The following is a 72089-nucleotide window of genomic DNA, read 5'->3' on the forward strand; positions in this document are numbered from 1 at the left end:
CCAATTCGAGAGTTTTTCGGCAAAGAATGGCTTAGTTTGTGAAGAATTTGCAGTTGAAATGGAGAAACTACGAAGCTCAGCCTTTTGTAGAAGATAAGGCAGTGAGTGGAAGCCAGATGGTAACAATCTGGAGGTTCCTCACATTGATGGTCGACTGGCCATTAGTGATGGCCGACAGGCCACCTTGGTAGCCGACCGGCCACCACTGGTGGCCAACAACCTTTATTCATGGCCGACAACCTTCTAGTCTACTCTGTTGTCCACCTGTGTGCTGGGAATGCTAAGTGTGCTGAGAATTCTGAAAGCATGTGTTTTGTCCTGTTCTTTATGCAGTTTAAGGTCTTGTTTTGAGTCCTTTTAGTTTTAGCAAGTTTGTTGAGTTATTTTGTTTATCGAGTTGTTTTGTTTATTGAGTTATTTTGTTTATCAAGTTGTTTTGTTTTGTTTATTGAATTGTCGTTATTTTGATTACCGAGTTGTATTATTTTGTTTGTTAGTGTTGGTTGGTTCATTACCTGATTAAGATTGTTGTGCCAATACCATTTTCAAATGTCATTATCAAATTCAATCTCGTTTTCATGCAATACGGTGCTCATGATGCAAAATACAACACTTTTTCAAATGAAAATCGGTTTTCATTCCGATCGTGGTTTCCTTTACCAAACTATAGTTCAAGTTTTTAAAACACATAAAACCTGTCTGAAGCTGTACATATGCTAACGCTACTAACAAAAAGAAGCGGAGAAAATATATATATATATATAAGAAAATCAGCGCCAGTTGCCTCAGGCTCGTGATGCCCTCTTCATTCTCTTTCTCAGAGGAAAGGGACTCTGGGGCATTGAAGGACCACTCTCATCTTAGGTACCTCTGGCTCTGCCTCGGCTACGTGTTGGAGCTTGTCTCTCTCTTCTCCCTACTACTGGAGGAGGCATCACTGGTGTAGGTGCTGCGGCTTCCGCCGGTGCTGTCGGTAAGAGTCAGACCTGGAAAGACAGTTGTCATATGTCAGCCATAGTATGCGTATCAGATGTAAGTATGGTGTGCAAAATGAGTATATGCAGAAGTCAGGTATAGTGCATGAATACAGTATGGAAGTGCAGTGTCTCAGATGCAGTGTATCAGTGCAGTGTGGGGAAATTTTCAGTTGAAATGTTAGTTTCAGTGTGTCAGTGGAAATGTGATGACTAGAATGTAAGAGAACTAAAGAAATGACCTGAATGCCGTGGAAGCCGAGCAGTGCCTCCCTCCTCAATATCATATCCTTCAATAAGGCTAATAGCTCCAGCAGATCCTCGGTGTATCTTGGGGGTGCCTACAAATGCATTGGGAATGATCAGTGTCCAAAAAGAACGAATATCATGAAGAGATGGCAAAACTAAAGAAATGTGGTACATACCGAGAGTACATCATGAGCTCTAACATATCTATGCCTCGCTGCGACAGGCTCAATCGGAATCTAGTATGCCTTCCCAGTATACCTCCAACATGTGAGTGCAGTAGGCAGCTCTGGCTAGCTGGTCCTCTGCCTTGCCTAGGTAGCTCCTCTACCATGCGCCCTGGTCACTCTAGCAGTCTTGGGCGCTCTAGCTCTCTCTCTCGCAGCTGGAGCCCCTGCTCCTTCACCTCTATGAATACTGGTCAAAGGAGGCATGAGGTGTGTCCAGATGAATGCCGAATAGTCCCCCCTCCCCGCGAAAGTAGTCGGCCTCCAAGCCCTCCATAAACTGAATCATCTCCTGGAAGGTGAGTCTTTCTGTGGCTATCATAGATGATGGAGGCGCCATGGGAACTACCGGCTCAGGCAAGCCCATCGTCTTTCGCAAGAACCACTGGCCTAGAAACCAGGCTTGACAAACCGAGCCCTCGAACAAAAGCCGATAATGGGAGGCTCCCCAAGCTCCAGTGAACTGATCCCTGACTCCGGCCGGCATCGTTGCCCAGGGCTACCAAGTGATCTGTAAATAGAAAATGCACTGGTTGTTAGTGGTCATCAGATATCGAAGCATCAATCAAAGCCCAAGTAAAATGAAAATAACTGTGAATTTTGGGTTACCTCTACCACAATCACGGTGTCGAAGTACTGACGGAAGAACGGAAAGGTCTCTCTAGTCCTCCGTAAGCATCTGTCATCGTACCAATGAGAGTACGGCACAACGAGAGGCATCTCCACCTCTAGCTCCGGAGCGAGAGTCAGGAAATATGCGTATACCCAAAGTTGCAAGGGAAGGGGCAATAGTTAGTAAACAATGTATAGTATACGGGAAGTACAAGCACAGATGCAGAAAACAGAATGTGTACAGAAGGTATGTACATCGTATAGAGAGTATGGATACAGAGAACGCAAAGTGTACGCTGCAGAAAGCGTAGTATATGGGTGTAAACAATGCAGTATGCAGTGTACAGAAAGTGCAAAGCAGAAAGCATAGAAACAGAAAGCAGAAAATGCAAAACAGAAATGTAAAGCGTAGCTCCCAGGCTCGCCAATAGCCTCCAACTCTATCTCCACACCCACGGGATGTCGAGCTCATATAGCCGTACAAGATGGCTAGGCTAACACCGCTCCAATTGTAGAGTCCAACCTGAGGTAAATCTACCAAGGTGCTCAGAAGATACAATCACACAGTGTTTGCCCTGTTGGCGAACAAGGTGGTGCTGAAGAAGAACATCAAGAAGCCTCAAGCATAATGCTCAGTCTCTTCTAGGGTCTCTGGCTTGGTCCCCCGGAACTGCTCTGTGAACCAACTGTATCGTACCATCCCTGGTCAGAAGTGAGGAGGGCGTGTCCCCAGCAAGAAGATCCAGACGACCTCCCACTTGCCCATATCCATATCATAAGGGATAGAGTGACCCCCTACTCCTATGCCGGTGAGCATGGAGAAGTCATAGCGAGTCATCGTCATCTCCCTGGCGGTAGAGAAGTGGAAAGAGTTGGTGGTATCCCACCATCTCTCTACCAATGCTCCAAGTAAGGGCCGACTCGTGATGAGGCGCAATAACCCCGTGCAGAATAGACCAAAGCTGGCCTCGTCAATAATGTGGAGGACACCAACAGGGAGCTCCATGTACCACTCCCTCGCAGACGTGGCTCCATAGCCTCTAATAACACAAGAGTCCTCATGTGATCAGAACAGTGATATAAAGTGGTATAAAAACAAGCAGATGAAAAGGCAGTGTAAGAAATATAGTGCAACAGTGTGATTAGGGCAAGAAATGCTGTGTAAACAATATAGTTGAAGCAAGGAACACAATTAGGGCAAGAAATGCGATGTATATTGAAGAAAACATGAGAATACAGTGCATACCTCGGTGGTGTCGTATGACAGATAAGAGTCCGGCTCTCATAGCAAGAGGTTCTCTAGTGCACCTCGCGTAAACCTCCTGAAATGTCGGATGCTCTCAGGTGGTAGCACATGTGTCTGAGGATGATATGTCGTCGGATCAAAAGGTCGAATCTTGGGTGGTAATAGCACTGGCTCAGGCTCTGCCTCTATCTCTGGAGACAATTGGGGTGGGATCTCCGGAGAAGCTCTGTCATGGGGTAGAGCATCCGCCATGTGGAAAGAAGACGGAAAGTCCGCGAAAAGTGAAGGAAAATAGATGGAAAATGCCAAAAGTCAACCCTAAGAGAGAGAAAAGGAAAGAAAAAGTCAAAGCCTGAAAAAAGGCACCAAACCCAAGAAGAATTCGAGGGAAACAAGCCTTAAGTGGTGAAACTTCAAGAAAAAGCACCGAAATCAAATTTCAATTGGTTCAAAACGGAGTAAGCTAAGAGGGTTTAGAGAAGAAAATGTGCGTGGGGCGTTGGAAAACACGTAGAAAGCGCGGATCTAAAGAGAAGGAAGGTCTAGAGAGAGAGACGGTGAAATTTTGGATGTCTTGGTGCGTGGAAATGAAGCCCCAAGCTTTATATTTAAAGACCCATGTGTGAAAAGACCATTTTGGTCCGAAATACATGGAATGTCATTGTTGAGTTCAAATTTCCTTTGCGGAAGCTCCAAACTATGTCTTCAGTGCATGATGTTCATTGTTCGTCACCTATTAAACGAGGTGTATCCTTTTTGTATATCGCAACTCTTTCGAGAGGTAAATCGGAAGTTGCTACTCAATTTGTTGTGTTGAGAATGCGCTTTCATCCTTGCATAGAATATACATTGTGCGCATGCATAGAACGTACATTTTACACATATGGTCTTGTATAAAATATGCATTTCTCCCTTCATGTATAGAACATGCTTCCAATTTATCTTACATGGAACACACTGCTAGTACATTTGCATAGAACATGCCTTAACATTCTTGCAATTGTGCGTAGAACATGCACCCTCGATATGTGGTACTTGTTCAGTTTTTTTTTTCTTACGCAGGTACGATATTGTATGTATGGTTCATTCAGCGGAGCCAACACAGTCAAACGATATTGTAGGTATGGCTCATTCATAGGAGTTTCAGGTAAAATCATTCGTGCCCTTCGAATCACATCCTTTTGCTCCCTTTCCTCACGCGTGAGACGCATTAGGATCACTCCTTTTGGTTAAAAACATCTGGGTGCATCCCGGTACTACTTCTTTTGGTTAAAGACATTCGGGTGCGTCCCGGTGTTTTCATCACTCATTTTGGTTAAAAACATTTGGTGCGTCTCGGTGTTTACACCACTCCTTTTGGTTAAAAACATTCGGGTGCATCCTGGTGTTTACACCACATTTTCCCCTCACGCGTGAGATGCGTTGGGATTGTTCCTTTTAGTTAAAAACATTCCAGTGCATCCCGGTGTTTACTCCACGTTTTCCCCATGCGCGTGAGACGCGTTAGGATTGTTCCTTTTGGTTAAAAACATTTGGGTGCGTCCCGGTGTTTACATCACGTTTTCCTCTCGCGCGTGAGACGTGTTGGGGTTGTTTGTTTTGGTTTAACACATTCGGGTGTGTCTCGGTGTTCAAACCACCATTTTCCTCATGTGAGCAACACATTAGGATTTCGGTTGAGACCTCAGGTGTGCCCGGCAGTCGCTCTTCGCCTTTCTTGCGTGTTGCGTAGTTAAGTTTGCATAATTTTTTTACATCCTTTCTGTATGAAATATGGTTTGGTTCGTGATTCCCACGTGTGGTGTGTTTATTTACTTACTTTTGTGTTTGAGGTTGTTATACCTTGTTTCGATTTGTTTGAATGTGGCATTTTCGTTGCATAGCATTTGCATCAAAATGTTTCATTATGGCCTCATTGTATGATCATAAGTTATGTTCCTGCATCATGCATACCACTTGCATCTTGCCCTAGAACTACCCTAGTTTGATTCCTTGCAAAAGGATACGTAGGCAGCCTACGGGCGAAACTGTTTTTGTCTTGCTTGTTTGTTTCTCCAAGTCTTTGGCCTTGTCAAAATGGGTCGTCTTTGGGCTTTGACATTCACACCCATCACTTCATGACTTCCTTGTTCTGTCAAAGCGGGGCAACGGTAGACACCCCATTTTTGACCATCCTCAAGACTTGGACGTCATCACTTGTGCATTTGGTGATTGTTATTGTGTGTGTTCGTTTTGAGTGCTCGAAGTCCTCAGCAGAGCTCCCTGTCTTTAAGCCTTTAAACCTTGTCATTTTTTATGCCTTGTTTTGGACCAAAACCTGGTATCTGGACCTTTTGGTGACCTGTCAGCCACAACCGTAGGCTGTCGGCATGGCTCATGGTTGTCGGCCATTGGTGTGGCCGGCCGGCCACCAGTGGTAGCCGACGGCCACTAGTGTCTTTTTTCAGATATTTGTTGATAGTTGTGACAGCTGTTAGCACACTGAGCTGCATCTTCCTACACATGTGTGGTAGGATGTTTCTAAGCTCAATGCATGTTTTTCTATATATATGAGGGTTCCTCCCCCATTGTTGAGGGTTAGAAATTTTGGAACAAAAAATCTCTCCCTAGATTTCTCTCTCGCTTGCAATTTTGTGCTTAATTGCTTGTTTTCTCTACACTTTTACATACACTACCTTATCAAAGTTGCTTCTCTTTGGGATGAGGATATTTGAGACCCTCTTTGAGCTCTAGCAAGTGGTTTTAGCTTGGTTTGGTGCCTAAACTTGAGCTTTGCTTCAAAGGTATAACACTTGCCTTGATTACTTTGTTTGAATATACTTGTTTTACCATCTTTTCTTACTTTTTTTGGGCTGGTTTTAAACTGTAAAAAGTTCTGTTTTTGTGGCTTAAAAGTGGTAGTTTGAGCCCTTTTTAGTTAGGGGGTGGTTCACCCTTCTTGCTTCTTAGTTTGTAAAGTTTTTGTGCCTTTATTCATCACTTTCAAACCAACTTTTTTGTGCTTTTTGACCACTAAATTTTAGAGGTTTTTCAGTGGTAAAAAACTCATTTTGAAGTCCAAAATTGGAGGGGTTAGCCTCCCCTCTTTGTGTCTTGTTTGCATGCCTAGTTAGCCCTATGTATTAGCTTAATGTTTTAGATTTTTGTGGCTCAAGTCCAGCATGTTTTACTCTCTGAAATAACCTATTTTAGCTCTATTTTGGGCTGGTAGGCTCATTTGAGCCTTGTATGGCATGGTTGTAGTGTAAATTCCTTCACTAGCTTAATGTTTTGGGGCTTTAACCGCCATTGGTTTGAGTTGGTTGTATGTTTTAGTGCTTTTATCACTCATTTCCAACACTTAATCATCTCTACAACCTCTCTCATTTCTTGATTTTATTTTTCTTTGAAAATGGTTCAAATCATTTGTTTGTTTAAAGCATGAAATTGAGGTATTTTTGCTTAATGGTTTAATCCCTTTTGGGGTTCATTACCAATGGCATGAGGTCTCTTTCATGCCTAAAACAACCTTTGGTTTAAGCCCTCTTTCCATTAGAGGACACTCACCAATGGACTTAATAGATTAAAGAATGATTTGGCAATTAAAATTAGCAAACAAAATTGGCAAGTAAAAGAAGCAAGATAATTTGAACACAAGAAAAATGGGACATTTCATACGCAAAAGTGATGAAATGTGCCACTTTCCTTGGTCTCCATTGCCCTTGATCATGGATGATAGGGTGATGGACTTTTTGCTCTCATTTTGCATTTATTGAACTTGTACAATTGGTTTCACAAGCCATCATGCAATGAAATTGCTTGATTGATGGTTTATGAACCAAGATTTTTTCCCTCCTTTGATTTCCCCTTGAAAATGAGAGGCAAAGTGTGCAAACAACCCATGAGAAATACACTGTTTTGCTCTGTTTGCTCTCTATTGCAGCAAGGGAGTCCATGTCAGTAGTGGCCGACCGACCACCACCAGTAGCCGACCGGCCACCATTGGTAGCCAACCGGCCCCCCGTCGGCCACCAATGAAATTTGTACAGTGTGTTGGTAAGTTGGAGCAAAGGTGTTCTGGAAATAGGCAAAATTTTTAGTGATCAAATGTGCAAACAGAGGCTTGCAGCAGCAAAACAATGGCTTTTCGGATGGAAACCGAGCACGTGCATGAGCTTCCCTTGCCTTTCAAGCTTATTTAATTCTTAAGTATCTAGCTTAAATATGTGTTGTAATTAATTGGTTGTAGCTAATTAAGAGTTGTAGATAATTAGTTAGTTTAACTAGTTATTCGATTTCGGTTTGTAATAATTAGTTAACTAGTTAATTAGTTTCGAGTTTTGTAATAGTTAGTTAGCTCAATTAGCGTAGCTAGTTAGCTCTTATTCATTCGGACCCTCCTTCGCGAGGGCGTAATGTTGTAATAAGTGTGCATGCGTGTGTGTATGTCTTCCAACCCCACATCTTTCTCCCTTTTATTTAATCGCTTTTGATGGTTAGATTAGGGACATATTTCAAATTAGCATACCTTATGCTTGCATCCATTTATTTGTCTTGCATGCACTAAGGCTCAATGCATCATTCTAACTGCATTGTCATTTCAATAATTCTTTGAATACGTGTTTAAACGCATGTTATCAAATTGCTTCATATGCCATATTAGTAGCCGAACCTATTAATTGCATATTGCGTGTGTTGCATTAGACACTTAACATAGTTAGGAATCATGCATATTTTACTAACTCATGTTTTCCTAACTTGGAGTACTAGGTGAGTTTTATGCTTTACATACTTGCATAAGTGTGAATGATGCCATAATTAGCATACTTGCCATGAGGCTATGTACTTAAATGCTAAACTACATGAATGCCTGTGGATGAAGACTTGTTGTTTGAATTGGAACGATTCAAGAAATGTATGTTTTAAGCCCACTTTGTTGAGTGGCAAATTGTGTTTTAAGCCCACTATGTTTGGTGGCAAATTCGCAATCTTTAAGCCCACTTGAGATGGCAAATTCAAACCATTTTCACAAACAAACATGAGTTGAGTTGTTCCAAATTGAGCAAACTAGTCTATACTTGCTTGTGCGCATCACAAACATGAGTAAAGCTAGTTTAATAACCAGAACAAACATTAGTTTAATAACCGGAACAAGAGCACATAATGTTTATAAAAAAATCATATTATGATTAGTAGAGACCAATCTTTGATCGGATAAGCGGGGGTGGTCAATTCATGACCTTCCCCTCTCGTACCTAAGTTCCCTAGCCGAGGCAACTTTGGTGATGACGGACACGTGACCTTAAGCACGAGTCAAGGTTTTCTAAATTTCTCCAAAAATAAAATATTTAGGTGGCGACTCTATATTTGGAAAAGTAGTCCAATTTTGGCATTATTTGATTTAAAATCGATTTTCCAAAATGATTTGTCGGATTTAGACTCTTTGGTGTTTATCAGTTTCACATTGCACTTGTGAGATTAGATTCAGAACTGTGGGAGTCTGAACTGTGAGGCCTTTCTTTCAGAGCTTCCGAGAGGGGGCGCAAAAAAGGCGAGCCACAGCATCCTTCTAGTTGAAGGAAGATACAGGTCAGTGGTGGAAGTATGCACGTGGGCACATTAGAGTGACTTGGAAGGCTTTTGTCAGCGCCTTCCAAGACAAGTTTCTATCTCCCACGGTTAGGGAGAAGTTGAGAGACCAGTTCTACAAGCTCAAGCAGTTAAGCACTCTAGTGGTCGAGTTTGAGGCCACATTTACCAGCCTGTCGAGGTTTACACCAGAACTCGTGGCGACTGAGGAGCGCCGCTGTTTAGAGTTCGAGAAGCGATTGAGGACTGGGCTCATGTTCAAAGTGGTCGGGTCAATGATTAGAGACTATGGATGCCTTGTGGAGGCGGCGACTCATCTTGAGACCATAATACATATAGAGGTGGAGAGGATGAGGGGCTCTAGGAGGAGTTAGGATATTCAGGGGGACAGTAAGAGGCAGAAGGGTCCTACCCCACAACAGTCCCAAGGAACTCAATCTAGGTCCACTTTTCCAGTGCCGAATTCAGGTTCTGGGAGAGGTGGTCAAGGAGATTTCACTTGTTACAAGTGTGGCTAGTTGGGTCACAAGTCTCCAGTTTGCCCGTACAGAGCTAGAGTCAGGGGAGAGGCTAGCCGTTCACTTGCTATCAGTGTAGGCAGACGGGACACATGAAGCGATTTTGCCCTCAGTTGGGTGGCACACCCGGTGTGTCTAGTTCGAGAGAAACATAGAGTCACCAGCCTGTACAGTTAACACAGGCCTCAAGGGCCAATTAGGGAGCCTTTTCGGCTCAATCAGTGCATCAAGCTTATGCTCCAAGGGGTGAACAGGTTGAGCAGAGACCTATAGGGCGTGTGTATGTTGTTATCGCACCAGATTTAGCACAAGCGCCTTCGGTAGTGAGAGGTACCTTCTTATTTTGCAATTCAGTTGCTAATGTGTTGATTGATACGGTTGCATCCCATTCATTTATCTGGTCTGCATTTGCATAAGTTTTGGAATTAGAGTTGGCTCAATTAGCATCTTCTATCTGTGTAAAACCACCTATTGGTGGTGAGGTTGTTTTGAAGTAGGGGTGTCGGGGTTGTGACATAGAGATTGCCGATCGCCGACTTCCTTTTGCATTTGTACTGATTGATATATCTAGTTTTGACGTTATATCGGGCATTGATTGGTTGTCATTATATCGAACTGTTATAAATTACCACCATCAGAGGGTTACTGTATGTACCCTAAGCGGTAATTGTTTTTATTTCTTGGGGGACTGGGTTGATAGAGTCTTACCACTGTTGTATGATCCGCGTGGGCGGAGTGAGCTTAGTTACCTTTTTGCTAACTTCTTGAGTATTGAGTGTCATGAAGTTCGAGTTAAGTTGCCAAGGGTAGTTTGTGAATACTCGGATGTTTTTTCGAATGATCTTACTAGTTTACCACCTCACCGTGAGATCGAGTTCTCTATTGATTTAGTACCTGGTACGACACCGATTTCTATGGCATCATATAGATTTGCACCTGCCGAGTTGAATGAGTTGAAGATTTAACTCCAGGAATTGTTAGATAAGGGTTTTATTCTCCCTAGTACTTCACCTTGGGGAGCACTGGCTCTTTTTGCCAAAAAGAAAGATGGTGCGTTGCGACTTTGTATAGATTACCAGAAGTTGAATCGGGTAACTATTAAGAACGAGTACCCAATGCCTCATATAAATGATTTGTTTGATCAGTTGAAGGGGTCTTGTTGCTTTTCTAAAATAGACCTGAGATCAGTTTGTCACTAGTTGAGAGTAAGGGAAGAGGATATCTCGAAGATGGCATTCCATACGCGGTATGGCCATTATGAGTTTCTACTGATGTCCTTTAGGCTAACCCATGCACTAGCTGTGTTAATGGATTTGATGAACCCGATCTTCCATGAGTTCCTAGACCGTTTCGTGGTCATCTTTGTAGACGACATCCTAATTTACTCACCCTCTGAGGTAGAGCACGAGGAACACTTGCAGGTAGTACTTGAGTTACTTAGAGCCCACAAACTATGTGCCAAGTTTGGGAAATGTGAATTCTGGCTGAGAGAGGTTAAGTTCTTAGGCCATGTGGTATCTGGAGAAGGGGTGACTTTAGATTCATCCAAGGTAGAGGCAACACAAGATTGGGAACCACCTAAGAATGCTTTTGAGATCTGTAGTTTCTTGGGGTTGGCCGGGTACTATCGTAGATTTGTGAAGGATTTCTTTAGACTAGCCTCACCATTGACTAGACTGATGAGGAAATTGATCAAGTTTGTGTGGAGTGAGCCTTGTGAGAAGTCTTTTCAAGAGCTTAAGGTTGGACTTACCATTACTCCAGTTTTGATTTTTCCTGAGAGGGGTTTGGGCTATTCGGTGTATTGTGATACTCATGGGAAGGTTTGGGTTGTGTTTTGATGCAAGAGGGGAAAGTAGTGACCTATGGCTCACGGTAGTTGAAAACATATGAAAGAAACTACCCTAGTCACACATAGAGTTAGCGGCGGTAATCTTTGCCTTGAAGATTTAGAGGCACTATTTGTATAGTGAGAAGTTTGAGGTGTTTTCTGATCACAAGAGTCTAAAATATCTGTTTACATAGAAAGACTTGAATTTGAGGCAAATGAGGTGGAAGAAGTTTATAGAGGATTATGATTTTGAGCTACATTATCATCTGGGAAAGGCCAATGTTGTGGCTGATGCCTTGAGTAGGAAATCAATTAGTAATGTAGCTTGTATTACCATCAGGAAATGGGAGATGTTTGGTGCTATTGGGGAGTTTGACTTGCGTCTTAGTGAGTCTATTGAGTCTGCGACCTTTTTTTCGATAGTTGCACAACCTACACTTGTAAACCGAGTGATAGAAGCATAAAAGAGTGATCTTGAGGTAGAATCCTTCTGGGAGAAGATCTTCAATGGGAAGGTAGAAAGAGGCTTGAACGTGAACTCCGACTTGAGTGCTAGATACCTTGACCGTCTCTCCCTGCCGGAGTCTTGCTGAAAGGAGGCACTCCGAAAGTTTCACCATTCATGCCTTGCGGTGCATCCGGGAGGCACAAAGATGTATCACGACCTTTGTCACCAGTTTTGGTAGAGGGAAATGAAGAAGCATGTGGCCACATTTGTATCGAGGTGCCTTACTTGTTAGCAAGTGAAGGCCGAACATCAGAGGCCAGCGGGTTTGTTGCAACCCTTGCCTATAGTCGAGTGGAAGTGGGAGCATGTCACGATGGATTTTGTTATGGGCCTTTCGAGGACTCAACGGGGCAGTGATGCCATTTGGGTGGTAGTTGACCGATTGACTAAGTCAGCGAACGTTATACCTATATGTGTGAGTGACTCGGTATATTATCTTGCCGACCTTTATAGTAGAGACATAGTGAGGTTGCACCGGGTCCCAGTGTCGATTGTTTTGGATAGAGATCCACGTTTCACAGCTCAGCTGTGGCAAAGCCAATAGAGTGCCTTCGGCACGAGATTGACCTTTAGCACTACGTATCATCCTCAGACTGATGAGCAGTTAGAGTGCAACATTCAGAATTTGAAGGATATGCTTCGGGTTTGAATCCTCGACTTTATGGGTTTGTGGGAGAGGCACTTGCCTTTAGTAGAATTTGCCTATAACAATAGTTTCCAATCGAGTATTGGTATGACACCGTTTGAGGCCTTGTATGGCCGACTATGTAAATCTCCTATGTGTTGCTCAGAAGTGGGTGATGCACCAATGTTGGGTTCGGAGTTAGTCCGAGAAACAACGGAGAAAGTTTCACTTATTCGTAAGAGGTTGGTTATTACCCAGAGTCGTCAGAAAAGTTATGTCAACCATAGGAGGAGACCTTTGTCTTTTGAGATAGGAGACCATTTATGCTTTAAAATATCACCTAGGAAAGGTTTGATGAGGTTTGGAAAGAGTGGGAAGTTGTCCCCTCGATTCATTGGGCCTTTTGAGATCCTTGAGTGAATCTGAGAGGTAGCTTATCGTTTGGCCTTGTCGCCACTGTTTTCTGAGGTTCATGATGTCTTTAATATTAGTATGCTTCCGAAATATGAGTTGGATCTATCGCACGTGTTGGATTGGACCGACTTAGAGGTAGATGAGGATGCCTCGTATGAGGAGATACCGGTGAGTGTCTTGGATACCTGGGACCAAGTCTTGTGAGGCATGACTATTCCCTTAGTTAAAGTATTGTGGAAACATCACAGGGTTGAGAAACTAACTTGGGAACGTGAGTTAGAACGTGAGAAGTATCTGAATTCGTTTATTGACGTTTGAGCATGTATTGAAATTGTGTTATGTCAATGAAATATGGAAACATTGTATATGTTGTATATGTTTTGAAAACATGGCTCTAATATAAGCATTGTATATGTTTTGGAAAATGTGGATTGTACTTTCAATATTGAAACTTGTGTATCGAGTTGATGAGAATGGATGACCGGAGAGTGGGTCATGGCGATGGAAATGATTGATTATCAATGTTGGTATTAGTTTGAATACAACTTTAAAACTTGATTTGAAATTTCGGGAACGAAATTCCTTAAGGGAGGAGGTTATAGCGATTCTGATTTTGACATGACTCTTGTTTTATCCCGGACTCGGGTTTAATGGTTTCATATTGTTAGTCACATCTTGCTTCCCTTTTATCTCCTTAAATTTGGCTTTGGGATTGTTGTGGTTGCGTTTAGGACAGGATGATTGCTTAGTTTCCAAACTCCTGTTGTCTAGAATTTTGCTCCTCCGCTCGAGTGGGCTTTGTAAACTCTCAGTACTTTTGCAGGTTAGCAAAACTACTGGGAGAGTGTATTCTATGCTCGAGCGGTCCTATTTGCGCTCGAGCGTTGGTCTATTGTCAGCAGAACTACTGGGGGTGTGCATTCTGAGCTCGAGCGTCATTTCTTGCGCTGGAGCAGAACAACATATTGTGTCTGACGCGCGAGCATCACTTCTTGCGCTCGAGTGGACTATGCGTATATTAGTTCGTAGCAACCTCATTTTACATCACCTTTTCACATTTCTCTCTCTCTACTTTCCAAAAACCCTAGATCTAGAGTCTCTCTCACTAAACTCCCATTCTCTTTACATTTTCACCTAGATCCGTTGGTTTCTCTACCCAAGTGTCTTTGGGAAAAAGGTAAAGCATCTCAAGACCTCCATTTTGATCCGAACAAAAGTCGATTTTGGAGTCTTTAAAGTTTTCTCCTTGCTTTGCTCGTCTTCTAACTTTGAAGTATGGACTTTCTACACTCTCCTATGATTTTTAACTTAGTTATCTATTGATTGTGTAAAAATGTTGAAATTTGAAAGATTTTAAACAAACCTAGGGTTTTGGTTTAAGATCAAAGACGGGTTTTCAAATGAAGGTATTGAGAAGGGTTGTGGGTGTAGATATGATGATGTATTGTGTTAAATTAGTTGATTTTGACACATAGATTGGATTTGGGAGAAAATAGAGTTTTTCCCTAAAATGTTTCGAATAATTATTTTGTATAAATAATATAATTGGTATGGCGAATGGGAAATTGGATAGATGTTTATATAAACGATGGAGTTGGATACTTGCTATCTCTCTTCTACAGAAATTTGGATAATTTATCTGTCTTAGAGATTGTATATCTGTTTAGAAATATTTGTTTTGGGCTATCACTGGAGCATAGCTTTGATTGTTGTAGAAACTGCATGAGGATTAGATGAATTAAAACTAATCTCTTATTGGTTGTCATTGAACATGACTATGTTTTAATACATTATATATGTATGATGTTTGAGAGAAGAAAGAAGATGTATTTCATATTTGGGAGGAGAAAGGAGATGGACTCCAGTAAATTAAGTTAGCCTGTGTGTCCAGGGTGAAAGTCCCGAAAACCGCGCGTATACATGGGTGCCGATTCCAGCCGATAAAATTTTCGTAAAATGACAAATTTGAAGTGTTTGTGTAATGATTGTATTGGTTAGAGAACCACTGAGTTGTAGCCTCATTTGGGTTGTCTAGATAATAATGAACTTGGGTCATGCATTGAGATAAAATGAATTGTCATGAATGAATTAAGATAAAATGGCTTGAAATACGAAACTTGTCATATTATGATCTCGTAAGAATACGAATGATTTTATCATGGGCATTGTATACGCATATCATACTTATATCTTTGTTGAGATCCATATATTATGCTAGATTGTTTCTACTGGGCTTTGGCTCACCCTACTTAGGAAAAACATTTTCAGTTATTGGTGATATGCCTCTGCTAAGGACTTGGCTTGGGCGGATTGTGGAGCTAAAGACTCACTTTTGTTTACTTTGTATTTATCTTTTGTACAAGCCTAGAGCTTTATTTGTATTGAGCTTATGACTTTTTTTTTTTTGTTACCAAGCATGGTCTTGGAAAGATGTAAGCCATCAGGGCATATGAATACATATTTAGCTTCCGTTCTGTATTTCATCTTGTAACACATGTTGTAGGTTCAGGATGAACAATTTATGAGTGTATATCGCATGTGTCATCTTTTGTACGTTAACTCTGATGAATGAAAACTTCTTATTTTATTTATATCACATTGTACTACTGTTTGGAGTTGGATTATTCTAGTTATTTTGGGGACGTTACACACGCAAATTTATTTCATATTGATAAATTTGAATGGCAAAATCCAATTCGTTTGTCATTTCTTCTTCTTTGCCTTCTTCAAGGCGCTCATTTTCTCCTTGTCGTCTTTGTCTAGCCATTATAATGATAGTCCCACTGGGTGTGTCAAAAATATATGTTAGCTTTTTTGGCTTTTGAAGGTTAGAAATGTAATTCGAGTGTGCCAGTAATGATCAATAAGTCTTTACAAAGATTAATAAATGCCAACCAATTAGTCAGACGATTGCTTCGAAGTTCTTTTGGCCTCAATAAAGAGGACTTTTACTGGTGGCTTTATTTTTAGGAGAAAATTAAGAAGTCTAATCAAAGGGTAAGAAAGAGGGAAAAACAGTATCAGAAATCAAACTTCATTAAATAAACAAGAGCTTACAATAGTACCTTCGCACTTTCACAGCTTCGAAGGGGATTACAACAACATACTAACTTAGAATTACTCCTAGGAATTTAAAGTGTAGTACATGAATGCAAAGACTGGAATTTAAAGAATTAGAAAATAAAGTAAATAAACTAGTTTCTGGATCTAGTTATGGGTCCGTAAATGTAACCAACTTCCAGCAATAACTACCCAATAACCACCCACTCTTCCACCTTCATTCCCACAATGCCACTTATTATTCATGTATGCTTTACCTTCTTCCACCTTGTCTTCCATGTCCCACCATGCAAGACCACTAACTTTGTAACTTCTCTTAACTCCTGATTGATCAAGAAAGTACCATGTGTCCTGTAATAATAACAATAGACATAATAATATTATTACTATTTATGGTGTCAACAGGTGTTTAAGAAGTTTTTAAATATATTTTTCATTATTCTCTTCAAGTCTATAATTGTTGAATGCTTTCCTTGCAATGATTTTCTATTCTTTCATATTCAAGGTATGAGACGAGTCGTACTATGAGGGACCAGTCATATTGTTATCTTAGTTTATAGTGAACGACTCGTGCTACTTGAAATGGTTCATGCATGTACATTAAACATGACAATCTTCTTGATCAATGCTTTAAACTTCTACTTGTGAAGTATTATTTGGTTTGAATCATAGCACAATTGATTTCCAATTTGAGACCTTATTTATGTAACTAGTGGAGAATTCATAACACTAGGATTTTCCTAAAATCAGTATCTCCAACTTCATTTTTAATTGTCAATTTTAATTTCTTAGTTCATTTTAATTCTTATTAGTGTATGAACCATCTATTTTGTTATCAAAATTAATTTAGGAATTTAACAATTGAATTAGTTTAATTTCATGTTTGTCCCTATGGATCGATACCTGAACTTACCGTTATTCTAAGAAATTTTGGTACAATTTAGTGTTTATTTTTTGTGTGTAAAACGACCCATCATTCACTAAAGACCAAAAATAAGTAAATAAATAAATACAAGAATTTAGCATATTTTCGTATTCTTCTGTTTTTATTGATTTTTTAAAATATTTTTTTACAAATATTTTACTTTTTGGATACATCTAAATAAAGTGCACCTAAAAAAATAAAAAATAAAAAATGCTTAAAATTTTCACTAAAAACAAAGCAATATGAAAAATAAAAAACTCAATTTCCAAAAAATTGAATCTAGAAAATTGAAACCAAACAGTGATTTACACTCCAAACAAAATATTTGTACCACCGCCAGACTTCCATCAAATAGTGGTCAAAGTATTGCCAAAAATTTATCAGAGTGTTCTAAACATCACCAAAAGTCGCCAAAATATCCAGAACGTCGCTAGAAATCAGGAATATTGTCAGAGATTCACTGGAATGTTCAGAATATTACTAAAAAAAGAGTAAATAAAAAAAATGAGAGCAAAAAGATATAGCAAAATGTGCTAAATATAAACCAACTGAATAAAAAAAATAAAAATAAATAAGTAACAATAAAAAACAGTAATAATGGGGAAAAAAAAAAGAACCAAAGGTTATTTTTCAATTTTTGTAGGGTTTAAATGCTTTAAAGCTATAATTTTTTTTACAGTTTCAAATCATAATTCTATTAAGCATTTTTTCTTATTAATCAAACTAAAAAACATATTATGAAACTGTAAAATTTTATAATTTTAAAACATGTTATGAAACCACACAAATTTTACAGTTTTAAATCATAATTCATTTTAGCACCTAAAAAACTGAAACTAAAAAATTTTACAAATTTTACCGCCTATAATTAAAACTTGAAAAAAAATTGTTTAGAATTTAAAAAATTTCTCTATTAAAACAGGGAAAGAGAAGTGCGTAGCAAAGAAAAAAAAAAGAAAAATAGAGAGATTGAAGGAAAGAGACAAACATAGAGAAAGAATTGTACTCCGACAACCATTTTGGTTTAGATATGGTCGAATCTGATAGACTTCAGAATACAAAACTAGATGGATGGATTGAGAGCTCAAGCGACCAAAGAACTGCTCGAGCGGACTTAACTTTCAAGTTAGGAAAAAATCAATCTTAGAGTATTCCCATCCTTCTCAGACTTGTTCCAATACAAAAAGGCTCAAGTCGACATCCCTGAGATACACTTTAGGATGAGAATGACTTAGGAAAAAAAAAACAAAACAAAACAAAAATAGATGACAACACATGATTCATAGAGTTCAAAGGTAGTAAAGGTCCCAATATGGAATAGAAATTCCATATTAACATTGTTAAGTTAGTTTAAAATGTCTCAAGACAATTTATCAGCCTTATACTTTTTTTGTGTGTGTAAATCTGCGAATGTGAATGCGAATGAATATGTAAGTGAAATTGTATGTATGTGAGTATGAGTGTAAGAATGTAAAAGAGTATTGATTAAATGGTTTGGTTATTTATCAGTAATAAATTTATCACGGTTAACATTTATCCGTAATAAATTTGAACAGACCATTTATCAGTGATAAATTTAACACTAATAATTTTTTTTCCTCCCTTCTTTACTTTCTCCTGTTATGTAAGTGTGTAAATTTGTTTTTGTGAATGAATAAATGAATGCGTCTCAAAATAAGAGAGAATTGTTGATTAAAATGGTCTGAAAAACACTAATAAATTTATCACTGCTAAACTTTTCTCCTCATTCCTCATTTCTCTTCTCATGTCATATCATATCATATCTGAAAAGGTGGTGGAAGTGGTGATGTAATGGAGATGAGAGTTGGTTGTAAAAATGGTCAAGGAATTGTAGAAAAAATATTGCCAGAGGTGTTTGTTGAACAAACATTTTAAGAGACGACAGCCAGAGATACTCGTCGAAAAATATCACTAGAGTCCAATGGCGGTAAGAGATGGTGGCCGAAGGTGGCCACCAGCGGCCGAAGGTGGTGGCCAAAGGTGGGCGAAGGGAGATTCATAAAAGTGTTGATAATTGGGATGAAGAATGTTAATGGAGGTCATTTTGGAATATTGATAGGTAAAATATGAATAAGACTTACAGGTAAATAAGTCATATCAATAGGACCAGCCCGTAAGTGCCCTTTATAAAATCACATACAAAGTTGCAAAATAAATTATAAATTTTCTCAATTGTGATTAAATAATACTAATACGAAATTAAAAGATAATTAAAATTTTGGATTGTTACACGTTTTAATAGTTGCTAAGTTTTCAAATCAAGTTTGAACAGTTTAGTAATCACCCTTACATGCTTATAAAAAATAAAACTAGTCTAGTTTGGCCTGTTATTGGTTCAATTTTTTTTTAATCAACAAAAAGAGGAACTTTATTGATGAAAATCTGAAGTACAAAGATAAGAATGATTAACATAAATATCAAGTGTAGTACAAAAAGTAACATAGTAATACAATCCCAACTAGGTTGACATCATAAAACAAGTACAATCCTTTGCTAACATTGTAAGATACAAATAACGCAACGGGTAAAAAGATTCAAACCATACCTTAAGTGATAGAATCCGAAACGAAGAACGTTGTGGGTAAATCACGTGCTTCACAAACCACAAACTAAGAACACCTAGCAATGGAGTGATACCATGGCATGAGTATCGCCTACTCTAGTCACAGTGCAAAAGCTTGATCGTTATTCTAATGGGAGAGAGTATGGGAAAAATCATTCGTTATTGGATTTATTCTACATCCCATATACTGTATTAGATATATAGGCTGACTATCTAACCATCTATCCATATCTCTTGATAAGATATGATAGATATTGATAGTGGGTTATCCAAATAGGATAGTCATTAAATTCAAATTCAAATTCAAATTAAGATGGGTAATCTGAATGGGTCATGGGTCATACCACATGGGAGCCCAAATCCGGGTCCAATACTCAGCCCAATTTCCAACATCTCCCACTCGCACATGAGTTAGCATGACATTACCACATCTCAATCTCAATCTCCCCAAATATTGAACAATCTCATACTAGCCAATGAACCGTACAACCGCTGAGAACACCTGCATATGGGAGCTCTATACCAGAAATTCAACATGAGCTAGCATAGAGACATTAACCCAAAAAGAATAAAAATAGTGTCTCATGTGCCCAGGCCCATCTAGCTACATCGGTCCAAAACATCTCTAATCCCTCAAAGAGCATGTTTGACCCTCCTAGGTCCCGCATTATATTCACACCAATCAGCATCCCATATAGAGCGATGTTAGTTGTCGACAGTGAATATAGAGCAAAGATGTAGAACTAGATGATCTTCTCTTCACCTTCATATCATTTTACTCGGAATTGATCGATTTCCCGGTAATGTCCCTTAAAGCCGAATCATACATTGACTGCAGGCAGCATACCAAAGTAGCTGAACATCAACTCCTTATCTTATGACATAGTCAAAGGTCACGAAGGGCACAAAGTGAAGTCTTTGGAAAAATGACTTTTAGGACTCACATGGTGAGGAAGCAGAGATCCATTCTCTCACCTTGCTAACGGGTCGATATGCACATATAGTACAGATACATGCTATAGTGGAGTAACTCTTCCAAAGAGTGATGTTAAACTCACACACCATACATATCTTAGTCCAATATTTGTTAACCGCACAAGTCGCTTCCTAGCGTCTGACTCGAATTCTCTATTTGCTCGCCTCTCATGCATCAAATGGGATCTCGCATCTGGCTATCCATAACAGGTACATCATGGAAAAATGGGAACTCTCATATCCATGGTCAGTCTCTAACAAGACCTCATCTTGGCTCCAACCAAAGAGACATAGCTAATGGATAATTTTAGCCTCTCTCTTGGCTCCAAATATAATATGCCACTAGTCTCATCCTCGCTCACTACCTAGCGCTAAGGGTGATTGCTCGTGTGAGTGAGCCAATCTTGCCTGCTAACATCAAATTTATTTATTCTGTGTGTGCTAATTCACAAACCATTGCAAAATGTAGTAAACATAAATGTGTAATAGAAAAAAATATGAAAACTAATGGAATAAATATCCCCCCCCCCCCCAAAAAAAAATGAGAGTTCAACTGAATACACATGTATCACCACCTACACAGTCCTAAAGCCCTAATAGGAGTAAGATAAACATCTTTAGCAATGGGCTTAGTCAAAGGGTCCATAATCATGCGACTCATAGGGATGTACTCCAGGATCACTTCTTTCTGCGCCACAATGTCTCTGATAAAGTTGAACCTTACATTAATATGTTTGGTTCTCCCGTGGTACTGTGCAGCCATGCTGCCACAATGGATAGTCACAGGGTCTGAAGTGTGTGTGACAATATCCAAATACTGCAGGAATCTCCTCAACCAAACGGCTTCCTGAATGGAAGATGAACAAGCCATAAATTCAACCTCCATTGTCGATAAGGCAATACAAGATTGTTTTTTACTGCTCCAAGAAATTGCACCATCACTAAGCATGGAAGCATATCTTGAAGTGGACTTTTGCTCATCTAAGTCTCCTCCCTAGTTAGCATCACAATAGCCAACTAGACGTAGATCTGAACTTTTGTAGCAAAGTGTGTAGTCTGCAGTCCCTCTAAGATATCGTAATATCCTCTTAACTGTTTTCCAATATGCTAGTACTGGGTTGGATTGGTAATGACTCACCAATCTGACTACATAACAAATGTCAGGGTGTATACATATCATAGCATACATCAAGCTTCCAACAACATTCGCGTAGGGTACACGTGCCATCTTTTCATTCTCTTCTAGAGTCTTAGGACCCATATCAAGGCTTAGGCTCTCGCCTCTCGCAACAGGAGTGTCAATGGGTTTGCAGCTTTACATCTAGAATCGCTCTAGAATAGTCTTAATGTAAGTCTCTTGAGACAAACCAAGAAGTCTCCCAGTGCAATCCCTAAGGATCTTAACATTGAGCACATAGCTCGCTTCACCCATGTCTTTCATCTCAAATATAGAGAACAACTACTTTTTAGTGGCGACAATCATCTCCTTGTCATTTCCAGCCAATAATATGTCATCCACATATAATGACAATATCAGAAAAATGTCCTTGGACCGCTTAACGTACACATAGTGATCTTCATCGATCATCGTAAACCCATTAGAAACAATGGCTCGATGAAATCTCAGATTCCACTGTCTGGATGATTGCTTTAAGCCATAAATAGATTGTTAAGGCTTGCAAACTTTGCGATCCTGACCTACTGCCACAAAGACTTCTGGTAGATCCATATAGATCTCTTCATCCAATTTTCCATTGCAAAATGCAGTCTTAACGTCCATTTGATATAGCTCTAAGTCCAACTGAGCTACTTTGGCCAGAATTAGGCGAATAGAGGCAAACCTCACAACTGGTGAAAAGGGTTCCTCAACCTCTAATTAGGTGTAGTCTTTCGCTGCTAGGCAAGCCTTATACCTTTCTATGGAACCATCCGTCTTGCGCTTGATTTTAAGAACCCATTTGTTCTCAATAGTCTTGCGCCCTGGTGGCAAATCAACCAAGTCCCAGACATGCTTTTTCTTCATAGACTCTATTTCTTCATCCATGGCAACACTCCATTCTTTACTAGCAGGGGATAAGAGAGCCTCTTTGAGATTCTTAGGCTCCATCTCATCACTTGGAGCAATCATGAATGCTTCCCCATCAATCTCAAAATGACAACGGGGTATAGCTCCACGTTTGCTTCTACGCAGTTGAGAGTCCTGAGAATCCTCATCTATTGGATCTAATCCATGGGCAGGTAAATCGCTCCCGCTGTCCCTAGCAGCTTGAGGGATTATTTCCTTATTCTCTACTAGGCTACTAGGTGTGCCTTCAAGTAGATCCTCCATCTCATAGAGCTCTACGTCTCTAGTTACCTCACCTCTGCTAAGGAAATCCTCCTCTAGGAAATCCACGTCACGTGACTCAATTTCAGTCACACTTCCGTCCAGATGCTACCCAATAAACACATAGCCCTTAGAATGCTCATTATAGTGAATGAAGATACACTTCTTTTCTCTAGGGCCCAACTTTCCAAACTTATGAGAAGCGTTGTATATATAAACTACCAAACCCCAAGGCCGCAAATTGCCCATATTGGGCTTTTTGCCAGTCCATATCTCATATAGGGTGGAAGGAACTAATTTTGAGGACACACAGTTAAGAATGTAGGCAGCAGTCAACAAAGCATCTCCCCAATACGAAATGGGAAGATTAGCTTGCGCCATCATACATCTAACCATGTCAAGCAATGTGCAATTCCTTCTCTTCGCTACACCATTTTGCTGCGAAGTCCCAGGAAGTGTCAATTGCCTGATAATTCTTTTTTCCTCACAGAGCACTTTAAATTACTCAGATAGATACTCGCATCCCCAGTCAGTCCTTAGAGCCTTAATGCTCTTGTCTAATTGATTCTCAACCTCATTAACATACCATCTAAAGAAATCCAACACTTCTAACTTCTGAGAAATCAATTAGACATGGCCAAAACGCGTGCAGTCATCTATAAATATGATAAAATAAGGGACTCCATGCCTTGCCCTCACATTCATTGGTCCAGATATATATTAGAATGAATAAGCTATAATGGGATAGATGTCGTTTTGGCTTTCCCAAATGGTTTCCATGTTGTCTTTCTAGCAAGACAGTGCTCACAAGTAGGCAAAGTGACTCTAGCAAGTGGGCCTAAAAGGCCTTCTCTAGCAAATCTAGTCATCCTGTCTTTCCCTATGTGGCCTAATCTAGCATGTCATCTCCTAGAATCGTTATCACAAATAGATGCAATATAAGAAACATAGCCATTGACATTTTTATTAAAACTAGAATCATCCACATCCAAAACTGAGAAACCATCTAAAAGATAACCAAAATCATAAAAAATTGTTCCCAAATAAATGCTACCACTATTATTCTCAAAACAAAAGCTAAAACCAAGGCTCATCATGCTAATAACTTGTGGGAGCCGAATAATTTTGCATCAACAGGAGCGGACCAATCAGGTCCAGAACATAACTTCTATTCGGCATTGACCTTATCCAATTGAGGGGCCGAATAAAAGAGCCGGCATTCCTGCCAGTGAAACAAGGGCTGTGTAGAAGTACATGGCAAGGACTAGGAGTGGGCCAGGCCCCAAGAGAGTACTATAAATACAAGATCTTCAGTTCTAAAGAGGTATGTGAGAATTACTGTGCTTAACTTAGAATACAAGCTTCCTCAAGTGTAGATACCAACTTGCCCGTCGGAGTGCTAATTCTGGCACCCCCGACCGTAGTGTTTATTCTTTTTCAGGTGACCAGAAGAGGATCACGAGCGTTCCCCAGGATCCTGAAGAGTATTTCCAAACCACATCCCCACAATTGGTGCCGTCTGTAGGAATACTCAAGCACATCCATGGTGAGCGTGACAGAAGATCCTCCGATAGTCACTATCGACCCTATACCTCACGATGAAACTACTCCAACAAACTTGCTTGAACCAGAGACTATCGCCATACGACATGCCTTGAATTTTGCCTCACCCTCGACTTTGGAGCACGAGACAATGCAGGCGATCATGGAACAAGCAAAGCAAAATGAACAGAGGCTGGAGAACATGATCGCTGAGAACGAATGTTTTCGTGAAGATTTGGCCTTGGAAATGGCAAAGTCCAAACAAGCTGCGTGCCTAAATCCGGAACGATCTCCGAAGGCAGGTGGTCGACAACCTCGAGCACGACAAGACACTGATAGCGACTCTAACTCATTATCCCCGGAGCCCAAGAAGAAGGGACGACATAAAACCACCAGTTCTTCCGAAGAAAGTCCCTGTACAATGCATAAGCGAAGAAGGAAAAGTTCGGATGAAGACCAACACGATCCCTTCGTACGATGGGTCGTAAAGGCTGCGCTACCAAAGAAATTTAAAGCACTGTTGTTCACCTTGTACGACGGCAAATCAAACCCCACCGACCACATCCGCCATTACAAGTAGGCCATGACATTGCATGCAGACGACGAGGCCCTCATGTGCTGAATATTTCCTAGCAGTTTGGGACCGTTGGCGGTCCGGTGGTATTATAAACTGGAGCCGGCTTCGATCAAAACCTTCAACCAACTACAGAAATCCTTTAGATCCAGATTCATTACCAACGAAGTCCAGCCAAAGCAAGCCGACTCCCTCTGGGCAATGCAAATCCTGCCAAGAGAAATACTAAGAGCTTATTCGACGCGATATTGGGAATGCTTTAACCTTGTCGATGACGTTTGCAACGACTCCATGGCCATCACCGCCTTCAAAATGGGACTACACCCAGATAGTGCCCTCCGCAGTTCGTTGACTAGAAGACCCCCCAAAACAGCCTGGGGGTTGATGAAGAAAGTAGAGGAATACTGCAAAGTCGAAGATGACGCCTTGCAGGTTAAAGCCGGACACGTGGTCAACAAAACGGCCCCTCCCAAAATCGCTCAGCCAATAAGTTCTGCACCACCTCAAAGCCCTGAACTACGACAGCGGACTAAACGAGACAAGAGACGGGATTCTCGCCGATCCAGCGATCGCTGCCCACACCAAGCCAATGAGCAACTGCAGGTCGATAGCAGGCGCACAAAGCGCGCCGACAAGAAATATACAAAGCCGTCAGAGCCAATCAGCTCAATTATGCCCAAGATCCAACATCTTCCATTCTTCAAATGGCCGTCCAAGATGGTGGGACCTCCTGACACGAGAAGGTGGGATAGATGTTCTGAATATCACAAAGATCACGGTCATGATACGGACAGCTGTTATGCCTTGAAAGACCACCTTGAGGAATTGGTCCAAGATGGTCGGCTCTAGCTACACGTCTGGAAAAGCACAATCAAAACTTTCGCCCTTCGGCAGGAGTCACCTCCCCTCGGCAGGAGTCACCTCCATTCAGCCCCCCAGGAGCATTGCGCACAAATGAAACAGCCCCACCAAGCGCCGAGCATTATCTTCGACGATTCCGATCTTATCAGCATAACACTACCCCATATTGATCCATTGGTCATTGAACTACACGTGAACCGGTTTACCGTTGAACGCGTCCTCGTTGACCAGGGGGGCACTTTGGAGGTCATGTATTACGAGACCTTCATCAAACTCGGTTTCAACGAATCAGACCTGTCTCCGGCTCCTCATCCATTGTTCGGCTTCAACGCGAATTCGGAGTATCCATTGGGGAAAATCACGTTACCCGTTCGGTGGAAGTGGAATTCCTGGTTGTCAAGCTCCCTTTGTCGTATAACCTCATCATAGGGCGGACTTGGTTGCATACTATTCGGGCCGTACCAAGCACCTATCATTAGCTGCTACGTTTCCCGATCGAACACGGCGTTGAGCAAATCCGGAGTTCCCGGCAATCCGCACAAGCATGCTATCTCCTTTCTAGAAAGACACCAACGGAGACGTAGGTCAACTCCATTGAAGCGTCAAATTGAGAGTCTCGACGAAGTCGGATGGCTTTGTGATAAGAAGCCACGGAAGCTATAGGTGATACCGGTAGCGGCTTCTCAAGACGTCTGATCAACGCATCCAGCTGCGCCGCTGCATGCCGATAAAGTAGCCCCTGAGTATTTTTGGATGACAGAAGGCTGGTTGATGGAGAATTAGGCACGCGACCTTGCTCCTAACGCACTTGTGCGAATTCTATCACAAAACTCAACTAATGGGAATGATATTGGTTCTGAACGGCTCACCATGTACAGTTTCCACTTCTGTAATGCAAAGATGCCTGTTTACTGACTCTGCAATCCAGTTCAAAAGCCTCCGGATTTGGAGCGCCCTTCGTGGATGTCACGATTGGCCAAATCAAGTCTCCGGATTCAGAGCCCCATCGGCGCATGGCATCTTTGGGCCGATAAAGCCTCTAGATTCGGAGCGCCCTTCGTGGATGTCACGATTGGCCAAATCAAGTCTCCGGATTCAGAGCCCCATCGGCGTATGGCGTCCTTGGGTCGATAAAGCCTCCGGATTCGGAGCGCCCTTCGTGGATGTCACGATTGGCCAAATCAAGTCTCCAGATTCGGAGCCCCATCGGCGTATGTCGTCTTTGGGCCGATAAAGCCTCCCGATTCGGAGCACCCTTCATGGATTTCACAATTAGCCAAATCCAGCCTCCGGATTCGGAGCGCCCTTCGTGGATTTCACGATTGGCCAAATCAAGTCTCCGGATTCGGAGCCCCATCGGTGCACGGCGTCTTTGGAATGATAAAGCCTCCCGATTCGGGGCGCCCTTCGTGGATTTCACAATTGGCCAAATCCAGCCTACAGATTCGGAGCGACCTTCGTGGATGTCACGATTGGCCAAATCCAGCCTCCGGATTCGAAGCTCCATCGGCATGTAACATCTTCGGGCCGATAAAGTCTCCTGATTCGGAGCGCCCTTCTACAATGAAAACATTTACACACCTAAGCAGGGATATGTAGGCTGAAACCAGTACAATCGCATGAACAAGACAAAACGTGCCAGCATTCAAAATAAGATGCCCAAATCAAACATACAAAAGTTCAGAACGAGATAAACTTTTAGAATGAAACATTTTATTCAATTAAACAGTAATTACAAAAAACGCCATCGCGCTGTACAAGCGGCAGCGCCAAATCAATGCCCGTTGATCAGAGGGCACTCGCAACTTGAAAATGCTTTGATCTGACCGCGCTTGAGTCCACGATTCACACCAACGAGATAATCGCCCTTGAGGCGGAAACCTTTGGCACTATAGACAATGTCAAGGCCAAGATCCAAGACAAGAAAGGAATTCGCTACGAAAACAGTAATACTCAATAGCCGCGGAGCTACGTCGGCCCCATTTCTCGGCCGCGGTTGCAGACAACTTCGCCATCACTGTTTCTCCTTTCGAGGTGATCTGCTTTGACGACTTCAAGGCTGATGTTTCTTGAGCGCCCTGCCTCCCGTGCGAGTGTTTTCCCCGCTGCGATTCGTCGTAATATCAGACTCAACTAGAGTCCGAGCTTCTTCCCTGCTGAAGAAAAGCTCCATTCGACGATCACACTTACGTAACCCCACGTAAAAAAATCATTTTAAAACGAGCCTGTGCACAGAAAGCGAAGTCACTGGAGCGACAAATCTGAGGCATTTTATTTCTAAAATCTTTGCAGTGGCCCCGAGGCGATTTCATTAACACTGAATTCCAAACGATGAACGCCGAGCGACATTTGCCGCAGCCACTTCATGCACTAATTTTTGCCTTGTTAAAACGGCCTAATTATATAGACGGCAATTATGGGCGAATGCGTTGAAGTCCATGTACTGGCTGGGGCAAGGGCAGATTTATTAATCTAACCGGCCGAGCATCTTGGCCCCATGCCGATCGATACATGCCACAGCCACTTCATGCACTAATTTTTGCCTTATTAAAATGGCCTAATTATATAAACATGAATTATAGATGGGCCGACTGTCTTCGAATTTTGAGCCCCATCGGCGCATGACGTCTTTGGGCCGAAAAAGCCTCCAGATTCAGAGCCCCATCGGCGCATGATGCCTTCAGGCCGAAAAGGCCTCCGCAGAAAATACGTGTGTGCCAAATAAAATTTTCAATGAAGCAAAGTTGCAATAAAATGAGTACAGCCTCCGTAAACGAGGGCCGAAAAATGCAAGTATTCAAACAAGAATGTTCAGAATAAAATGAGTACTAATATAAATAACAAGTGCGCTACAGATTGAGAACTAAGCATTTTATTAAATTCAGCGAATAAATACATAATTTCCCTTTCAATCTACGTAAGCATTACAAGGATTTCGTGGGTTCAGCGGCGTCTTCGTCATCACTCTTCTCAATTTCGAATACGGAGAAGGGAAAATCATTCCGTTGATACAACAGAAACGGCGAATCCAACCCTCCCGATTGGAGACTCGCAGCTTGCCGAAGCACCTTGATCCAACTGTGCCTAAATCCACGATTTTCACATCGGCAAACTTCTTCGATGAGTTTCTCCTTGGTCTTCTGAATTTCGACCTTTCGGCCGTCATGGAAGCCTTTTTCATAGGCCGTACCCCTCGCAGTCTCGATCGCGAACATGCTAGCCATATTACGATCGGCGATCGCATCGCTAATCAGCCTCTGAGTAACCCTCTCTTCAACAACCGGATTCGGGTGACTGGTTGATTGGGGCCCGGCAGACTTGATTTTCCTTAGCTCGCGCTCGGTCTTCTCAGCGCAAGCTTCTAACTTCTGAATGCGTTCATCTCTCTGTTCTATGTAGCGGCGAGCGGGGCGGAGACGCATGCCGATCTCATAAGCCGTGTACAGTCCCCTCACCGCCTCGTGAACACCTTCACGAAACACTTCGAAATCCTGTCGACCTACCATCGACTGCTGAACTTCGGGCTGGAAAATCTGTCGAGCAAACTCGACTGCCACATTCGGATCTCGAATGATCGAGTCTGCCTCTGTCATTGGTCTATTACCCACGAAGACTGCAAAACTCAATGGGCGAGGAGTCACGTCAGGTTGTCTGTCGGAACCAAGCTGAGGAGACTTACGTTGTGGCTGTTTGTCCCTCCTGGGCGACCTACTATGACAACGAGGAGATTGGCACCTCTCCCGATCCCTCGAAGTCCTACTGCCCTTGCGTGAAGGTTCACCGCTTCGACTCATAGCTCCTCTCAGCTCAGCTAGAGTCTTCGCTTCGCCTCTGTTGTTAAAGAAAAGTTTATTTGACATTTGCGGTTGTTCAATCTTCCTCAAACAACTGGACTGAAATGCTGAATGAGCACATAAATAGGACCCTCGTTCATGAAGTACATGCCCATTTATTCCCTACGGGGGCAGCACCTCCGAGGCAATCCCCTCAATGTTGAAGCGCCAACTACCCGGGGCCGAACGAATCATATGCCCCAATCGCATCTATTCGGCGTTCTACGAGCGTGAAGCCGTTGGGGCAAGGGCAGATTCATCAACCTAGTCGGCTTAAGTGTCCCAGCCGTTCCCCAAATCGATGCCTCAACACAAGGTTCTTATGGACGTGTTATTCGGCATTCTACGATCGCAAACCCGCTGGGGCAAGGGTAGATTCATCAATCTAGTCGGCTTAAGTGCCCCAGCCGTTCCCCGAATCGATGCCTTAACACAAGGTTCTTATGGACGTATTATTCGGCATTCTACGATCGCGAACTCGCTGGGGCAAGGGCAGATTCATCAATCTAGTTGGCTTAAGTGCCCCAGCCGTTCCCCGAATCGATGCCTCAACACAAGGTTCTTATGGACGTGTTATTTGGCGTTCTACGATCGCGAACCCGCTGGGGCAAGGGCAGATTCATCAATCTAGTCGGCTTAAGTGCCCCAGTCGTTCCCCGAATCGATGCCTCAACACAAGATTCTTATGGGACGTGTTATTCGGCGTTCTACGATCATGAACTCACTGGGGCAAGGGCAGATTCATTGTTTTAATCAGATCGCTAAGTTCAGTCAGTTTGTAAGTCTGTCGTCTCACATAGTCTTGGAATTTTGTCCTAACCACTGATTCTCCTAATTGTCTACTCATATAACAAACAATATGAGAAATATCTTGAAAGCATATGAAATTTTCATTCATAAATTGGGCGCTAACAGCGGACATTTTACATATGAAAATCCAACACAGATGAAAATCTACTAAACAAAAACAGACATTGAAATTGAGAAAAATCTAACAAAACTAGAATGTCTCCCAAATCAAGTCTCAGGGTCAGACTCAAGCGGCTCAACGTCCACTTGATCATAGGAAATTGGCGTGGCCAATCTAACTCCAGCGGCGGCAAGGGCTGTGAGCCAGTCGTGTTTGAACCCCCGATTCTCGAATTTGGGGACTTCTTCTACATAGTCCTTAAAGGCGGAGCTCTTCCCAGCCTCGAACGCCACCGAGGACTCAGAGTCAGCTTTCTTCTTAGCCTGTTTCAACTCTCCAAACTCGGCCTCCAGCTTGGCAAGCACCTCCTTGGCTAAGTTGAGCAACTCCTCGCTCGCATTTTCCCTTTCCTCGACGTCAGACCTGAGTTGATCAGCAGTTTTGGCCCTTTCCTTCTCAGCCTCGGCTCGCGCACTTTCCATCGCGACTCTCATTGCCTCGAACTCCGCCCTGCTCCTTTGACCCTCAATTTCAAATTGCAAACGGCCAATCCTTTCAACAGCGTCATGCTGGCGGCAGCCCAACTCTGCAATCCTTCCAACCGTCTGCAAAATAAAGGATCGTCATGTGCCAAGAAACATCAAATGCAAACCAAACCAAAGATTTAGTCACGCACCAGAAAAGTCGACTGGGCGGCTAATATTATTTTTGCCAAATCCGGCACGGCACGAAAGGTCGCCTTGTCAGCCGGCAAGGAGACCGAGGCAGCCAGGCTTAGTGCCACAGCTGCATCTTTCAAAGCCGACGCTTCGGAGGAGATCGGCATATTTTTTATCTTTGGCTCAATAACAAAAGAAAACCACAGCCGACTCCTCTAAGCGTGGCCGTTTTTCAAAGGGGCCCCCTTCAGAGCCGTCCTCACCCTCAGGACCTCATTTTTCGCCCCGATCCTCTGAAATCGGCCGAACTTCCGTAATCAGGCGCTCGACCTCCTTTTCTGTCTCGGCAACGACAACGTGAGCCGTTTCTTATACGACAACGGGAGCAATAGATTCAGTCGGGACAAGTCCGGAACGGATGGCTATGGCCTTTTGTCGGGCGGCCATGCGTTCGGCATTCCTTTTTCGTGCCATCTGCGTAAGATTATCCCTGGCCATATCCTCAAAGAAATCGCCGAGAAGATCTCCCAAGTTCGTAAAGATATCTTTGGCGTCCTCTCGGCCTGATGTAGACGGAGGGTCAGAAGAGTTCAACCCGGCTTCCTCAAAGGCCGAATTGATGGCATCATCAACTTCTGCGACCAACTCCTCCGGGTCCTCGGCGATCGATTCGGCAACTTGTCCTTCCACGTGCTCAGAATCAGACGATTCGAGGCCAATCTGCCTCAAGTTTTTGAAGTTGGGGAAGATGAGGGCCGTCAGTTGGTTATCGCCTCGCGTGATGGGAATATTATCTGCCGCCGAGAACGTTGTGTAGGTTGGCTCGTACCGCAGGAGAATGTGGGTTGCCCTTCCTTGTTTTTGAAGGTCTGGACGGTTGACGAACTGTAGCGCAGTTTTAATTTCTGCGAGCACAACTTCATCGTCTAAAGTCAACACTCTCTTCAAGTCGCTGCCTACGTAGACAAAACGATTAGGTGAGCTAAAGTGCCGAATACATGCATACGTAAGTAACATAAACAGTGATTTGGTCGGCCACCTGGTTCGCCTTTTTACTTTGGCATAGGATCTAGGCGATCTTCTCCTTTGCCAAATTCCCAATTATCGTGGACAACAACCATCACGTCATCGACACGCTTGCCAGAGCTAGCAAGCATGGTCACTAAGTGGTGGTCAGTGTCCTTGGCTCTAAGGAAGTAGCGTCCCAGACGGCCAGTAGACTTGGCTAAGACATAACAGTGCCGAATGGCGGGAATACCTAAATTAATTCTAAGACGCCGATTTATCTCTACAATGCCCATTATGATGCGGAAGAAGTTCACATTGGGCTGGAAAGGAATGAGGCACCAGTACCGAAGAACGGCCCTCAAAAGTGGGTGAAGAGGAAAACGGACGCCGCTCTTAGCAATTGATAGGAGAGAAAAGACGATTGTGTTCTCGTCTTCCCTCACCATATCAGTAGTGTTGTCTGCCAAAAGTGATAGATGGACGTCGTCAGGGATGGAGAAGTAGCGTCGAAAGCTAGAGATTCGATCCGCCGAAAGGAGCTCCTTCAAATGTTTCACCATTCTTGCCGACTCAAGGATTACGGAAAACTAAAAGCAGATAAAGAGGGGGGATCAAAAAATGTAGGAGAAGAAAACTTACAGGAGGCGAAGGAAAGATCGAGAAACAAGGGGTTGTAGAAGCCGCAGAATGTAGGAGTCCCACTGGAGGACCAGCCAGATATCTTCGAGTATTTAGAGCATACATTCGAAGAGACAAATTCAAATCGCATTAAATGGAGGCGGCGTACGAAGGGGCGGGAAAGCGCTATAATGACCAAGAAGCATATACGCGTTCTGACACGCATCGAGAAGAGGAATAACCGCCGGATTTCTAACCTCCAGACTAGAAGCCAAACACACCGACTAACTAATGCCAGTGGGGTGTTTGGGGGGCAATTGTGGGAGCCGAATAATTTTGGATCAACAGGAGCGGACCAATCCGGTCCAGATCATAACTTCTATTCGGCATTGACCCTATCCAATTGAGGGGCCGAATAAAAGAGCCGGCATTCCTGCTAGTGAAACAAGGGCCGTGTAGAAGTACATGGCAAGGACTAAGAGTGGGCCAGGCCCCAAGAGAATACTATAAATACAAGATCTTCAGTCCTAAAGAGGTATGTGAGAATTACTGTGCCTAACTTAGAATACAAGCTTCCTCGAGTGTAGATACTAACTTGCCCGTCGGAGTACTAATTCTGGCACCCCCGACCGGAGTGTTTATTCTTTTTCAGGTGACCAGAAGAGGATCATGAGCGTTCCCCAGGATCCTGAAGAGTATTTCCAAACCACATCCCCACATAACTGAAACTATGTTTTGCCGAATATTCAGAGCATAAAGAACGTCATGAAGATACAAGGTGTGCCCTCGTTGCATTTCCAGCTTGTATGTGCTAATGCCAAGCACCTTCACACTAGACTTGTTTCCCATGTATACTTTTCTGCTCCCAGTAGGTACTCGACAATACTCAACAAACCCTACTCTAATCCTCATGATGTGGTCCGTTGCTTCTGAGTCTACAACCCAAAAATGAGGAGAATGAACAATTAATGCTTGACTAGAAAGAAAGCATTGAATGAGAGAAATTAAGTAAAGGAGTACCTTCTTCTGCTTAGGGAAATCTCGAGCGAAGTGTCCTTCTTTGTTACAGTTAAAGCATGGCATTTTAGCTTTTACCTTCTTGCCACCTCTCTTATCCCTACGCTTGAAATTTCTAGTGCCATTGGGCTTCAGCGCAGCTGCTGCTTGCTTCTTGGGAGCACCTTTTGCTTCTCCATGCTTGAACTGAGAAGTCCTACGTGAGCTTGACTCAACCACCATAGTAGAACCATCAAACTTAACTGCCTCTAGGCTCTCAGCCTCTAGCCCCAAATGAAGCGATATGTCCTCGAGTGTTTTCACACTCTCATTATGCATCATGTTTTCTTCATCTACTCCCAAGAATTTGGCAAAAAGTGAATCACAGCTTGTACTTGTTGCTCTTGAGTTAAATTATGCCCAGCAGCCACAAGCTCACGTATTATGATCATGGCTGACATGACCTTCAAATGTTGCTTCATCGAGTGATGCGCCTTTTTTCTGAAATCTAGTCGAGCAATGCTCAAACTCACTAATCAAGTCGTTGTGCATGCTGCTCAACATGGTAAAGCGCGCACACCAATCTTTATTACTCAAAGTCTGATAGAATTCAAGATCATGACGATGTTGAGTTGTATTGCCCTGCTTAAGCTCAACCATCACTTGTTCAAGTGTGTTCAAAACTTCTTGCTCATTAAGGAGATATTGGATCTTACGGCGCCATATGTCATAGTTATCACCATCCTATTTCTCTCCCTTAGTTAAGTCTGTCACCACTGTCTTAGCTCTATTTCTACATACAAAGTAAAGGAAGAACAAATGCGCAGGGATATTAATGACAACACAAAATTATTTTGCAGCAAAAGAATCTAAATTAAATAATGATAACATTACACGTCTCAAGATCGAAAATTTGCTATGCTCGTAGTCATCTCTTGCGCCTCTAGTGACAATTATCGAAATTTAATTTAATTCCATGCAAGAAAAAAAAAAAAAAAAACCTCCCACTTCTTATGGCATGTACAAAGCATGATAATGAGTCTAATTCTATACAATAGCATCTTAATGTAAATTTACAATTAACTCATGATATATTCATTTAATAATGGAATTAAATAAAATAAAACTAATCATGCTTCTCTAATCACAACATATTACAAACTCTAGGCACAAACAACAATATGCTGTGTTTAATGTTCAAATTATGTCATAACAGAAAGTACATCACTTCTGAAATTTTTCTGGAATTTTCTAGTATTTTCTGAAATTTTAAATAATTAACAAACACACATAAAATCAGAAATAAATATTCCAAAATCTGAGAAAAATCAACAATCATACCAATAAATAGTAAACCATTACAATAGTTTACAGTAAAAATTTCAGCCCTAGAAACTTAGTCATGCAACATCAGAAACATTTTAAAGCAGAAATAATGAATTATTATTTCAGGAAAAATATTTTTTATTTTCATAAAATTTTAAAAAATTTACAGTAGATAAAAAATTTAATTTTGAGTCTAACAGTACCAACCACACTTAAAACAAAGCTATAACGAATTACTTATGACCATTTAAAGCAATTTTGGATTTTTTAAAACAAACAAACAGAGCCTTACATCCAGCAGCCAAGTCAATCAAGCCGGTGTGAAAAACGGCGCGAGGCGGCTCGGCGCGCATGTGGGCAGGGCGCTAGGCATGCACGTAGGAAGCACGAATAACCTGCGTGGAAAGTACGCCTAGCGCGTGCTACCTGGCGGTGACGCGTGGTGCGCGTGTGGGCGGTCCTAATAGTGTCATCTGGCGCATGCTGCTCACACGCCGCCTTTCAAGGCGTTTTCTGGTCTCATTTTGGTACTGTCGGACTCCATTTTTCAAAATAAAAACATTGGTATTCTAAAAAATGACATTTAACAAACATAAAAAATGGGGTGTATTACAATCTCTCTCTAATGAGAGTAGAATTGCAGAAACTCTACACTTCATCTTCTTTCTTAAGCCACCAAAAAATCAAAACGAATCCAAATTAGGGTTTGATTTTTCTCATCGACCGTAACTCCAAATCTAACAAATAATATATGGTTTCGAAAGTCTCGAAATAATAATTCTAAATATATAAGATTTGTAGACTGAAATTAAAACATGTAAAACCATTATCACTACTACAAAAATGGTTAAAGATTACACTTTGACAAAAAAAAAGATCTCACTTTTATTAGAAGTGTGATAAAAAACATTAGATTGATATTTTAATCACACTTAATTTAATTGAGTGTGATAATATTTATTTTTTTATGTCACTTTTCAATTAAGTGTGATTATATATATATTTTTTTAATAACACTTTCTAATTAAAGTGTGATTATATATACACTTCTACTTTTTAATCACACTTTTTAAACAAGTGTGATTATATATATATTTTTTAATCACACATTCTAATTAAAGTGTGATTATTTGTATATTTTTTAATCACACCTTCTAATTAAAGTGTGATTATATATACACTTCTACTTTTTAATCACACTTTTTAAACAAGTGTGATTATATATATATATTTTTTAATCACACATTCTAATTAAAGTGTGATTATTTATATATTTTTTAATCACACCTTCTAATTAAAGTGTGATTATATATACACTACTACTTTTTAATCACACTTTTTAAATAAGTGTGATTATATATATATTTTTTTAATCACACATTCTAATTAAAGTGTGATTATTTATATATTTTTTAATCACACTTTCTAATTAAAGTGTGATTATATATACACTACTACTTTTTAATTACACTTTTTAAATAAGTGTGATTATATATATATATATATATATTAATCACACATTCTAATTAAAGTGTGATTATATATACATTATTACTTTTTAATCACATTTTTTAAATAAATGTGATTATTTATATATTTTTTAATCACACATTCTAATTAAAGCGTGATTATTTATATATTTTTTAATCACACAATGTAATTAAAATGTGATTATATATAAATTATTACTTTTTAATCTCACTTTTTAAATAAGTGTGATTATATATATATATATATATTTAATCACACTTCCTAAATAGGTGTGATTGTATAAAATATTTCAAATTGATTTTTATATAAAATATACAATTCCCAAATTTTTAATCTCCCTTAATATGATTGAGTGGGATAATATTTATTTTTTATGTCACTTTCTAATTAAGTGTGATTATATATATATATATATATATATGGTAAATTACACTGACACCCCCTAAGGTTTATGTTTATTACAGTTCTCCCTTCACGTTTTGAAAATTACATCTCCCTCCCTGAGGTTTAAAGTTTCATTACAGATTCCCCCCTTAGCAATTTAATTTTTTTAAATACTAATTTTTCCCTTACTGGGTAAATTACATTGACACCCCTTACATTTTAGAAATTACAATCCCTTCCCTAAGGTTTAAAGTAGCATTACTAATTGCCCCCTTGGTTAGTATTAGTTGAAAAAAAAATTCATTGAAAAAAAATTAATTGGAAAAAAAATTATTTGAAAAAAAATTAATTGAAAAAAAAATTGTTAGTAAAATTTTTAAATATCTATTTAAAAACCAACATAAACTTATTTTTTGAATTTACGTTTTTTCTAGAAATTTACAAACTGAGACAACCATTTATAAATCAAAAAAAAATTATCAAATAAGTTTTTATGACAATTTTTTAAATTTTTGTAAATATAAATTGAAAACTGAAAACGAAATGGTTACCAAACAGGCTTCAGATGGTAAAAATGTCGTAAAATGAACAAATAATTAAATAAGTTACCAACATAAGAAACGACTTATCAAAAGATTCTTAGGCTATGTATGGTTTGAATTTTAGAAAAAAAAATTAAAAATTAAAAATTAATTTGGTTAAGAAATAAAAAATAAAAAATAATTATCATTTTTAAATAATTTTTATCTTTCGAGTGGTTAGAAATAATTTTTTACAAATTAAATTGAAACAGCTATACATATGTATATAACCTGCCCAAAAGTTAAAATGATAATTATTTTTTACCCTTAAATGATAATTATTTTTTAGTTTTTATTTCTTAACCAAATTAATTTTTAATTTTTAAATTTTTTTTTCTAAAAATCAAACCATATATGGCCTAAGAATCTTTTGATAAGTCAATTCTTACGTTGGTAACTTATTTAATTATTTGTTAATTTTTACAACATTTTTACTATCTAAAGCCTGTTTGCTAAGGTGCCATTTGGTAATACTTACGTTTTCTGTTTATATTTACAAAAATTTTAAAAACTCAAATAAAAACTTGTTTGGTAAATTTTTGATTTATAAATCAGTGGTCTCAGTTTATAAATTTGGCCAAAAAATGTAAACTCAAAAAATGTGTTTTCGTTTTGAGTTTTAAGTTTTTTTTTTTTTTTTTACCACCCAATACTAGCCACCACCCGCCACCATTTTCCACCACCTTCTCCCGCCACCACTACCCATTCCCCCCACCACCTGCCACCACCACTCGCCACTAACACCCACCTGCCAGCCACCACCACCCACCTGCCACCCACTCGCCACAACCACCCACCTGCCATCTACCCGCCACCCGCCACTACCACCCACTGTCCGCCACCTATCCGCTACCATCACTCAGCACCCATCTACCACCACCATCCACCACCCGCCACCACCAGCCACCCACCACCACCACCCCACCAGCCCTAAATAGGTGTGATTGTATAAAATATTTTAATTTGATTTTTATATAAAATATACAATTCCCAAATCCACGCCTCTATTCTACCCGTGAATGATAGAGACGACTCACTACTAGAAAATGAGGCTTTAGACACGGAACTTTTTCACCCATTTTTTCATCTTCCTATCTCTCTGTCTCCGTCTCTCTTCTCTCTCTCTCACTCATCACTCTTCTCTGTCTGTCTGTCTGTCTCTCTCTTTCTCTCTGTGTCGCTGTCTCTCTTATTTTTCTTTCTCTCACTAATCACTCTTCTTTGTCTGTCTATCTCTCTCTTTCTCTCTGTGTCTGTCTCTCTTATTTTTCTCTCTCTCATTCATCACTTTTCTCTGTCTGTCTGTCTGTCTGTCTCTCTCTCTCTTTCTCTCTGTGTCTCTCGTCCATCTCTCTTCTGTCTATCTCTCTCATCTCTCTTCTCTCTCTGTCTCTCTTCTCTATATCTCTCTTACTTATCTCTCTCTGTCTCTCTCTCGTTTATCTCTTTTCGTTCTTTTTTTCTCTCTATCTCTCTTTGTCTATATCTTTTCACCCATTTTTTCATCTTCCTCTCTCTCTTCTCTTTCTCTCTCTCACTCATCACTCTTTTCTTTCTGTCTATCTGTCCCTCTCTCTGTCTTTCACTCATCTATCTCTTCTCTCATCTCTTTTCTCTCCCTGTCTCTTTCGCTCATCTATTTTCTCTCTATCTCTCATCTCTCTCTATCTCTCTCAGTCAACTCTCTTCTCTCTATCTCTCTATGTCTCTCTCGCTCATCTCTTTTCTCTCTATCTCTCTCTCTGTCTCTCTCGTTCATCTCTCTTCTTTCTCTGTCTCTTTATCTTTTTGTCCCCCTCTCTCTCTTTTCTCTCTCTATCTCTCTCTCTCTCTCCTGCTGTGTTCGCGTTGCTCACTCTCTCCCTTCCGTCTTCTCTATTTACTAAGCTCCCTCTCGATTTATCTATCTACTACAAGAAAATGCACTTTTAGCGACCACTTTGTCTCTCTCTCGCTCATCACTCTGTCTCTGTTTATCTGTCTGTCTCTCTATCCTCTATCTGTCTCTCACTCATCTCTCTCTCTCTCACCACCCATCTCCTTTACCACATTCACCACTACTGCAAACGCTATTCCACTACCACCATTACTACCACTGTCGCCACTTCACCTCTACGACTACCATTACTACTACCATTGCCACCACTACTACTACCATTACCTCTCTTTCACCATTGCCACTTCATCTACTCTACCACTACCACAACTTCACCACTAATCTCCTTCGCCACTGCCACCACCACCACCACCACCACCATCATCTCTTATGCACCACATTTACCACTACTGCCACTACTACTACCATTACCTCTCCTTCACCATTGCCACTTCATCTACTCTACCACTACCACAACTTCACCACTAATCTCCTTCGCCGTCGCCGCCACCACCACCACCATCATGTCTTATCCACCACCTTCACCACTACTGCCACTCCCTCTCCTCTACCACAAAAAATTAGTTCATGATTTTTAATAATAAAAAAAAATGGGCCGTAAAAAAACATTTTTCATTGACCACAGAAAATTAAATTTTATTTTAGTAAAAAATATTTTTCATTAAAATATTACCCCTACTTCTACCAAATAAAAAATAATAATATTTTTTTTCATTGAAATAAATATAAAACAAATAAATTTTCAATCTTAGTAACTAAAAAAAAAAGAAATTTTTTTTAAAAAATTCATTAACTACAAAAAAATATATATTTTTAACAAAAAATAATTTTTTTTGACGACGATAACCCCCGTCGCAAAAAAAAAAAAAAAAAAAAAAAGTTAAACAACATTATTTTGTTATTTAAATTTTATTTCTGAAAAAAAAATTTATTTTCATTCCCGCCCCTTTTTATTTTCCATTCCCGCTCCCTTCCCCATCCCCAATCTCAAACCCAAAAATCCCTAATCTCATCTTACCCCCCCTCTCTCACTCAATCGACGGCGAGCGGCAGAGGAGCAGCCGAAAGGGCAAACGAGCCCTAGCCGTTTGCCATTGCACAGCTCGCAGTCTCTCTCTCTCTCTCTCTCTCTCTCTCTCTCTCTCTGTTCTATCCAGGTAACATTCTCTTCCGTCATTCCACTATTTCCTCTTGCCATTGACTTTTATCAGCTGAAAAATGTTCACTCGTTGTGTTGAATCCGAATACATGTCTCTGCAATGAAAATAATTTTTTTGTTGTTCCTCTAATATGTTGAAACCAGGTATTTGCAAATATATGACAAATATCGTCACAGAGACACAATTTATTAAAACCCTAGATTATATATATTAGGCTGTATGTATATATATAGTTTCCTTTTTTTTCAAGCTGCTACACTTGGGTGGTCCTGTTATTGACTACTTGTGCAGGTAGCCAAGAAAAGAAATGCATTTTCTTGATTCATATCTTTAACTATTTTCTCCCTCTGGATATTGATAATATAATAAATTTGTTTGGCTTTGTTGCAATTATATGTTAATTGAATATGAATTGTTGAACTTGTTGGGTATGTTTTTTTTTGTCCCACATGGTGCATATTGCCATCATAGTACCTTTTCATCCCTCACTTTTCAGTCAGAAGTGGTTGCCAATGACCACATTTTATCTACTATATTGTGTTTTGTGTTAAAATTATATTAATTTAATGGGTCCTACAACTCATATTAGTTATTAATCCAATAATAATACATAAGATGAGACAATAAACAAAAATTGCTAGATAAATGTGGTTGTTTTAGTATTATGAGTGATTCCTCCATGTTGGAGAAAGGCATTGCGCTAGTAGTTTCAGGTATTTGGATGTTAATTCTCTTTGGATTTGATCAGTGGAGAAGGCGTGTCTCCAGTTCGGGTTTGTGGGTATATCACGGGCCCATTCTAATAACAATAATCCATAAGATAATATATTGGGGGTATAGGTAACAAGATTTGCACTTTTGTCTTCCTTTAGTTATTTCTCTTTTCTTGTGTTTGGGTTGACTTTGTTACTTTTTTTTACCTTTTCCCTTTCATTTAGTTTCTGACTGTCTCTCTGTCTCTACTTTCTTTCCCCTTTGGGTCAATGATTGAAATTCATGGCATTTTGTATGTGTTCCAATTTCTCTCCTTAAAGCAGGCTGTTAAGGGTTTTTTATTTTATTTTATGCAGGTATTACCATGTGACCCATTACATAGGCCACCCACCAAAACCCTGCTTTCTTGATATAGACACTGGCAGTGACCTCACTTGGCTCCAATGTGATGCACCTTGTACTAAATTCACTCCGGTAATTATCGTCATCATCACCATAATCATCCTCATCATTGTTATAGATAATTTATAAGTCAATGAATTTGTTTTCCATGATTACAGTAAACCAACATATTTACTAATTGATTACGAAAATTGGATCAGATTTTGCAGTACCTCAATGTGACATGAGCGTGAAAGAACATACTCAATGCTATAACGAACTAGATAAATTATGTGGGTACAATTAGTTGAGAAATTAGTAGTAGTTTTAGATTTATGCAAACTATAGGGCAGTACCATAGTATCTGAATGGCTGCTTTAAGATGGCAACTTCTTTGAAAAACTTGTGTGTAACACGAGTGCAATTGGTTAAATAGTTTTCGATTGGTTAAATAGTTTTCGCATGATGATCAAATTGAGAAGTTTTCAATCTTCAGCTTGTACTCCATTAAGATATTTGGTTTCAATGCTTGAGCAGGAGCTTATCAAGGCTAAAGATGATACTAATGATACCATGAAAAAGTTGAGGGAAGTTGATAAAACATGTTCACAGTTGCAACAGAATTCGGAAAAGGTGTTCTATAACTACTTGAAAGATTTATGCTGCTTAATAGCTATGTTTTTTTTCCCAATAACAAATAATTCATGTACTTGACTACTAAGCTCATGTATCTATCATCTTGCTTGTCAAAAAGCTGCTTTGCATTCCTTTTTCTTCTCAAATATGTTTTTAAATTGTTATGCCTCCTTTTGATCTCTTCCTGATTTGAAAGAGATGTTTTGTGAATACAAGTTTGGAGGAAAAGCTCTGCAATTTAGAGGATGAGAATCATGTACTGCGTCAAAAAGCATTGAGTTCTCCGAAGGGCAGCTGTCCTGGTTTTGTCAAGCCATTTTTGGAGGTAAGATTTGATTCAGTCATTACTTTACATCCACATTCATGTGCACATGCATATAGCATATGTAGTATGTTTGTGCAACCACGTATATGCATCGGTGTCGGCGTGCCTATGTAAATTTTGCTCCTTTTTAACTTGTTTTTTAGTGTTATGACCTATAGCAAACGGTTTACAATTTGATGCATGTTCAGCTGTCCCTTCAATAAGAATATGAAAAGAAATGGAAAGAAAGAGAGGACAAATGAGAAGAAAAAGCAGGAAAATAGAAAGAAAATTCTAGATGTGTAGATTTTCCACCTTTTTAATTTTTGTTATGTTATGACCTATAGAAAATGGTTTATAATTTGATGCATATTCAGCTATCCCTTCAGTAAGAAAGTGGAAAAAAAAAAAAGTACAAATGAGAAGAAAAAGAAAGAAAATAGAAAGAAAATTCCAGCTCTACTCTGTATAGGATGGTTTGGTTGACTTTGTACTTGGAAAGTGGGAACTATGGTTTTGTGATTAGTTCTTCTTTTCTGATGAAACAGAAGTACTCTGCTGCACTTGCTCTTCCCTATGCTGATCAGAAGCCTGTATTTGTAAGATTTGTCCCTATCAGTCATTGTTTTGCATAACTAGGAAATCTAATTTTGCGTTCTTGTTCTCATATATTACCTTTGATGCAGGAATCCCCTACACCCACAAAACTTATAGCACCCCTTTCACAAGGTTTATCTGATTCTCGTAGGACAAAGTTAACCACTGAAAGACAACAGGTTTTCTTCTCCTATTGTTTACAATATTACAGCTTCTTATTTCTGACTCACTTTGCTTGCTCAGAGTAAATTACTTGATGAGTTCTCTACACCACTAAATAGGGTTTTAAAAGTAATATTGTTATGCAGGAGAATTATGAATTTCTTTCAAGCTGTATTAAAGAGGATTTGGGTTTTAAAGATAGTAAACCAGTGGCTGCTTGTGTCATATACAAATGCCTTCTTCATTGGCATGCCTTTGAGTCTGAGAGGACGACAATTTTTTACTACATTATTGAGGGCATTAATGAAGTTTTGAAGGTGATTCACCCTTTCCATTGCTTAAAAAATTTATAGACATTTGATTTTTTTTTTTTTTTTTTTTGGGGAGGGGGTCTTGATTCACGTTTCTTCGCCTACATTGCCTTTGGGGATTTTTAGTTTGCTTTCCAGAAACACAAGCATTAGTTTACTTCCCAATAAATAAATAAATATAGGAAATTTGTTATCTTGATATCTAAAAAAGCATTGTGTTCCATATGTTATTCAACTGCTATGTCGACATTTAACATGATTAGTGCATCATCATCCCAATGTTGGTTTTGAAAAACTTCTTAAAAATAAGCCCTTCTAGGCTTCAATACAACATCTCGTCAAGTAACTGAGGCGTGAGCAACAGTTGTTTATTTATTTGCTATTCAGTTTATTTACCATTCATTTTGAGGTGGCAAGTTGAAATTTCATTTGGTGTCATCTATACAAATTCATTCTTCATGTTCTTTTTAATTTCAAGTTCTTCATGGTTGTGTTCTCTGAATATTATGGTGGCATGTTTTCAATTGAAACAATTACTGTTTTCAATATTTTATTTGATTCACTTTAAGCTGTGAGATTATTATGGAGCTGGGAGTTGTGACGCAAGGCCCTGTCATAGTTTGTTAGCTTATTTCTTTCTCCTCTGGGCACCTCTTCACATAGACTTGGTACTACTTAAAGGTCATGGGAATTGATAAGTTAAGATCTTGACTGAAGTGATTTGAGTTATTTATTTTTACACTGAACCTGTATATTGGTTTTTTCTTTGTTACCTCTATTTAGTCAAAAGTTGGTCGATTTTGAATCATAATTTTAAGTTCAACAAAACACATGACTCCCACACATTTGAAGTGTAGGTTCTTTGGAGGGATGAATTTCTTCTTGTTGAAAACTTTCTTAAATTAAATGTTTTCCTTTAGCTCTTTATAGTTTCTCATTTTGTTGTGTTTATGGCTATGTTTGTCAGGCATCTCAAGCATCGTTGGAGTGGCTTATGAAAAAGCGAAAAGCTTTTGACCGGCGGGGTGATATGGTTGTTGCAGCTTGGGTTGAGCAGCAGCAGCAGCAGCAGCATGAAATGAATCTCCGTGTGCACCGTCTTTCTCGTTCAAAGGTATTGAATTAATTTCCATATTTCTACAATGATTCATATATTGCTATTCAACCCCATAATGCTCAATAGAAAGTCCATTACCTAATATAATCCAACTCATTGTGCATTATTATTTTCCAGAATTTGCATTTACTGAAATTATGACATAATAGGTTGGGAAGCATTACATTTGGACATGTAGACTGGGTTAATATGACATATATATATATATATATAGAGTGATAGTAATCACTCTGTTTGATTATGTGTTCGATTTTTGGTTTTTTTTTTTTGTTTTGTTTTCGTTTTTGTTTTTGTTTTTTTTTCATTTTTGTGTTTTCGGAAAACAAAGGTGGATTTTTGATCTTTGATGTTTATAGCAATCGGGTGCTCCATTGGAGATGCCATTGATTTCTCCCGAGTGTGAGACAAGGTGTGAGTGTTCTTATGAAAAATTTCTACTTATTGATTTTATTGTTAGCATGCCTTCTGATGCTTTTATTTGCTACAGGTTCTTTAGCAAATTATAGGTGGGTTGTTAGCTGTATTGCTGAGGCCACAAGAAGCTCAATGTCCCCTGGTTCGGTGCATTGCTCGAGAGCTTGTAACTTGCTTGGTAATGCTACCTATTATGGATTTTGCAAGCCCTTGGTGAGTTCTTTTAGGACTTCATTTGTTTTTTTATGCAGTGTTTTATGGCAACCCTGTTGCTCATAAGTATATATTCCTCTGAATGTTTTATACCGTACATGGTCTAATTTGTAAGACTTAAATGTGAAAACGAAAAATCTTATAGCTGTGAAAAATTCTTATATCTTCTCCTTGTTTCTGCTTCGAATATCGCAATGTTTACATAAGATACGCAGGTAGGTTGCTCCCCTCTTTTGGTGCCTTTAAGGTTATTATTTTTCTCTTCTTAAATAAAAATGTTGTCTCCCAAGTTTTTCTGATGTAGAAACAATTCGCTAGTGTGATGTATCAAAAAATAAATAAATTTTTGTACTCAGTCAAACGTAATTTAGGTTTATGAAACAAACAGAAATATTTGGGAAAGGGTCATGAGTTCTCTACTTCTGCAATTAGGTCACTTAATAATTCATTACTAAAAAATCATATTGTTAAAAAAAAAATTCTTATTATATATATATATATATATATTGTGGTACATCAGGCATATGGTTATGCATATCTAACATTCTTACTCTAAGAATGTACCTGCTGTGATAAAAATAGGATCGAGGTACTAGTTACAAGAAGCATAGGCTGAATACCCGAGGTTTGCAATGTTTAACTATTTGTGGGGCTTCTGGAGTAAAGCCACATTTACCTCTAGCCTCTTGTAAATCATAGTGCAAATTCTCATTTTTTTAGTACTATAATACTATTTGGTAGGTTTGGCATTTAGCAAGTGACTCTGGTAATTTTCAAGTTAATTTTGGCATTTATCATTTTTAAATACTATGCTCATTAGTGACCTCCTAATTACAATGCCATTGACACTGAGCTGCAGGGAAGTTACTTCCAAAAAGATTAAGATCAACCAGAAATGATTAATGTTCCTATTTTGGTTTGCTGAATTAAATTTTTAGTTTATTCATATGCATCAGCGGTTTCTGGATTAATTTGTGTTTTCTTTTTTCAGGTCAGAATTTTTTTGGAGAGATGCAAAATATGGTCCAAGAATTAAAGAACTTAGTTTTTTTAAGTTTTTTAATTTTTTAATATATGTAAACATAGTTAATTTTTTTTTATTTAATTCTTTTGTATATACTTTTGAATATTTAATTTCCATTTATGAAATATATGATGTTATTCTATTCAATACGTGGTTATGATTCAAAATATAGTATATAGTGTGTATTACGTTCTTCAAATGTGCATACAAAAATAATATTGATTATTTTTCAAATATGTCTGAATCTTTTTTTTATCACAGATTTTATTAGTTATTAATCACACTTAAAAGATGTGATCTAAATGTTATTAATCACACTTAAAAAAGATGTGATGTAAATATTTTTAATCACACTTAAAAGGTGTGATCTAAATGTTATTAATCACACTTTTTAAGTGTGATTAAAAATGACTATTTTTAATCACACTTCCAAAGATCACACTTAAAAGGTGTGATCTAAATATTTTTAATCACACTTAAAAAATGTGATTAAAAATGACTCTTTTTAATCACACTTTCAAAGATCACACTTAAAAGGTGTGATCAAAATATTTTTAATCACACTCAAAAGGTGTGATCTAAATATTTTTAATCACACTTAAAAGATGTGATCTAAATATTTTTAATCACACTTAAAAGATGTGATCTAGATGTTATTAAGCACACTTAAAAAGTGTGATCCCAAAGATCACACTTTAATAAAACTTAAAAGGTGTGATTAAATAACATACATCACACAAAAAAAGTGTGATCTTTATCTGTTTTTGTAGTAGTGTATGCAAACAAAGTTTCAAGAATATAAAATGGGGCTTCATTTTTCTTGCAATGTAGCCATTGGATTTTCATGAAACTTTGCAGATATGTTTTACATGAAATGTACTATAACATATGTAAATTTCAAGTTGATCGGAGAAAGTTCGAAAAAATATTAATTTTTAATGCATATATCATGTATATATATAATTATATACATATTTTAATGCACAAAAAAGCAAGCACAAAAATACTCATTTAAGGCTCTAATACCAATGTAAGATACAGATAACACAGTAGGTAAAAAGATTCAAAGCATACCTTAGGTGCTAGAATCCAAAACGAAGAACATTATAGGTAAATCACGTGCTTCATAAACCACGAATTAAGAACACCCAACAATAGAGTGATACCACAGTATGAGTATCACCCACTCTAGTCACAGTGCAAATGTTTGATCGTTAATCTAATGGAAGAGAGTTAAAGAGAGAATATGATAAAAATCATTCGTTATTGGATTCATTCCACATCCTATATACCATATCAGATATATAGGCTCACTATCTAACCATCTATCCATATCTCTTGATAAGATATGATAAATATAGATATTGATAGTGGGTCATCCAAATAGGATAGTGATTAAATTCAAATTCAAATTAAGATGGGTAAACTAAATGGGTTATGAATCATGGCACATGGACGCCCAAATCCGGGTATCAAGAGTTGCTGAAGAATCAACCAAGGAAGAAAACAAAACCCAAATCAAAGAAAAAAACAAGAGACACTCAACAGAATATATCAATCTCTTGAACGCAGACCAAATAGCCATAGAGATCCACAAAATGTAGCCGCTTGATGAGAAAAACTATCCTGGTCTACATTTGGCCATTCCATTAGCAAAACATCAGCAGGGATACATCTCTGCCTTGCAGAAGCACCTGACCTGCTACTAGCCATTACTCTTACAAAATCTGATATGCTTTAAGTTTGAAACCAGATCATGAACTGAATAAGGCAACACTTTTGTGTTATACTCGATACATAGAGCAACTCTCTTTAACAGTCTCACCAAGTTTAGTGAAATCTGGCTGACATTCATTGAACAAGAAATCATTCCTTAAGTTTCCAAATAGACAACATCAAAGAAAAGGAACAAATTTCCAAATTTGCATCTCCAGCTTTTTGAATTTGACTGCCGACCACCACTGACGCAATCCTTGAATAGAACCAGGAATTGCCCACTGTGATTCCCACCAATTTAATTATTCTAACCCAACCTCTCAAATCATTGGGTAGAACAAGAGAATATGATTTAAGGTCGATTAAAAAGATAAATAAGTGAAACTTGAACACATATTTCGAAACTTGTTAAACTTTGAAGCCAAACTTAAACAACCTGCTATTTGGCTCAATTGAATCATTTACAATCCTACCTCAAAAATTAAAACTCTCCAACTTGCCAAGGTTCATTGACACAAACTTTGGAGGGAGTTACTCAAAAAGGGAACGAAAAGGTAAGAAACTATATGAAAATTAAGGTTGCATATATAGAACTTGTACCTTGTTTAAAAAAAGAAAATCAAATTGCATACATACATTTTATTTGTTTTGTTTGGTTCTTCAAACAACTTCATCCTTAGGCATCACTCTGGTAATACCCTTAACAAATTCAGGACCCGAAATCTCAGTCTCTGTGTTATGATTGCAATCATGTTGATCAAATGACACTCTTTGGTCATTGTCTGATTTAGATGAATGTTCATCTTTGCTTTTTCCCCATATTACAAGATATAAGCCGATCACTATGACAATTGCTCCAACAAAACTGTAAAAAAAATATAAAAAAATTAATCAATAACTTTAGTTAACCATTTTAGTTGTAATAAACGAATAAAATTAAACAGGTTGGATGGAATACATAAATCGATGAAATAAAAATGATATAGACTTAAATTTTTTTTATTTTTGTATTTTTAATCTTTTAGAAAGTGTCTAGAATGTTGTGTTGGTAGAGACTCATTTACTCTTGAAGGAGCCCACGATGACTTCGTGAGGATTGCAATATTGTTACATTGTATTCGATCTTGACATTTTTTTTATAATTTTTTTTCCAGAATTGTGATATTGCTGTCATGAAATTTATGTGATGCTAGTGGAGAAAGGACATTGATACTTACCTTCCCACATGTGTTTGCTCAGCTAAAACAAAAGAGCTAATGATGGCAGTAATAACCATACTTAGAGGACTGAATGCAATAACTAACTCCGGAACAGATTATTCCCTGCATCCAGACATCATCTATGAGTTCAACTGTAAAATCTGAAACAAGTACTATTTATATTGTGTTTGGAATAAGAATTGCTTACACCATAAAGTGCACATATGAGTTTAGTATCCCAACTCAAGGACCATATGGCCATGTTGCCCCTTTCGACAAGGAGGGTCAATATAGTTCCTTGCAACGAACCCAACATACATATCAGAGTGGTGAGAGAGAGTTCTGCTGGGTATGACTTCAATGTGATTGCCTAACAGACATAAAAAACCACTTTATATCTTACTTGTCATTATATCATTGGTCATTAGTAAAGTAATAATGGTTTTGTTAAAAAAAAAGTACAGAAAATGAAATATGTAGAGTAGATTTATTTTGGTTGTGCTCCACCTTCACCACCTTTAAATTAATATTATACACTTTATTTTCTATAATTTTTTTCCTTGAATTGGTTGCATTTTCAATAGTAAAGAGATGCAACGCTTGTGAAACGAAATTCTTGTTCACTAGCTCCAAATGAAGCTGTTCTTCACTGGTGGGAAGGTGTGAAGCTTAGCAAAAAATAAAAATTGCTTTGGAAAGTCATTCCCTCAGCTGTGCTTTGGTCTCTATGGAAGCTGCGAAATGAGTGTATTTTTCAGGCTGCTAAACCTCACCTGGAGGACCTATGCGAGTTGGTTAAAATCAGAGTTGCACTGTGGTTGAACCAGAGTTTCAAGGCCTTCAACTTCACTGTCCAGGACTTCCTTTCCAATTTAAGACAAATCAGGTACTGTTTGGGGAGTAAATCTGTCCTATGTGGCTAATTTAGATATCAGTTTCCTGGAGGGCTGCTGTTTTGGCCTGTTGTACATCAGCTTGAGCTTTTTCTCACCTCTGGGCTAGGTTTGGTCTTGTTTTGCATTTTTATTTCTCTGCTCTGTTCTTTTTTTTCTGTTTCGGTTTGGTTCCTCTCCAAACCCCTTTCCTCTCCTTTTTGATGTACTCTCATCTTGTATGGTTTGGTCATCAATAAAGGTTTCTTTGGCTGCTTCAAAAAAAAATGAAGCATGGATATCAAAATATTAACTCAACACATTGACATAGTACTACTCTCAAACTAGAAACATGAGATGGTAGAGCTTATCGGATGACTAGGTTGGAGATATGTTGTCCCATTTATTCCATTTTGTAACCATGTAATGATGCTACAGTGATATTTCATGAATAATTTCTTATGAGGTCATCAAATGATAGTAAAAATGATGTTAATTACCAAACGAGTGACATATGACGGTGCCATATTGGTTAGTACATGCATAAAACCTGTCAACCCACTAGCAGAAATTAGATTTTTTTGAGGCAGTTTTATTTGTGACCACAAATTTAATATTGTAAATAAACTTTTTTTTTCTTTTTTGAGACCCGATAAATTTCCATTGTTAATTGCACTTTTTGTAACAGAAAACACCATCATAAATAAAACGATCACAAAAAAGAACATATTTGCTTGTGATAACAATTGTACCATTGCAATTATTAGTCATAAAAAGTCCATCATTTTTCTTGTGTCTACAACCATTTTTATCGCAAATAATGAAAAACAATACTACCATCGCAAATAATGTGCATGAAAATAATGGTGATTTGTCTATTTAGTTCCCAAGTCTAACCTCTCTCTCTCTCTCTCTCTCTCTCTCTCTCTCTGGCCACCATTAGTGTTCACTGCCACCATTCTACTTCCCTCTACCATCTCTCTCCACCATCCTCCTACTCCTCTCCACCATCTCTCTCAACTCTCTATCACACATTTGTTTTGGCTTTTCTTTAGGATAAACAGATCACCTATATTCCTTGATCTTTTGTTGCGGGAGCTTGAAGTACCTTATGTGTTCGTATTTGGCATGATGAGTATTATCTTTTATAAATGGTTAAGTAGTTTGGACATTGACTTGACTCATTAGACAGTGGATAGGATGCTCTATTAGTAGTATATAAATTTGCTATATGTAAGATTCAATGCACTAGTTAGGCATATCTTGAATGAACGCAAATTGGTCACCAAAATATCTTTAGAGAGGTAATTGTGCAAGAGGTAGTGATCTTGAACCATTTCATGTGAGGCGCGCATGGTGAATTATGTTGTATATCCTTATCGCAAGAGGTGCTGATAGGGCTTATGCTTGGAATATAGAATTGCACAAATTATAGTTGTGATTTTCAATCGATCACTTATTTTTTGTGAGATTATGGGAAATTGATGCTATTATGGTTTGTTTCATAATGATGCCAGCATGCAAGATTGGCTCGCTCTCAATCACCAATGGAGATTGCTCATGTGAGTGAGCCAATCTTGCATGCTGGCATCATCATTTGCTAATCATTATGAAGCAAATCGTAATAGCATCAATTTCCCATAATCTCACAAAATAAGTGATCGATTAAAAAGTCACAACTATAATTTGCGCAATTCTAGATTCCAAGCATAAGCCCTATCAACACCTCTTGCGATAAGGATATACAATGAAATCCACCATATGCGCCTCACATGAAATGGTTCAAGATCACTACCTCTTGCGCAATTACCTCTCTAAAGATATTTTGGTGATCAATTTGCGTTCATTCAAGATGCGCCTAACTAGTGCATTGAATCTTACATGTAGCAAATTTATATACTACTAGTAGAGCATCCTATCCACTGTCTAATGAGTAAGGTCAATGTCCAAACTACTAAGTTAACCATTTATAAAAGATAATACTTATCATGCCAAATACGAACACATAAGGCACTTCAAGCTCCCGCAACAAAAGATCAAGGAATATACATGATCTATTTATCCTAAAGACAATCTGAGGATTATCCATGGATTTGATTTGAGCATAAAAGGTATGTTGAATCCGTTTATTTCCATTGTGTGTTATTTCTTATTTTTCCTACACCTCTCCTTGCAAAACCCCCCTATCTATCTCCCTCTCCCTTTGTAATTTTAGGTTATTTTTAAATTTTGTGAACGAAATTGATGTTTTGTTGAATTTTTTAATTTAATTTAATTTTTTATTAACAAAAGAGAAATTTTATTATCACATTTCGAGTTAATAATGACGAAGGAGAAAGCTTCATGGAAAAAGGAACATCCCAAGAAGTTGGCATGCACCCTAAACCAATCCTAAGCAAACACATAATCACAAGAAAAGAATAAAAAAGAATGGGTAAAGTTGGCAAGAGACCAACAAAGCACCTAAAACTATTACATAGCATCTCCCTAACCAATCAACAACAAAGTCTTCTACTGAGCAACAAAGCAACAAAATCCAGCCAGTTGAAGGTCAAAATCCAGCAACAAGGGCTTTTGTTAATGAAATTGAAATTGATCTTTCTGCTGGGTTGTTGATGACAGTTGATGGTTTGATTGTTGATTTTGTTAATTTTGTATATGGCTGTTGATGAAATTAATATTTTAACATTAGAAAGATTTATATGTTGTGTGAGTTGTGAGTGCAAAATATATTTTGTTTAGGCTTTAATTATTACCAATCAAAGGTTGAATTTTTTTCTTTATTCAAATCCAGCAGTTAGGATTGATTTTGGATAATCATTCCCATTTTTTCTCTTTTTTTCTTTGGGTTAGGGCCGAAAAATCCCTTACTTGCAGAATGACGAAAGCAGCCCCGCAGAAACAACCTGCAGTGATCATGAGAGAACCCTTGATGAGGTCTTGTTGGTTTGCAGAAGTTGAAGTATTAGTTATTGGACCATGGCTTTTCATTTTGGTCCACGACAATCCAATTAGTGCTCCTTTGATTAATGTCATAATCATTGCTCCTCCAACAGTTACAAATGTCCCCACCACCTTAGCCTGGCTATGTGAGCTCCTCAGATTAACCTTTTCAAGCCTATAAATCACACCATTAAGTTGTATCACTTGGACATGGATCCCCTATCAACATTAATAACACGGCATGCCTATAAATATCACAATGCTGGGTATCATGAAAAACTTTTTATAAAAATAATCATGAAAGTTTTGTAACTCTTGGATTACAATTAGAATAAAACACTACACACTAATTAAGGGAATCCAATGATCATAAATTTTTCATGATCATTTTGATGAAAAAATTTTCATGATGCCTAACTTTTCCCTATAAATACACAGCAATAGCATATATCTAAAAATTTTATCCAAAATTTTCGATATGTAATTCAAATTAATTCTGGGCAAAAATTTAGACCCATTTTATAAGTTCTTAGACTTACTAATAAACACATGGATATATATATGTGTGCACAACGTACGTATGCATGGTTTTATGTGCAAACCTACTATATGTGACTTAAAAAAGTTACGCATATATAAGGTAAAAACAGAAGAATAAAAAAATTAATTTTGTGAATCAAGTGGATCTAATTGGGGCTGATCAAAATTTTGTGCCTTGTTAAGAGTCATAGATTCAAATCTCGCCACAAGGAAGATTTCTCCTTCCTGGACTATGACCTCCAACTTCCAATATATATATAGAATTGTTTGATCTAAATTCATTCTAAATGACATTCATTTAGGTCACCCTTAATGAATCTATCACATATTGAATTTGTTTGTCTATATTTCTATAAAATATATATATATATATATATATATGTTACGTGCACATGTGTGAACTTGGGTTGTCATAATAGAATACTTAAGAGGAAATACTAACCATCTCCATCGGACGGTGATTAATGTTCATATATATGTGTAAAAATTATATTAACATATATAAAAAAAATGTAAAAATATGTGAAATATATAGTGAACTATTATTATTATTATTATTATTATTATTATTATTTTACCTTATTTAATGCATAACAGATTTCAGATGAATATTATTATTGTTATTTTACCTTATTTAATGCATAACAAAATTCCAGATGATAACAAAATCCATAGGTAATTTACCTGAGTATCCAAGCCATTAGAAAAGTTATGGCAGGAACAATGTTATACATGGCAGTGGCAAAAGTAGCTGTTGTGTACTTCATCCCAGTATAGAACAAGTTTAGGTCTATCACAGGCCTGATTACAATTACATAACAATAAGAGTAAAAACATTAGACACATGCATTAGATTCACCTTAAAAGCATAATTAAATTAATTTATAAGTATTTGCTTTTTGAGGTGGAAAGATAAATTAATTACTCCAACAAACCCCGTAACATTATCTTCAAGAAGACAGAAGTGGTCATCCTTGGCCTTACTTTCCTGTACATTTGTTATAGTCAATAACATAGTATGATTAGTTTAAAATCTTCTCTCATAGAGCAAAGAACAAAGAGAGAGAGAGAGAGAGAGAGAAATACCTTTCAAAGAGGAGAGCAAAGGGAGCAAAGACAAGAGCGGCGACAGCATTCCGGTAGACAGCAAAGGTGTAAAGGCTCATCCCTTGGTTTAGACCAAACTTGGCTATAATACCCAAACCCGCATAACCAAACTGCAACAAAATCATTGCCAAGTATGGCATTGCTCTCTTATACACCTCCATTGACATATTGCTCTCTCTCTCTCTCTCTTTGTGAAATGTGAAGTGCTTATGGACAATAGCAGCGACATACCTAAGGTTATATATAAGGGTTGGCTTATATATTTTTTATTTTTTTAAAAATAAAAAAAGACTCAAATGGACTATAAAATATTATTATTATTTTTTATGAAAAATGTAGACAAATAGTGAATAATAAAAAATAAAAATTAATTAAAAAAGCTACTTCACAGCTTATTTAACAAACACTATTCAGCAACTTAAATCTATAATCCAACAGTTATATCAAACAGATTAACAGCTTCTGATTAAAGGCATAATCTATAATTTGTTAAGTTATAATGTATAATCTGTTTTAACAGTTATACCAAACAGCACCATTATCAAATAATCACTCCGATGTAATCGGTGATTGCGTATTTATTTATTTTTTGTATTTTTATTTATTAAATACAGGAGCCAAAAAAAAAAAAAACAATTCGTAGAAAAAACGGAACAAAAACCGATGATGCCAAAGCAAGCAATCATTCTAGAAAGCTAAGCTTTAAACCAGCACATGAATCACAAGGACCCATCCAAAAAACAGAAGAAAAAAAAAACTGAACCAGAAAAGTTGGCATGATGCCAACAACTATGATCAAAAGCTCTTTATTTTGTTTTTCCCGTTTTTGCGTGTTTTCTTATTCGTATTGCGTATGGGGAGGGATTTGAACGGAACTGGGTTGGAGTTGCTAAGAGTTGCCTAAATCAGGCTCCCAGGTCTAAATAGTAACTCAAACTTGTTTTTCCAAACTTGACCCAACAATATAAATTGAACTTGATTACACCTCAATTGCACGAATTGTGAGAGGCAAGAAGGATTTGCACTAATACCAAAAAAAAGAAAAAAATAAATAAAAACTTGCATGCAGAAAACTTGCACTGCCATAAAAATAAAATTATTTTTTCATTGTTCTACAAAAATTTAAAGATAAATTATGCAAATGGTCCCTGTACTTTACACGATGTGTCAATTTAGCTCATGTTGTTTCAATTTATTCGATTTTGCCCCTTAATTTAACATATCGTGTCATTTTAGTCTAATAAATAATGGTTGTTAAATTTGATGGACGGAAAGTCTACACAATGTGTCAATTTAGTCCACGTAATTTACACAGTGTGTCAATTTGATCCCTATTATTTTAATTTGCTCGATTTTGACAGGGACCAAATTGAAATATTGTGTGAACTATAGGGACCAAATTGACACACAGTTTGACTTTCTGTCCACCAAACTTAACAACCGTTATTTATTGGACTAAAATGACACAATCTGTCAAATTAATAGGCAAAATCGAGCAAATTGAAACAACAAAGACTAAATTGACACATCATGTAAATTACAGTGACTATTTGTATAATTTATCCAAAGTTTAATTTCTCTAATAATTTATATGATGAAAGAGAGATGAAAGGAAATGAAAAGAAGAAAAAGTGTCAACGCACGAAGCAAACATGTCTATGAAGTGGGGAATCCAGGAAGTAGAGGCTCTGTGGGATACTTATGATACTAGTACCTAGTTTTGGTGGGGAGAGTTACACTCCGTTTGAATTGAGAGATTTGGTAAGGAAAAAAAAAGAAATGGAAATAATTAGATTTCTCATAACTTATTTGGTTGATTAATGAGGTAAGTAATATGGTAAAAAATGAAGAGAAATTGTGAGAAAGCCAAATCACACTCAACTTAAGTTTTGTTTCTCACCAAAAATAGTGGTGAGATTTCGGGAGAATCAAAATTAATTTTTTAATCATAGTCCATCCAAACAATAAGGTGAGAAATCGCAATCATTTCTCTTATTTGATTTTCTCACCTCCCTAACTATTTATTTTCTTTTCTAATCTCTCAATTAAAAAGGAGTGTTAATTTGGAGGCTCAGAGAATACCATTTTTGCCCATAGCCCCAAACTTTTGATTCTTTTAGCTTTCCAATAATAGTAATAAATGAAACACACATATCTATTGGTCAATTCGTGATACGTGTCGATTTATAATTTTAGAAAGGACTCAGGATGATGCGTATTATATGATGCTTATTAAATATAATGATGGAAAGAGAGATAGCTCAATTGGAACTTGTAATCATCAAAATGGATAGAAAGGGAGATACCTCAATCGGGGCCTAGGCACATATGGCAAACTCCCAAACCAACACTTTCATGTACGCCATCGCCCTATAGCAGTCCTCAACATGTGCACAAGGAACTTGTAAGGGGAGGTCCAAGATCAGTATGAAACTGAGACCGAATTAGGGGAAAATATGGTAAAGACATAAAAGACACATGCTCGACTCCGGTAGGGACATGATAGAGAACTATGGTTGGCTCTACAATGGTCATTGTCGTTGTGCCATGTCATACCATCACTGATACAACAGTATGCATCACTGGCAAGCCCTTAACCACTACAGTAACACCCACGCCCACGACTGGCACTACACCTAAGATGGGGACTGGTTCCAGAAGCTAACCTCGTCCTCGAACTCGGGCATCAGGGAAGATAGTGGGAACCTTTGCAACTCCTACCAACCGTCCTTCCAGATGGGATCGAACGTACTCCATATAGTCTCATCCACCAGCAATCCCTCTACAGCGGTGTCGCTTCAGACAATAAGAACCTTCTCCTAAGAAAAAGTATCTCTTGATCTCATGCTAAGGGGAGGAAAAACTGAAATCCTAGCCGGGCCATGCCCAATGACTGGTGGCTGGCCCACTTAGCCAAATACCAGACACGACAAAACGGTCCCTTCAACAAGAGTCGTTGTCAGACGGGCAACCTGGACGGCTGGGTACTAGGCCTCACCAGTAGGGGGCGTAGTTACCCATGAGCACCACATGATCTGAAAAAGGCAAGTTCGATAATCAGTATACAAACAAGAGGAAAATTAGTATATGGGTAGATTAGAGATACTTGCGTGGTCATTGGTGATAATATCGAGTATGGTTATACATGAGTCGAGTCGAATTGATTTTACCATCTACTCGACACTCAACCCAACTAGATCGGGTTGAAAGAAAACCCATCCAATTCTGACCGTTATGTTATTCAAAACTGCACAAATCAGGTTTCTCGGTTTGCTGGTCGGATCAAGTGAAACTATATAGCAAGCATGTGCATCTACATATCTAAAAAAATATAAAACAACTACAAAGGTAGCAAACATGTATCAAATATCTCACAAAGATTCAATTTCAAAAATCATCTCATTTGGGTTAGTGTCTAATTATATCTCATCAAAAAGTGATTTAGAAAAAAACAATGGTGAATTTTATGAGTGAATTGGTAATAAAATGATGAGATAGATAAAGAGGGAGATACAAGAGCGGAACCGGTTTCATCACCATGTATACCATTGTCGCCATCGTCACAAATCTAAGCACCATCGTTAGCCTTTCAAATCTCAATAGCATCGTTATCATTTCGAATCTGAGCACCTTTATCATCGTCTTAAATCTAAACACCATTGTTAGAGGGAGATTAAAAAAAAAAAGGGCTTCTGCGAGGAAGCCGAGAGAATGAGAGTATGGGTATCTATAATAGAGGATGAGAAAGTGGAAGTATGAGAGCCTGTGAGGAAGATAAAATGGTGAGAGAGATAATGTGAAAGTATGAAGAATGGAGGTGATAAGGCTTAGAGTCTTGCGAAGATAAAAGAAGACTAAGATTTTTGAAAAGATAGATGTAATCAATGAGTCAAATATGTGTAAAAATAGTTTACCCAAAAACTAAAAATAAAAAATATGTGCAAAAAAATGAGTGATGGAAGAGATAAAGGCTTGAAGTCTTTGGGAAGATAAAAGCTCAAAGATAAGACTGAAATTTTTGGAAACATAAAATGCAATCAATGCATCAATACGTGGTAACCTCAGAACCATGTATAATTGTTGGTTCGATTCAGGTTTGACGGATTCTCTGCTGTAACACCCGTGACTCGACCGTTCAAGTCACGGATTTGTTGATTCCAACTCAATTCCGACCATGGAGGATTTGAAACTGCCCGTGACACCTTTGGATCGGTCAGTTTGGTTCAATTTTTTTGAGTGGTTCGATTATTTGAACAACCCCAGTATCAGGCATCTGTCGATACTCATCAACAGTGGAAAGAATGAGAGAATGATGCCTATCCCTATGCCTCCTCTTGTACCAGACGGCCCAAGCAAAGATGTCTATCTCTGGAAAATACTTAAAGAACCACATTTACGGGCAAGCACAAGGAATAGGTAGTTAGGAAAACAAGTAACAAACAAATGGTATGAATAACAGATAAACAGTATGGACAGACAGATATGCACAAAGAAAGAAGTATGGACAAACAGTTATGCATAATGTACCTCCTATAGGCACCAATGTTCGTCTAATCTAGTGCCACAATTACGTGAGACGACACTCGTGTAACCATACATAGTGGCCAAAGTTGCGCTGCCCAAGTCATAGTCTCCAGTACGATCCATGTACACCATGGTAGCCAAGAAATGAACTTGGACCCTATTAGACCTATTCGCGAACAAAACACTCCCGAATTGATATAATAGGAATCCTCTAGTATAGTAGGCAATCTGGGTGTGAGTGATTAGTCGGCGGTGTCGGAAACGATCATGGAACCACTGTTATGGAACCAAACCACTCTCATAAGGTAGGACATAGCCCAAAAAAAAACCTCAGCACATCATCATGGTGGGCAAGGTCTAAGTTGAGCGGGATGGGGGGGCCGCCAACTAGAAAGCCTAACAACATCATGAAATCCTCTAGTGTCACGGTCATCTCACCAGACCTTGGAAAGTGTAAGGAGTTTGTAGTGTCCTACTGCAGACACCTCATTTTTGATCGACCTTAAGACTCAGACATCATCGATTGAGCGCTCGTTGGTTGCGCATGTTGTGCTCGTTCTGAGGTTTCGGAGTTTCAGCTGAGGTCCTTACCCCCGGATCTCGGGACCCTTTTATGCTTTGACTCGGTTTGCGGACCAGGTCTCTCTTTCTCTTCTCGGACGGAGGGAGAGGTCTTGTAAACCATCTCTCAGTGGCCGTAGGCTACTTTTCGTGGTCACAGGCCACTGTTCCCATTTGGAGACTAGTTTTCGATTTTCGGAGCCGTCGGCCGCGCGCCTCGGTTCGGGACTGCTTAACATTGTACGTTTGGCACGGTTTTTGGCACACACCTTGTTTCCTCTATCTAGAAGGATACTACAGCCCGAGAGACCACCTTTGTGGTCGCACGCCACTTTTGGTGTTTAACAGCCTGTTTTCAGGGCACCCGGCCGCACGTTTTGCCCCCCCGAACCCTCGTTTTGCATCGGTGTTGGTTCATTTTTGGCATGAACCTTGTTTTCATTGTTTGGAAGGTGGTACAAGGGTGGGAGACCACCTTTTCTCCTTGGATACCACTTTTCCCCACCAGCCGATTTTCTTGTCGGGAAACTGGTCTCCTTGATTTTTGAGCCACATTTGCTGGTCTCCCACCATACCACTAGCTTGCATTCAATTGGGAGACCATCAAATGCATTGGCCGACCAACTTTTTTTTTGGGAGACCACTTGCCTTGGTTGGCCGACCAGGGGAAGTGGTCGGCCGACCACCTTAACTGGTCGGCCTACTCCCTCTAGTTTTGTCTCTGTGAGTTGTTGCCAGCTGTGCCAGCTGGAAGGCACAGACTGCATCCTCCATACACTATGGAGGATCTTTGGCCTTGGTTTTTAGCTTCTTTGAGAAGCTTTGGCCTCCTATGTCTATAAAGGAAGGCCTCCCCCTCCTTTGTGAGGGTTCAGATTTTGGTTAAGGCAAAAGAATATATCCCTCTCTATATCTCACTATTTTGAGCTCCAAAGTGCGTGATTCTTGGCCCTTTGCACACCACCTCATAGCCTAACACTTCCACCATCAACCTAAGGTTCTTGGAGGCCATTTTTAGAGGTTAAGGAGCTGTGTTTTGGATCCAGAAGTTGCTGGTTTTTGTTGAGCTTCAAGGGTAACTCATTTTCTTCCCTTTTAAGCTATATTTTGATCATTCTCTTAACCTTATTTGCATGCATATTTAGGCTTTGTTGTCAACTGAGAGAAGCTTCATTTTTAAGTGTTTTTCATGTTTGTTTAAGGCCATTTTCCTGTTGGGGGTCATCTACCTCCCTTGCATGCTCTATTTTGCCTTGTTTTGAGTCATGCCTTAGGGCTTTTGTGTTGACCTTTGCTTGGCCCTTTAGCCATTGAAATCCAGCGGATTTTTAGTGGTTGGTATGTGGTTTTGAGGGCCAAAATCAGAGAGGGGTGACCCTCTCTCTCCTTGCCTTGTCTACTAGTATTTTTGGCCTTACAAAGGAGCCTTTGTTTTCACACTTCCAAGCCTTGGTTCAGGGCCCTTTTGGTGACGTTTAGGGCCTGCCTAGGCTCAGTCCAGAGTTGGTGTTGTCATCTAGGGTTCGCCTCTTGCATGTGTAGAATAACCCTCTCCATAGCTTATCAAAGGAGCATGTCATTCTTGCATGCATTGGTCATGTTTCAGTGGGTTTTCGGTCATTAATTGGCATGTCATTCCTCTGTCTTTTTCTGGTTTAGTGGCTCTTGAATGCTTCACATGCTTATAGTGTAAACCATGCTCACTAGCTTACATTGCATGTAGTTTTGGCCCTTGATTCTAGCACGTTTTGGCCATGCTCTAAACTGATTTTGTTCATATTTTGGGCTGCATCAGCTCTGTTTTTAGGTCTCTTAGTCGAATGATGCTTGCCATTCATGGTTGTAGTGTAATACCCTTGCCTAAGCCTTGAGTTTTGAACCCCCTTGCATGCTTAACTTGAGGTGTTCCTATGTTTTGGCATCATTGAGCATGATATTTCAGAGCGTATAAGGTTGCATATTCCCATGTTTATCACTCTTTAAATGCGTTTGAGAGTTGTGCTTGTATGCCTCATTTATGGACCATTGCATGAGCTTCATTTTTGTACCTTTCAAACCATCATCTTAGTCCATTTTGCTACTGTTTTGGGCCTGCATATGGACTGTTTGGGGTTGGTTTGGTCATTTGAGCATCGCTTTGCATACCTCTAGTGTAATGTGCTTCACTAGTTTCAGTATTTGAGCCTTCCAATATGCATTGTGTGAGTTGTTTGCGTGATTCGGGACCATGTTGCATGTTATTTCAGAGCTGGAACTTGTGCCATTGTATGCCATATTTCATCCTTTCAATGCTTTTGGAGAGTTGTATCTCGTACCTTAGGCTTTGATCCCTTGCATTGTGCATGCTTATGTGTGTGTCATTGCCTTGTTTTCATCATGTTTGGCCACTGATTTGGGTGCAGCTGAGGTCCATCCATCTTGGTTTAAGTCCATCTTGCATTGTGTATGCCATATAATCTATGTTATCGCATGTTCGATCTTTGCATTGCGTATGCCTCATTCATGACATTGCGTATGTTAGTGCATTGTGTATTCATGCCATATAATCCACATGCATTGAGTTGCCCTTGATTAGTCCATAGCATTGTGTATGCTAGTTGTATGCTCGCATGTCATCCTTTGCATGTTTACATCATTTAGTCGCATTACATTTATTATTGCATACTAGAGTTGCATTTGTACATGCCATGCCATTCTACTTGTTGCATTGTGTTTGGAATATGAGTTAGTTCAAACACGGGAAACGAGGAACGTTTCATACTCCAAGTGATGAAACGTGCCTCAATTCTCGGTCGCCGACACTCTTGACCATCCGTGATGGAGTTGTTGGTTTTAGTTGCTTATATGTGCATTCATGTCCCATTGAGTCGTGCAATTCGACTCCTCGGATATCATGCATCGGGATGCGTGATTGGTGGCTTGAGGATTGAGGACTACACTCCCTAGAGCTTATGCAATGATGGGGAGAATGGTCGGGCATACATATGTTAAAAATACCTTGCCTTCTCTCTCCCTTGCCTTTGTTGCAAAAAAAGCAGAAACCAGGAGAATAAACTGGTCGGCGGACCACCTTTTCTGGTCTTCACCACCAAGGGTGGTCGGCAGGTGGTCTCCCTTGCCCATAGATGGTCGGCAGCCTTCCCACAGCTTCCCTGGGTGGAGTTTCATCTCTCTGGAGCCTCGTGCAACTTTCTGAAATCAATTGCAAACAAAGGCAAGCCGGGACATCGCGATGGATTTCCTGACAAGGCGACTCGAACATGCATGCATGCATCCTTTATCATTCAAAGCAGAGCTGAGGCACCCCCTTTTACATAGTTTGCATGCTAGTTCAGTTAATTTGTTAATCAGTTAGTGTTGTGTAATAATTAGTTAATTTGATTCTGTATTATTTATTCAAACACTCCGAGAGAGGGCAATGTTGTAATAAGTGTGCGTGTGTGTGATGTATGTCTTCTAACCCCACGTCTTTCTCCCTATTATTTACCAGCTTACGATGGCTAGTTTTAGGGCATGTTTTAATTAAAATCCTTATGCTTCGCAGGTTTTCATTCATTCATCTGTCTCGCATGCACCGGGCTCGGCGCATCATACTAACTGCATTGTATTTCAATTCCGAGTTGAATACATGTTATCTGTAGCACCTTATATGCCATCTTAAAATAGCCGAGCTTATCTTAGTTGCATCTTGCATGTGTTGCACTAGCCATCTTAACGTGAACTAGGATCATGCATTGATTACTAACTAGTTTCTGTTTTGGCTTGGAGTACTCGGTGAGTGTTTATGCTTTAGCATCCTTGCATGTGTGTGAGTGACTGCCATGATAGCATGCTTGCCATGAGGCTAACTGCTTATGTGATATAACTGCCTGAATGCCTGTGGGTGAAGGTTGGATTATTTGAATTTGAACAATTCATTGATTGCGAGTTTTAAGCCCACTTGAGAGTGGCAAATCACCATATTTTTCTAAGCCCACTTGAGGGTGGCAAAATCCGTATTTTAGCCTACTTGCGAGTAGCAAACCGCTTTCAAAAACAAACATGGGATGTTTTGTTCTAACTTAGGTGATCCAGTCTATACTTGTATGTTGTACGCATCACGTAGTAATTCTAGGTTAATAACCGGAATAAGAGCACATGTGTTTTCAAAAACAAGATATCATGCTTAGTGGTGGCCGATCTTTGATCGGGCGAGCGGGGGTGCTCATGAAATGACCTTCCCCAATTGTACCCAAGTTCCCGAGCTGAGGTAACTTTGGTGATGACAGACACGTGGCCTTAGGCACAAGTCAAGGTTTCCTAAATTCCCCCAAAATAAAATATTTAGGTGGCGACTCTGTATCTGGCGAAGCAGTCCATGTTTGGCACTTCTTTCTAAAAATTAGTTTTTCAAAACGATTTGCCAGATTTGGACTCTTTGGTGATTTATCAATCTTGCATTGTACTTTGTGAGATTAAATTCAGAACCGTGACATTGAGTCCGAACTGTAGTGAGCCCAAATGAACAAAACGGGATTTTCCCGGGACGTTCAGGCGCATCTACACCTACCATCGCTCCATCAAAGCTGTGAGAATGCCATGGCTAACTCGTGCACTGCCCAAGGACTTGCACAAAGGCCCATAGTTGTACCCATCTACTAGAAGTCTAACGGTCCTGGGGAGGGTCGAATACCACTCTACTACACCAGATGGAGAACTAAAACCACGGATAGGCCGGGAGCGCTTTTGCAAGAAAGAAATGGAACATGTGAGGTACTAGAAAATGAAAGAAAGGCATAAACAGTGATATGAAATACAGAAACGAGATCATACTTTGAAGCCTGTTTGGGACACATGCTACTCTAGCTTCCAAAGAATCACTAAGTTAGGGCTAGCCTCATCTAGCTCATAGAATAGCTCCATTCTAGCCCGCGGAGCATTTGCATTAGGTACGTAGGTGCTAGGATCAAAAGCTGGGAATTGCCCAGTCGTCGGTAAGTCTGTTCCAAGCAATAAAGTGGCTAAACAATGAGAAATTGTGCAAAAGGTGGCAAACATAAAAAAAGAAGTGTGAACAATGGGTCAAAAATTCAAGTGCACGGGTGTTTATGGGCAAAATGGAATAGTGATCATGTCAAGATGACATGCATGAGAAAAACATTCACAAACAAATGGGAAATAAGCAGAAAAACTCTTGGCATTCACAAAACAATCGAAAAGTCCCAAAAAATCTTGCACAAAGTCATAAAAGCATGTAATAATGGAAAGAAAGCTGGAAAAGTCAAAGAAATAGTAAAAATACTTGTGAATGATCAAAGAATGGCTAAAACTAGAAATCGTTCGGTAGATTTGAAGGTCACAAAGTGAGTGAACCGAAAAATCAAATGAGAACCCAAACCACGAAACCACAAAGGAGCACCAAGGTCGAAAATGAGAGACTATGGAGGAATGAGAAGGATCTTTGGAGCCTTGGAAACCAATTTAAAACCTTCGGATAGTGGCAAAACTGTCTCACGCCGACTGAAAGTGGGTGCGCACCATCATTGTGCGTGCACACATCGGCCTGATATGCATGTAACACCCCGAAAATATACGTGTTGAAATTCTCTATAATTCTCATTAAACATGTGGAAGCTTCAATAATCATAAACATGAGTTCCAAAGCATATGAACAAAAATAAAATAGTATCTAAATCAACACAAATTAATGCCTTAAAGGCTACAAATTCCATGCCCTTGCTCGGTAACAACAAAAGTAGGACATAAGTCTAATACACAACAGTCCAAGGCTATACAGAAAAACCAAATAACAAAATGAGCATTTAGCTCCAAGGTCCTCCCAAGCTGTCATCTTGGCGGCAGCATACCATTAATAGCTAAAAAATTGTTTCCACGTAAGGTAAGTATAAAGCCCAGTAGAGATAACCTAATGATATGTATAATAGTTAACAATGTCATATGGTGAATGCATATAAAATGTTATGCCCAAAAACATGAGTTTTTATTCTCTTAAAACAATGCCATGCAATAGTTGAAAAACCACGTCCCAAACACTTCTTTTGAATTAGAAACCAGGACAGTAAATATAATGTTGTAATTCTCTAAGGCTACTGTCTGCAAGTAGGCTCTCAAGCACTACCAAAGCCACTTTATCGACTCCTGACCAAAAGGAAGGCATCCAATCGCGTGAGTAATTAACCACAACCACACCACTACACAAATTCACTATCTTATTTACCCCTTTCTCATAACAAAATCATTTCCAAAACATAATGTATGAAGTTCACAAATTCATGATATGATTCCATGAGATGCACGATTTATAAATAGTGTAATCACCTGAATCACATGTAATTTCTAAAACACGACAATGCTTAGCCAAAACAATTATCTCTAAATTTCAAAATTTAAAGCATAACAACAATGATTTAATCCAACATATTACCAAATTCCAAATCTCCATGATTTTTCCAAAATCTCAACGATTCCCAATAAATAACATTCTCACTCCTTAAAATTCTTATGAATCTCAACATTTCAAAACCAATTTCCAAAAATTAATATAATTTTCCTAACAAACTCAATATTTCAAAAAGAGTTATCAATACCCATCGTTTCCAAAGATTTCACAATCCTTTCCAACCGAACCTCTTTCCAAAAGCTTCAAAATCAAACTAGATTTTTCAAAGAAAAATTGGGGTGACTTTCTCAAAATATCATTTTCTTTCAACACTAAGTCTGAAGTTAACCAAAAAAACATTTATTCACCAATAAGCAAAACCAAAGAGAAACCCCCATTTTTATGCACTAATACATAACTTAGATCAAACCCAAGCTTTCCAAAATCATTTATTTTACAAAATAACACATACCAAAGTGAAAAAGCATACAAGAGAATGAAGGAACCCCCAAAAGTCCAATGGCGACGAAAACACGATCTGGTCAAATTAAAATGAAACCCTCAATGCACTCAAGCAAAGGAGCAATGTGAAGGGATTACCCGAAGTGAGTAGATCTGAGGATTTACACGAAAAAACAAGAGTTGAAAGACAAATGGTGGTTTTGGGTGTAAGAGAGAGAGAGAGACAGAGAGACAGAGAGAAAAGTGAGAAAAGAGAGTGTTGATTTATAAAGCTAGGGTAAAATTAAAATATTAGCCCCAAAATCAACTAAACGTATTGAGTAAAAAATCCTTAAAGTACGGCCCAAAAAACAACAAGAAAAATTTGAATTTGAATTTTCTCTAAAGTGTCGACACCCAGAGAAGGGGTGTCGACCCTAAGAAGCAATGGTGAAACACCAACATTGCAACAGATAGGGTGTCGATACTTGAAGGCCATGGTGTCGACCGCAAAAACCAATGATGTTTCACGTAACACCCAACACGCACGGTGTCGACCTCAGAAATAGTGGTGTCGACATCCATAAACAAAAACAAAGGGAAGAAAAAAGAAAGGAGCAAGTGTTAACACCAGGAAGCCTAGGGTTGACCCCCAAAACATAATCTCAAAGTCAAAACTCCTATTTTGACAAAACTAATCACAAAAGAACAACCCAATCAAGTTTAGATCAGATTTCAACAACCCAAAACTATGATAGACCAACCGTAGGGACCCCAATAACAAAAATGCTAAAAATAAAATACACTCTCCAATGACTTAAAGAACACAAGTGTTACAACCTCCCCACCTTAAGAAATTTCATCCTCAAAATTGAATAACACCTCAAAAAGTAAAGTTCAACAACAACCATCTCAATATCATAACCATAATGAATCAACAACAATAGCAAAGCTAGTCGCAAAAACATATAAGTATATTACAATAAAACTCAACAAGATACCAACATTAAAGTAGACTCGTCGTAACAATGCCCAACAAGATACAATAAAAGCATAAGGAAAATCACAATACCAAAGGAAAATAAAAAAATTCTCAAATAAATCCAGATACTACATCTTGTAAAAGATGACTCACCACCAACAATTCTTTCCCACGTCGAACGAAACAATGAACTTGAAACAAAACCAACAACACCAACTCAAGACTCTAACCAATGAGAACAATCTCCCTCCAATGACACAATTTCAATGATAAATTATTCGGCTTCTACTAACACACATCAATTAATACGTCTTAACAATAAAACAAATCCACACTCGACACCGAACATAAACAATACCCCAACACTGTTCACCCTACATGGGGTTCCATATACTCTTACACATCCTTTGAGTCTGAGCTAGACTTCCCAAGACCAAATCCTACAACTCTCATTCCCAAACATATACATTATAACATTCACACCTAAGTGAAAATACACCCCTTTACATTGTAAATGAGAAGACCTATAGGATCAATGATAAACTCACCATTCACACCAATCCAAACACACACATAACAATAAGCACAAAGACTACTCCCATCAACACGAGGCGCAAATCACATACTCCCTCAAAGAACCTTCTAAACAATATACCCAGAACTCTTACCACTACTGTAGAATTTCAAAAGGTTGTGCGACTCCAAGATGTACGCACTGAAAATAATATGCTTCCACCCTCTAGGCACTCCAAGATTAACCATGATCAAAACGCGAATTACTTGCCTCAATGAACAACCTCTAAATCATAGTAAAACTCACAAGCTATTTAGCACAATAGTAAATGTGCCCGTAAAAAAATCTCACACGTCCTATAACCATAGTTAGCATGAAAATTCACTCCATATAAGCACTTAGTCATATAATCACACACGAATTATACTCTCAAGGTAGAATTTGTCTCATGAAACCCCAAGAGTTCTTATTAGAATGAGCATTGATCAAGTGCCCTTCTAATAAGACTTCTAAGTGTTTAATAGATGCAAACAATATCCTAAGGGTTCAATTCCATACCCACAAAGTCACATAAACATGTTATCATCAAGCATACCAAGCATACAAGCATTCCTCTGTAGCAAAGTGAACCCGTTGTGGTACTAACCACTTCCCACGAGCCTAAAGTATTCAAACTCGATACATTCTGATACCAAGTTGTAATGCCCTGAAAATATACATGTTGAACTACTCTCTATAATTCTCATTTTAAACATGTGGAAGCTTCAATAATAATAAACATGAGCTCCAAAGCATATGAATGAAAAGAAAATAGTATCTCAATCAACACAAATTCATACCTTAAAGGATGCAAATTCGAAGGCCCTGCCCAGTTATAACAAAAGTGGGACGTAAGTCCAATACACAAAAGCCCAAGGCTATGCAAATAAACCAAATAACAAAACGAGCATTTAGCTCCAAGGTCCTCCCAAGCTGTCCCCCTGGCAGAGGCATACCCACCATTACCTGAAAAATTGTTTCCACGTAAGGTGAGCATAAAGCCCAATAGAAATAACCTAATGATATGTATAACAATTCCATATGGTGAATGCATATGAAATGCTATGCCCAAAAACATGAGTTTTTATTCTTTTGAAGCAATGCCATGCAAGAGTTGAAGAACCACATCCCAAACACTTCTTTTAAATTACAAACCAGGATAGTAAATAGAATATCGTAAATCTCCAGGGCTACTGTCTGCAAGTAGGCTCTCAAGCACTACGAAAGCCACTCTACCGGCTTCTAACCGGAAGGAAAGCATCCAATTAAGCGAGTAATTAACCACAACCACACCCCTACACAGATTCACTATCTTACTTACCCCTTTCCCATAATGAAATCATTTCCAAAACATAATGTATGAAGTTCACAAATTCATGATATAATTCCATGAGATGCATGATTTATAAACAGTTTAGCCTAAACCACATGCAATTTCTAACACACAACAATGCTATCCTCTACTGATAGCGAAAATTGTTATCTCTAAATTTCCAAACTTAAAGCATAACAACAATGATTTAATCCAACATAATATCAAAATCTGGAATCTCCATGATCTTCCCACAATCTCAGTGATTCCTAATAAACAACATTCACACTCCTTAAGAGTCATGAATCTCAACATTTCAAAACCAATTTCTAAAAATTAATATAATTTTCCCAATAAGCTCATTATTTCAAAAAGAGTAATTAATACCCATCATTTCCAAAGATTTCACAAACCTTTCCAACCAAACCTCTTTCCAAAAGCTTCAAAATCAAATTAGGTTTTTCATAGAAAAATTGGAATGTCATTCTTCAAACATCATTTTCTTTCAAAACCAAGTCCCAAATTAACCAAAAGAACATTTATTCACCAACAAGAAAAATCGGAGAGAAAACCCCTTTTTTATGCACTAATGCAAAAGTTAGATCAAACCCTAGCTTTCTTAGTTTACAAAATAACACGTATCAAAGTTAAAGAGCATACAAGACATCAAGAAAATCCCTACCTCATAGCAACAAGGAGCAAGGTGATGGGATTACCCGAAGTGAGTAGATTTTAGGATTTACATGAAAAAGCAAGAGTTGAGAGAGAAATGGTGGGTTATGGGTGTAAGAGAAGAAAAAAAGAGTGAAAAAAAAAACACAAGTGAGGAAATAAAGTGTCTGGAGGCCTATTTATAGAGCTAGGGCAAAAATAAAATAATAGTCCCAAAGTTAACTAAAAGAATGAGTCAAAAACCTCAAAAAGTAGGGCCTAAAAAGCAACAAGAAAATCTAAATTCCCTATCAAGTGTCAACACCCAAAGGAGGGGTGTCGACCCTAAGAAGCAGTGGTAAAACACCAATATTGCAACAGACAAGGTGTCGACAGTAGAAGGCCATGGTGTCGATCCCACAAACCAGTGGTGTTTCACTCAACACCCAGCACACGTGATGTCAACCCCATAAATAGTTGTATCGACACCCAGAAACCTAAGGTCGACCCCCAAAAGAACAACCCAATCAAGTATAGATCGGATTTCAACAACCCAAAACTGTGATACACCAAACCCAATGACCTCAATAACAAAAGTAATGGAAATATAATACTCTCCAATGACTTAAAGAACAAAAGTGTTACAACACGCGTGTACATCTTGTGCTATCACATGTGTGGCCCACACACTTCATGTGTGGCCCACACACTTCATGTGTATGGTTAGCCCATGGCACTCCCTGGACATTCTCAAGGCATAGGTACATTCTAAACTCAAGCTCAACTACTGACATGCATTTCAAGGCCAACTACTGACATGCATTTCAAGGCATATCATTATTAATTGGATATTCTAACATTTATTGCATGGCACTACACAACAATGACACATAAATCATTTGGCATCTGCATGGAAAAGGAGCCACGAATTTCCTCCCAACTAGAAGACTGCTCTCAAACACGCGTATGGAAAATTTTAGAAGATTTTGGAAAAAAAAACCTGGAACCACTTGGAAAATTTTGAAAAACACTGCAAAATTCTTGGACCCACATAGAATGAATAGAATTAATAAACCCTCACCTCGTAAGGTGCGACGATGGAATAGAACGGCTCAGGAATTAATAAACCCACACCTCGTAACCCATCCCGTAAGATGCAAGGATAGAATGGAACGGCTCAAGAATTAATAAACCCCTACTTCATAAGGCATCAGGATGGAACAAAATGACTCAAAAATGAATAAATCATTACCTCGTAAAGCGCGAAGGTGGAACAGAATAAAAAGAGAATGGCATAAATGTAACAACCTCAACTTGTGATTAGCATAAAATCATTTATTAAGAATTCCTAACAAGTAATTAAGATGAAATCCAAAGTTAATTGCATGTGTAATGTGTTATTTGTAATTATATCTGTCTGATGTTGAAAATCTGTTTGAATTTTTGTTTCAATATGTGAATAAAAGGCCTTATCGGCATTCGAACACGGAATTGACTAAGTCTAAGTGTTGTTTTAAATTTTTAGAATTTTGTGGTAAGTTTAATTAAAATGTGTTTCGAAATCAGATAATTAGAATAAATTAATTAGAATTAATCACACTTACTTTGTTTAATACTAACCAAGCTTGTATAAGGAAAATTGTCGACTTAAGACCATTCTATACACTCTCATTTCTCATTTTATGGAGACAAAACATGAGGGAGATGGAGAATTCTAGAAAGAGAGTGAATTCAAGCTTAAGGAAGAGAATTGTAGAGGATTGAGAGAACTTTTGGAAGAATTAGCTTGGAGACTCTAAGAACTAGTCATCTAGAGCCCAATTGAAGTATTAAGGTAAGAATTCAAGCCTTAGCTATGTAATTAAGTCAACTAATGCATGGATTCAAGAGAATTTAGAGGTTAAAGACAAGAATTGAGCTAAGGAAGTAAAAAGAAGAGTAAACCATGCATGCATGC

The 72089-nt window shown here is 38.8% G+C and overlaps 1 protein-coding gene and 1 long non-coding RNA gene across 2 annotated transcripts; one reads left to right on the forward strand and one right to left on the reverse strand.

Moving 5' to 3' along the window:
• Positions 1 to 42291: 42291 nt before the first annotated feature.
• Positions 42292 to 43664, forward strand: LOC145796566 (uncharacterized). Its single transcript, XR_014337044.1, has 4 exons — positions 42292 to 42535; positions 43063 to 43113; positions 43201 to 43290; positions 43420 to 43664. It is a non-coding gene; the product is annotated as an uncharacterized LOC145796566 (long non-coding RNA).
• A 4934-nt stretch (positions 43665 to 48598) lies between these two features.
• On the reverse strand, positions 48599 to 54877 carry LOC145797805 (WAT1-related protein At2g39510-like). The gene is made up of 7 exons (XM_082885228.1): positions 54709 to 54877; positions 54548 to 54610; positions 54307 to 54423; positions 53011 to 53257; positions 49476 to 49637; positions 49286 to 49371; positions 48599 to 48933 (listed from the first exon to the last, which is right to left on the reverse strand). Exons 1-7 carry the CDS (start codon positions 54867 to 54869, stop codon positions 48729 to 48731), a joined length of 1041 nt encoding a protein of 346 aa, XP_082741354.1. The 5' UTR covers positions 54870 to 54877; the 3' UTR covers positions 48599 to 48728.
• Positions 54878 to 72089: the final 17212 nt, after the last annotated feature.

The sequence above is a fragment of the Camellia sinensis genome, chromosome 8, assembly GCF_055761805.1.
Source record: "Camellia sinensis isolate YWXY chromosome 8, ASM5576180v1, whole genome shotgun sequence".
Taxonomy (NCBI): domain Eukaryota; kingdom Viridiplantae; phylum Streptophyta; class Magnoliopsida; order Ericales; family Theaceae; genus Camellia; species Camellia sinensis.

What these genes read in the sequence shown, in the direction of transcription:
- LOC145797805 (XM_082885228.1), bottom strand. Translation starts at nt 54,869, where the DNA reads ATGCCATACTTGGCAATGATTTTGTTGCAGTTTGGTTATGCGGGTTTG. An exon ending in CTGCTTTCGTCATTCTGCAA is followed by an intron (nt 49,638 to 53,010) that starts GTAAGGGATTTT and finishes TATGTCTGTTAG; the next exon opens with GCAATCACATTGAAGTCATA. An exon ending in GAGCAAACACATGTGGGAAG is followed by an intron (nt 48,934 to 49,285) that starts GTAAGTATCAAT and finishes TTTTTTTTACAG; the next exon opens with TTTTGTTGGAGCAATTGTCA.